At 42.4% G+C, this 72,089-nt stretch overlaps 4 protein-coding genes across 4 annotated transcripts in view; 3 read left to right on the top strand and 1 right to left on the bottom strand.

Moving 5' to 3' along the window:
* Positions 1-1,437: 1,437 nt before the first annotated feature.
* rerglb (RERG/RAS-like b) lies at positions 1,438-14,009 on the top strand (the record flags this gene model as incomplete). Its single annotated transcript, XM_080736461.1, has 5 exons — positions 1,438-1,489; positions 6,192-6,248; positions 6,928-7,001; positions 10,235-10,383; positions 13,724-14,009. 5 exons carry the CDS (start codon positions 1,438-1,440, stop codon positions 14,007-14,009), a joined length of 618 nt encoding a protein of 205 aa, XP_080592587.1.
* Positions 14,010-29,790: 15,781 nt separating this feature from the next.
* Positions 29,791-49,647, top strand: LOC308294119 (rhombotin-1-like; the record flags this gene model as incomplete). Its single annotated transcript, XM_080736843.1, has 4 exons — positions 29,791-29,812; positions 33,333-33,546; positions 42,018-42,143; positions 49,554-49,647. The coding sequence occupies 4 exons, from the start codon at positions 29,791-29,793 to the stop codon at positions 49,645-49,647; spliced, it is 456 nt and encodes a 151-aa protein (XP_080592969.1).
* Positions 49,648-52,933: 3,286 nt separating this feature from the next.
* Positions 52,934-62,444, top strand: ric3b (RIC3 acetylcholine receptor chaperone b; the record flags this gene model as incomplete). The annotated part of the gene is made up of 6 exons (XM_080736844.1): positions 52,934-53,051; positions 55,558-55,781; positions 56,578-56,659; positions 57,347-57,440; positions 60,043-60,173; positions 61,858-62,444. The coding sequence occupies 6 exons, from the start codon at positions 52,934-52,936 to the stop codon at positions 62,442-62,444; spliced, it is 1,236 nt and encodes a 411-aa protein (XP_080592970.1).
* Positions 62,445-64,843: 2,399 nt separating this feature from the next.
* Positions 64,844-72,089, bottom strand: part of psma1 (proteasome 20S subunit alpha 1) — an 11,930-nt gene continuing 4,684 nt past the window's right edge. The window contains exons 6-10 of the mRNA XM_080737719.1: positions 71,051-71,121; positions 69,769-69,898; positions 67,310-67,389; positions 66,608-66,712; positions 64,844-65,142 (exon numbers count right to left, since the gene is read on the bottom strand). Coding sequence (XP_080593845.1) covers positions 65,074-65,142; positions 66,608-66,712; positions 67,310-67,389; positions 69,769-69,898; positions 71,051-71,121 — 455 coding nt within the window. The 3' untranslated portion in view covers positions 64,844-65,073. The remainder of the gene's footprint in view (positions 65,143-66,607; positions 66,713-67,309; positions 67,390-69,768; positions 69,899-71,050; positions 71,122-72,089) is intronic.

Below are 72,089 nucleotides of genomic sequence, written 5' to 3' on the forward strand. Positions count from 1 at the left end.
GTGCATTCGCTTTATCCAAGGTGCTTTACAGAGATTGTGCATTACATTCACCCATTCACACACACGCACACACACACACACACACACACACACACACACACACACACACACACACACACACACACACACACACACACACACACACACACACACACACACACACGCGTTCAAACACCGATGGCGGAGGAAACCATGCAAGGCTCCAACCTGCTCATCGGGAGGCGGGAGCAACTAGGGTCTTGCTCAAGGACTCTTCGACACTAACTCTGGGGGAGCCTAGGATCGAACTGGGAAACCATAGGGAACCCTCTGTGTTCTAATGACGGTTTATACCCCTGAGCCACTGCCGCCCTATATAGATAGAAAGAAAAACACACACGATCTCCTGCTGTTGATTTCAGCCAGACAGTAAACACAATATTCAGTGGACTGTTAAAATACTATAAGTGTCTGTAAAAATCACACTCGTGTGAACTGAGCGGTGGTGTGTGTGTGTGTGTGTGTGTGTGTGTGTGTGTGTGTGTGTGTGTGTGTGTGTGTGTGTGTGTGTGTGTGTGTGTGTGTGTGTGTGTGTGTGCAACAGCGCCCCTCCCTTAACATGTGTGGTCAGAAAAGGTTACTGCAGGCTACAGACAGACAGACAGACAGACAGACAGACAGACAGACACGGAGACAGACAGACAGACCCACACACACGGCCACGTATAGGAGCGTTGTGACCACCGCTCAAAAAGCCGGGCAGACAGTAGCCTTTGTCTCCAGGAACAAAACAACACATTTACTCTGGGCCTGACCCTTGAGTAGCCTCTCAGAGGGAGGGGGAAAGAGAGAGAGCTATACTGTATATAGCACAGGAGGGAGAGAGAGAGAGAGAGAGAGAGAGAGAGAGAGAGAGAGAGAGAGAGAGAGAGAGAGAGAGAGAGAGAGAGAGGAGATGGGAGAGGGGGAAATAAGAATTAGTGAGACAGGGAGACAGGGAGTGAGAAACCATATGAGAGTGAAACAGAGAGAGAGTTAGAGAGGGAGAAAAGGGGTGACATAGTGAAGATAAAAAGAGAGAAAGAGAGAGAGAGAGAAAGAGCGCACAAGGAGGGGGCACAAAAACAGGGACCTGGGGGGAAAAAACTTCCGAGACGGAGAGAGGAGGAGGCAGAAGGGTTAAGAGTGAAAAATACATTGAGTGTGCGAGAGACTGACTGAGAGGGAGTGAGAAAGGGAGAGAAATAGAGAAAAGGTCTAAGTGGGGAGGGGAAAAGGGAGACAGAAGAGAAGAAGAAGGTGAAAGAAGAAGTTATTGCTGCATGTCAGTCCTCCTGTGTCAGTCCAGTCGTGGTCCACACTGCTAAAGGTTAGCCCAACATAACAGACACCAGTCATAACGTGAGCCACCTGTGGACCTGGCAGAGAGCAGCGGCCAAGGGGGCGTCTCGTCCAGGCATGAACGACATCAAGCTTGCCCTGCTGGGCAGTGAGGGAGCTGGGAAATCAGGTGGGTGACACCACTGGGGTGCTGGATGGGGTTGTTACCTGGATTGATTGATTGATTGATTGATTGATTGATTGATTGATTGATTGATTGAAGAATTTATTAGAAGTTTGCATAGGAAAAGATACAGTTTCATGACAGTACAGTTCACTGGTATAAGGTCTACAAAAAGGAGATCCTAGTAAGCTTTTCGGCTTATTTACACTGGAAACCTTTTTATGTATCTCATATAACATTGAATGACAGACGGCTAGAACACAGTACTATGCTGTAGATATTGCCAGGAATAAAAGAACAGTGCAAGAAATATAGATATATACAATAGAAGGATATATACACCTCGTGTTTTCATTTATAATTTGAGGGGCTCCCTGTGCCCACATGTATAAACCTCAGTGTCGATGTATTGCTGCAGTTAGATCAGACCAATATCTAGATAGATACCTTTATTATCCCAAGGGGGAAATTTAGTTGTCCAGTTGTAGCACAGCAGTATACAGTTATTTACAAAGTTACAGAGAAGTAGGAAAAAATAGATAAGAGTAAAAACAAGAGCAGTACAGTACCAAAAAAGAGAAGGTGCATCAATAGAGGGGGTGAATTAAATATAAGTATATGTCTTACAAAAAGAGACCAAAGCAGTCAATGCTAGTTAGTGCAACAAGTATCTCACTGTCATTGTTAAACAAGACACATACTCAGAAACTACCAACACAACCTAATAGTGCAATGTCGAAAAACAGTGCGAAAAAAACAACAGAAACAGCTCAGAGCAGAAGAAACTAGGCAGCGTGTCACCGCAAGACGCACATGAGCACTCTCCCTGGAAGGTCCTTAGAGGTCAAAGTCAATACAGCAATAGTTCCAACTTAATAGTGCAAAGTAAAAAAAAAACAGTGCGAAAAAACAAAACAATAACAGCTCAGAGAAGAAGAAACTAGGAAGCATGTCACCGCAAGACGCACATGAGCACTTTCCCTGGAAGGTCCTTAGAGGTCAATGTCAATACAGCAATAGTTCCGTCAGTCTAAGTTAGGAAGGAAGTCCTTTTCATTCGTCCGTTATGTGTCTCGTTGTACAGCTTAAGGGCAGCCGGTACAAAAGATTTTCCTAATCTCTCGCATCTCCGTCCTGGGTAGGCAAAGCGGTCGTTTCCTCTCTTACTCCAGTAGCTGGTGATCTCAAGATATCTCTAGTGAAATGTGTTACCAGGTAGACTATTTTTCACTAAGGATTCAGTGCATCACAAAAAAAATGTACCGTAGACCTCTGAGACTATATTCAATACTTGAACAATACATATAACTGTACTCAATACTTCATAGAATTAAGAAAAAACAGTGTAAGCAACAGCATGAGGAAACGGACAACAGTTGCACTAGGGTAATTCAAGCAATACAGGGCAGTTTAACAACACCCAGATGAAGACTCAAACATTTTCATGTCAAGAACCACCAAATTATGAAATTATATGTATCCTGCGGACAACCATTTAAAAAGATTCTGTGCCATGAGGGAAACCAATGATTTACATTGTTAATATTTTTTTTCAGGATTGTTCAAAAATGTTCACAAATGCTTTATCCAAAGCACAAAATATATCACTTTATTGAGTTGCTATAGCTAACGTTTCTATCCTCACAGGATCTTCATCAGGTCAGATACTGACTAGCTAATCAATAATGTGATCCTTTGCCTTGATGACGGTGTGCGGGCTCTACCTCTTTTAATGTAATGTGCCATGATTTCATGGTAAAATGTGGGGTCCAAACAAAACCAATTTATAGCAATGTCTCTAAATGTGCATAAAGCACATGCCTTGTACTGTTGAGAAGGTGTGAAACAAGGAACCCACTCACGGAGTACATTTTCTGAATAATTGATTTTGTATGGTAATGTATGGCACTGAAATACATGTACGATTATATAATATTTTTTTATCAACTGTATTCATATATATATATATGGCAGCGCTACAGATCACTTCCAACCCAGAGTCAAAACCAACAAAGGGTCAAACTCGTTTTTCTGCTATACCACCAAAATGTGGAAAGCCTTACCGAAGGCCATAAAGGAGTGTGGATCACTAGCATCCTTTAAAATTGCCCTGAAAAACCACTTACAGGCAGCAGCCGTTCGCAACTGGTAAAAAAAAAACTAACCTAGCCCAACCCTACCCTCCCCTGCCCCTTCTTTGTATATACTGTTTGTTTAGACTTACTGTTTTCTTTTTTTGTTTTTCTTTACATATCTACTGCATAGTACTGTGTTCTATTTGTCTGTCATTCAATGTTATATGAGATACTTTGGTGGTTTCCAGTGGAAATAAGCTTAGTCTTTTCATGGATCTCCTTTTAGTAGACCTTGTACCAGTGAACTGTACCGTCATGAAACTGTACCTTTTCCTATGCAAACTTCTAATAAAGTCTTCAATCAATCAATTCATTTTCTGCCCAGTTTATATGTCCTTTTCCCCTCCAGTATTAGTCCCTGTCAGTGCAAACCCCTATTTGTTGGTCTTACTCTTGGGGACGATGTACTGTAGATAAAAACAGGTCTTTTCAGTGAGAGTTTCACTCAGATAGCGTAACGTGTGTGACCCATGATATTATCCCTTGCAGTTCCACTCCCCACTGAACCCGTGAACACATTTGTGTTCATTGGAGTGCCCGTCCAAGCTGAAGGCACTGCAGAGGAATCAAACCCTAGTCTCCAATGGTGGTGGAAAGGAACTTTACCTCTACACCAGGGTTCCCCAATTAGTTTTCCCCAAGGGCCGAATCATGTCTAGGGTACCAAGCCGAGGGCCACAGCATTGCAGGGGGCGACGGTGGCGTTCCCACTACTCCAGCGACAGTTCAGATATCGTCGTTGTCGGGTGAAAATCTTGTATGTCCAAAACCGTTCGTTTTGCATTTATCATTTTAAAAATGGTTTAAACTAGTGAAAACAGCCGATCTACAAGCACACACAACGCCTCACACCGCGAGATGTTGTGTGCTTGTAGATCTGCTGTTTTCACTACTTTTGTGAGACGGCCTTGAATGATGAAGCAGGGCTTTACTTTGCGAAAGAACGTACACATTTGGAGAGGTTTCCACCTGACAACAACGATATACTAGTGTTGTTGCTGCTCTTATACCACCATTATTACTGGGGTTGGTGGGGGCCTGACACTAGCCCCCCGCGGGCCGCAACTGGCCCGCGGGCCGCCAATTGGGGAACCCTGCTCTACACCCTATAAAATAATTGAATTGCAGTATGATGCCCCCTAGTGAAACACACACACACTGTCACCTGTCTGTCTACTTTATTTACATAGTGATTTGAGTAAAGAAAATCTGTATTGCATGTTTAGGTCTCAATAAAAATGCAGGTCAGAACGAGGCGGGGGATATTTCGGTACAAAGAGCCCAGTGAATGTGTGCTGTTGAATGTCAGTATTGACTCTCTGTGGCAGTGGGGCTTGTGGTTGGAGAGGTTGTCTGGATCTGTTCTGTTGCTCTCATAAAACTACAGGATGTCCCTCTGACCTTCCCCTAAATGACTGCCATGCCAAGCGGGGCTGTTAGTTACTGTGGAGATGCAATATATATGGAGGACATGGTACTCTGTGTGTGCGTGCACGTGTGTATAGACCTATGTACAGTTTTTATGGCTTGCTTTATACACAGTATAGGTAGGAGGTGCATGAGTGTAATAAGGTAGATAGATACATCTAGTATAGAGATAGAAAGAGAGAGAGAGAGAGAGAGAGAGAGAGAAAGAAAGAAAGAGAGAGTGTGTCCATTTTCAGTTTTTCTGTGTTTCATATGCATCTGTGTGAATGTCTGCGTAGCTGCAGTGCGTTTCTCTCTGAATGTGCCAGTCTATGTAAAGAGAGAGTGTCAGTCTTGAACTGCACACCTGCAGCCACCAATGTGTACAGTGAAACCCTTGTCTCTGACTGAGATGCCAGTTTGTGTTATAACCACTTAACTTATATACACCTATTCATTAGGGGGAAAGAATTATAAATGAAAACTTCCAATCAAGCTGTATCATTCTCAGTGTTAATTTATTTATCCATTTTGTAACTCTGAGAGTGTAACCAAATGAATCTGTTCCAATTGCTTACATTTCTATTCTGCTGCTGCTGGTGGGAGCTATATCAGCAGGGACGTGCTGGGCCCCTGATTCAGCCCGGGAAAAAGAGTTGGAGAGGCCCTCATTTCTTTTTTTTTTTTTGTTATATTTCGTCGTTGTCGGGTGGAAACCTTATATGTCCAAAACCGTTTGTTTTGTATTTATCATTTAAAAATGATTTAAACTAGTGAAAACAGCCGATCTACAAGCACACAACGCCTCGCACTGCGAGGCGTTGTGTGCTTGTAGATCTGCTGTTTTCACTACTTTTGTGCAACAGCCTTGTATGATGAAGTGGGGCTTTGCTTTGCGAAAAAAAAATTAATTTTGAAACTTGGAGATACAAGGTTTCTGCCCGACAGCGACGATTTACTTTGTTGGCCGCACAGCCCCCAAAATGTAACGAAGGCCGACATTTTATTTAATTTTTTTTCCTAATGGCCGGCCAGGACCGGCCAGGAATGAACCGGCCGTTCAGCAGTTGTCCCGCTTTTCCCAATGGCCAGCACGTCCCTGTATATCAGGTGCATAATGAAGCCATTGTTTCACTAATGTCTAATGTGTCTCCGTCCCCCCACAGCTGTCCTGGTGCGGTTCCTGACCAGGAGATTCATCGGTGAATATGCCTCCAATGCCAGTGAGTGTTCTCTTCTCTCAGCACTGTAGCTTGATGTGGCAAGGGTTTCGCCGTTGGTTAGTGGTAGAAAGAAACTTTTTGATGGAATAATTTTGATGGAATAAATTATTAATTATATGGATAAATCCATTACCAAAATAAGACAGAGACGGGCCAAAGGACTATCAATCAATTGCTGTATTGAAGAGAGTCAGACAAGGAAGACAATACAGTGAGCATACCATCCTATAGTGGCAGCCTGCTAATTCTCTCTCTTCCAAGATGGAAGTTAACATACAGTTACAGTATATAAGGAATACAGTATATGACATGTAAGATCGTAGGACTCATTGATTCGTTCCCAGATCATAACAAGAAGACAGACACGTAGAGTGTTGGTAACTTTCCACTAGTGACATACAGTATAACCAAAAACATGGTCCTATACTGTAAGTTCAAACAGTAGTTCATAATATAACCTTATATGGTCATATGAGCCTCATACACAAATCATACAATTATGTATCATAATTCATATCTATCACTTTTGTCCCCAGAAACCATGAATATTGTTGGATTTTCAGAGATATATTAACTAGTTATATACGTTGAGTGACTCGAGTCTATACTTCATATTGATCTATTGAACAACTATGTCTCATAGTAAATGATTTATCTGTGGTTTTGCTCCTTATCACAGACTCCCTGTACCATAAGAGACTGTCCATCGATGGAAGACAGCTGAACCTGGACGTCTTTGACCCCTGCTCACAGGTACGATGTAGCGACAGCCCACTCAAACATGGCTAATAGAGAGTATATGAGCATGCATAAAGTGAATGGCAAATCGAGTGGCAAAGTGAGTGGAAAAGTGAGTTTAACGTCGTTTAACGTCGTTTAATGCAATCAGATAGCTCTTTTCTGGTTGGATGTATATGGGCTGTCAAGGCCAGAAAGTAGTTTTTTGCCACATAACTTCTGGGTATACGATGATGTCACGCGCATACCCTCTATAGTTCTCACTATGAGAAAGGCTTAATTGTGTTGGCTGATGAACTCAATCCACCTTGATTATTCACAATTACTTCAAATGGTGATAGAGGTACTAGGGGTGTAACGATACATTTTAATAGCGATTCGATACATATCACGATACATGGTTGACGATACGATACATGAACGATATTGGTTCATTCATGGCGACACGATACGATTCGATTCAATGATTTAAAATCGATATAGTAACTATTTATCAAAGAAATTAAATCTGTGTGAAAGGTGTGGATAGTGCAGGTTTTTAAGGGAAACATGTATTATTATGGATATAAATAAGTAAACACAGTGATTATCTGCCAAATACATGGTCATTGTATGTTGGCAAACCTGCACCTTGACATGAACCCAGAGATTACACACATTTATCGATAGACCAGTGCAGCTATATGGAAAGGAAAAGTAATTAAACCGCTACTTTACATTTTTTCTTCTAAAAAATGCTAAATACAATGCACAAGAAGGTAGTATCGATACAATCGATTCTTTGCACTGCCGATTCGATACGATACAAAATAAAACGATACGATTCGATTTTAGCTGTTTTCATTTCGATATACTTCGGTTTTTTAAGTTGAAAACGATATTTCGATACAGTTACTATATTCTTACACCCCTAAGAGGTACACATTTTGTGCTGACATCTTAACCAACAAAATTCAGAGTGTACATTATTATGTTACATGAAACGCGGGCTATGATTATGATGATTCTTTCATGAATGACTTTATTAATATTGTACAGCAACAACAGCCAATGTGCAGTGTCCACAGACACTGCAATACACACATCACTGCCGCCTTAGAAGGCCACTACACAAACATTGCTACTGTACACAGCACTGACCTCAAACGAACTCCATTCTGCTCGAATGTTTACCTTCGCCAAGCACGTGCACCTTCCATTCCCCACTTAATGTCGAGGGTCCAGTGAGATTTATGAGTGTCCTGAGGAAATGCGGGCCGATGACTGCCGGGCCCTTTGAAGAAAAGCAGCCACAGACAGGGGTGTCACACCAAATTCTGGGCCCTGGGTACAAGGACTCACTCACATCTTGTGCATTAACTATTGAAAAATAGCAGATCTACAAGCTCACAGCGCGGCACCGAGTGCCGCGCTGCGAGCTTGTAGATCTGCTATTTTTGAAAAATGGTGAAAATGTGTCTAATTGAATATTTCAATTCTTTTTTTGAAAAACCTATGTTTCTATGTCAGTGGTGCTCAAATCCTTTCATGTGAAGGACCCCCAAAATAATAAGTATTTGGCCACGGACCCCCATCTCAAAATATTTAGTTCCAGGGACCCCCCCCCCCCAGAAGCAAAATTTGAGTTACAAATGTTCGCTTAAAAAAAATACATATATTCAAAGATTTGCACACATTTTCACTAGCTAAAGTATAAAAGAATTAAGGCCCCTCCACCTTGGGCCCTAGTAACTCAGTCCCACTTTCCCCCTCTCCTGTGATGCCCCTGGCCACAGAGCCTGCGCTGCCTCTCCGTCCAACAAGGCCATGAGTGCTGAGAGGACCTTTACTGCTAAGTTGCTGCTTTATTGGAATTGCCCCCGGCCATTGTCCCTCCTCTGCTAAGTTCACCGTAAAGCCGAGTCTTCTACGAAGGAATGCCATACATTGAGTCTTCCCCTTCCTTTATGACCTGGCCTTCCCTCCGTGGAGAATGCCAGGAGAAAAACAGCGGAGGTATACTGTAGGGATAACGGCACTTTTTATGGCGTTGAGGCATCTGTGTTCCAGGGGTTCAGACACGTGCTTTGGCTGCACGTCCTTCTTACTGTTGTTTACCCCCCCACCCAGCCAACAAGTTCATTATAGGTTGTTTGATGACATATTTTCTCAGTGCACGTGTGATGGTTAGAGATTGGACGTTCGCGAACGAATCGAGTATTTTGAACGGCTCTTTGAAATGAACGATGGGATCCGGTTCGCAGTAGCTGGGAGCCGTTCCTTTCTAATGAACAGTGGTGTAAAAAGTACTCAAATGCTTTACTTATTAGTAATAGTAAAAGTATCAACACTGCAATGTTGAAATACTTTGCCACAAGTAGAAGTTCGGAATTCAAAATGTAAAGTAGGCTACACAAGTATTGGTATCAAAATGTACTTAAAGTACCAATAGTAGAAAGTACTCATTATACAGAATGTTTTCCAAGGAATAAAATGTAGAAACAGTGGTGATGTCACTGGTGGTATCGCCAGTGGTGAGAACACCTCATGGCGCGCTCTGCTGGCGCACAAGTAGGCCATGTACAGTATGGCCTACTTGTGCACAAGGAGCAAGTTGGCACCTCGACAGAGTGCAGTTCTTGTTTGGTCTAAAGTTCCCAAGAACTGTCCAAACAATGAGACAAAACTAACAACAGCAATTGTGACAGTGAAATCTGAGTTACAATAAAGTAATTGTCGCTTGGCAGGAGGACCCAGCGCGTTATCCTTGGCACCATGTGTTATCTGTATTCATGTGGTTTCTTGCTCTAAAATGACGTTGTCTCAAGCCTGTTTCATTATCAGTATCTGATAGGGCTGTCACGATTATGACATTTTACATGAGGATTAATTGTCACTCAAATAATTGCGATTAACAATTTAATTGTGTTTTTGTCATTGACAATTACATTGTAGATATGCCACATAACCTTATACAAAGAAATTACTGACATATTTGACAACTTTATACTTAAAAGAAGAACATTGATAGTGGCAATAGCCGATCCACAAGCTCACAACGTGTCGCATTGTGAGCTTGTAGATCTGCTATTTCCACTATTTTTGTCTCTTTCTTAAAATATATGAACATTTTTCAACATGGAAACGATTATGACGATTAAGAAAAAATAATCGCGATTATTTGGAAAAAGAAAATCACGATTAGACGATCATGTAATAATTGTGACAGCCCTAGTATCTGATAAATAAAGTTGACGGTGATTTGGCAGAGCACGGTGGCCAGGTGTATCCTGGAGGAGCCGGTGGACTGGGCAGACGGCTTTGTGGTGGTTTACAACATCAGCGACAGAACCTCCTTCATCAATGCCACGAACATCCTGCGGCAGATCAGGGAGGCACGCACAGACAACTGCAAAGGGTAAGTGATGTTTTATTGGCCTACATTTAGACCAGTAGTTCTCAACCTTTTCAGGCCGCGACCCCCAATATAGTCATATTTGAACAGTGGCGTCAGTTCAGAAAAGCGCGCGTGCAAGACACCAGTCATGTTGCCATACCTTAGCAACAGGCATGATACATTTATTTTAAGAAGTACATTCTATTTTTTCCCCCGTTTCTACGGTTTCTTGGGCTGGATATGGCAGCCTGGAATGGTTGTTCAAGTGCAGCTAAACTTGGCATGTTGGTAAACGTGCCACAATTAACAATAATGCATTGCACCTGTGCAGCTGACTTGCGGAACCTGGGAATATACCATTTTGTCAAAATGGGGAGAATACAAGTGTGGAGAATATAATTATAATACCTTGTTAAAGTGACCATTTTGTTAAATTTTGCATTTGTAGTTATTTTATTGTAATTTAACAACATAATAACCAGAACAGATAGACAAAGAGAGAGACATTCATGGATTTATATTTACAAGTAACTTTTATTTTCCCCCCTGGACCCAGGGTATGGCAGCTGCATATGCCATACCCAATTGACGCCCCTGCCTTCCACCCTGACAAGCACTAAAGAGTTGAGGCATTAAACTTTGTATAACACGGTTCTGTTGTGAAAATAGCAGATCTACATGCTCACTATGCCTCGCAAAACACAATTTCTGCCTCTAATATTTGACAATTTGTCCAATTTTTAATTTGTCATTTAAATTGTCACTTTAGAAATGTGCAGATATCCTCTGTACACTTACAATTTATGTTGGTTTGTTTACTGTTGAGTGAGAAAGCAACGTTGCACATTAAGTTACAATAATTTGGGGACCCCCCTGGGGGTTCCGACCCACAGGTTGAGAACCACTGATTTAGATAGTGGGCAGGACCTTATCCAGTTCTTACTGTAGCTACTGTACCGTGGACCATGAGGTTGTAGATCTGTGTTGCTCTCTACAATACAGATTTTAATTATCCATTTTCCAGAATAAATGTTTATACACTAAATAAACTTGATTTCAGTGGACTGTACTATACCATCAGATGTACAGGTATGTGTACCCAGCAGAGGCCACTAGAAAGGGACAGTCAAATATAGTGATATTATACAGAAAAGTAACTCTGAGAATGTGTTTGGTGAAACTGTATAATGCTCGATGTTGTGGTCACATCGGGCCAAAGCCATACGTTTGCTTTCTCTGCCAAGCACAGATTAAAGTGCTGATATGTTTGGTTAAAAGCAAAAGAAAGGTTAAAGCTCTATATCAGGGTTCCCCAATTAGTTTTCCCCAAGGGCCGAATTATGTCTACGGTACCAAGCCAAGGGCCACAACATTGCGGGAGGCGACGCCGGCGTTCCCGCTACTCCAGCGACAGTTCAGATATCGTCCTTGTCGGGTGAAAATCTTGTATGTCCAAAACCGTTCGTTTTGCATTTATCATTTTTAAAATTATTTAAACTAGTGAAAACAGCCGATCTACAAGCACACAACGCCTCGCACCGCGAGGCGTTGTGTGCTTGTAGATCTGCTGTTTTACTCCTTTTGTGCGACAGCCTTGTATGATTTGCGAAAGAACGTACAAATTTGGAGATACGAGTTTTCCCCCCGACAACGACGATATACTAGTGTTTTTGCTGCTCTTATACCACCATTATTACTGGGGTTGGTGTGGGCCAGACCGTAGCCCCCTGCGGGCCGCACATGGCCCGCGGGCCGCCTATTGGTCTAACCCTGCTCTATATTCTGATAGTAATCATTGCTACAGAGTGTTTGTTCAGTCTCCCTGTCTTTCCAGCTCTTTAGCAAACAGAAAATAGTAAGCCATCTTCTCATCATTAGTCGTCTTCGTAACCTCCAGGCAAATCATCTCTGCTACTTTACTCTACAAACACTCTCTATGGTGCCGAATACAGCGTGGGCTGCACTGAGGTATTCTGGAAAGTTTGACGAGACCTGACATGATAGATTGAGTGATTCACCTCGGGCCCAGAAACGTGATGCTGATACAGTCCAAAAGACCAGAAATAACTGGGCCATATCCATGTTGGATACACAAGATCAATCATGTAACAGGAAGAGATTGGTGTGTATACCTGATTTGGGTCATGATGTCTGCACAAATTGGACCAATAAAATAGCTGTAGTCCAGGGGATAATACAAATTACCAGTAAGACTTCCTAATCGGGTTAGGGTTAGGGTTAGGGTAAGGGTTAGGGTTAGGTTAGATAAGCGACCGCCAGTCCGCATACACAAACTTTAGAAGGCAATGGCAGCCAATCAGGAGGGAATATGGGAAATGGGACAGATCCATGTTGATGACATGACTTTAGCGATACTGTGTAGCGCTTTGCGTGGTTTTAGGGCAAAATCTGTAGGAGCAGTGTCCAAAAATGTGTTTTGCAAGAATCGGCCTCATGGTGGCGCTAGAAGGGGGGCATGTGAGAAATGAGGGGTGGAGGTTGTGGTTTGGCAGCCAAGGAGTGTGTGTGCAATGCTTGGCACGGATAGGGGCAACGGTGGCGGAGATATGAGTAGGGGAAAAGTGTGACGTGATGGACAGACAGACTGACAGACAGACAGCCGGTGGAGGTTTTGATAGTAACTGCAACCTGACGGTCGCAATTATTTATTTATGTAATTTAAACATGTAATCTTTGTGACCTGGTGGCAAAGTAAAGACAGAATGAAGTCCACTCATACATTCTGTACAAGGAACTTGTTTTTGGGGATAGAGTCTGTCACAAACATCAGGAGGCAAAATCAACAATATTGTGGCCTCCTGAAGTTTTTATTCCATTTCTATAGTAGCTGTTACATTACATTTGTAGTTCAATTCTAACCCAAAAGTCCCAATGGCTTTCTTTCATTTGATTACCAAGGAACAGACCAGTCTGAATCTGATTAGTGACCATGGGGACACTTTGTCATTCTTGAATCCAGTTTAGTTCAGGACTAACTATAACTATATAACTTATTATATCGTCGTTTTCGGGTGGAAACCTTGTATGTCCAAAACCGTTTGTTTCGTATCATTTTAAAAATGATTTAAACTAGTGAAAACAGCCGATCTACAAGCACACAACGCCTCGCACCGCGAGGCGTTGTGTGCTGCTGTTTTCACTACCTTTGTGCGACAGCCTTGTATGATGAAGCAGGGCTTTGCTTTGCGAAAAAATGTAAAATTTTGAAACTTGGAGATACGAGGTTTCTGCTCGACAGTGACGATATGTTATGTCCTGACCCGGCCCTGCCTTCAGATTACTGTCCTTATAGCTGTCCTTCAAATAAATGTTCCTTGCTGTGTCCGTCCATCTCTCCCAGGGAGATGGAGGTGCCCGTCTGCCTGGTGGGCAACAAGCAGGATCTGTGCCATGCCCGGCAGGTCGGTGAGGAGGAGGGCCGCTGTCTGGCTCAGGAGAGCCACTGCCACTTCCAGGAGGTGTCGGCGGCTGAGAGTTACCAGGACATTGCCAACCTCTTCACACAACTCATTCGTCACGTGATGGAGCACCTCAAATACCGCGCCGACCGCCGCCGCTACAGCGGCTCCAAGTCCATGGCCAAGCTCATCAACAACGTCTTTGGAAAAAGGAGGAAGTCTGTGTGATGGACTGGTCTGAGTTATGTTGTTATTGTAGCGGCTTCTCTGAGGTTGGCTGGACGGACGGAGTTTGTCTTGGGTCTCTGAAATCAAAACAAGAGGGAACTGGGCATTTGAACAAGAAATAATTGTGCTGTGTCTGAAAATGACTGCGGTACATTCAAGTTCCTATCATAAGCACGATACCAGTGGTTGTCAGGATCCCATAACTCTGAGGAGCGTACAAATGGAACCAAATGGACCTGTATTGTAACCCTTATAGGCCTATGTGCACTGTTGCATGTAAATACTACCCACATGGGCAAGTGGCAATTTCAACATGCTACAGTCAAACCATTCTCTAAACTAAACCACATACTGTCACACAATAATGACACCTATAGTAACTCACATGTATTTCACTCACTCATTACCACGTCATGCAGAAATATCGTTATAAAGTATGTAGATATTGAAATCTATTTGTCTACTAAACTCATTCTTAAAGGAGTAGTTCACCCAGGCAATAATTTGATGACTGACAGCAGTTCCCTATGGAGACTGCACAAAGAGTCTCCTTTGTGTCTCCATAGGGAACTGCTGTCTGTCATTATTATACAATTATAATTATTATTATCTGAGGAATGCGACAAAAACGCAAATTCTCCATGATGTTAGTAATTGATGGAAAAGTCATTTTGGGGTGAACTATCCCTTTAACAAAACAACTGACTGGTTAGCAGCACACTTTTGGGACATGCAGACAATTTCACAGAGCCATGGGTTTTACATAATACAGTAGTTGTTTACATGCTTTAAAAGCTCCCCCACAACAAGTCAGTATATGTTATTTTTGTATTCTTCCCTTAGATAAGCCATATATTGCTATATAACATTTTATACGTTTTGTAAATATGAAGTACGCATAATACTCTCTTCCCCCCCCCCCCCCCCCCCCCCCCCCCCAGTTTACAGATTTAGCATTTCAAAATATCTAGTGAAAACAACAAAAAAACAAAAAAAGAATTGAGAGGACACTCACTCTGTTTGAAGCACATTTAATGTCCCATTTGAAGTACGTCATAAATAGTAGTAAATAGAATAAGAATATTATATAATAGCATGAAAGATATCTTACATCAAACCCAGGTATGCGAAGTATGTCTTTCTTTTTTTCCTTTTTTCAGTGTTTGGTCAATGTTATTACTGTATATACTGTATAAAACACTTTCAGTTTCAGAGGAAATTAAAGTAAAACATGACTTAAAAAGACTCCTCTGTGGCTGATGTTATGCTCAGAGCTAAAAAGAAAAACATTCCTTATGTGTGCAGCGGGGGGGAAATGATGACACACACGCACGCACGCACGCACGCACGCACACACACACACACACACACACACACTATAAAGTGCACTGCTCAGAGCGCAGTTCTCCGCCAGGCAGGGTAGCCCACCCATAGGTGGCAAACTTTGGAAGTCAGTATAGGCCTATAGCTAGCTATAGCTGTAATGGAATATGAACCTGATACATCTCGGTGAGGCCTAGGATGCAGAGTTGTGTCCTGATCCAAAGAAGCCAGGGAGGATTTTTAAATAAAAGAGTGTTCAAGAGTTACGGCCATAACATAAAGTGGGCTGATGCCATGAGGAGGAGTGTGTGTGCAGTCTGTGCACTGGTTCCCTTGCTTTTCAATAAACCTGTAGTTTTTGGCAAAGAAACATTCCAATTGTTGGACACCACGTAAACTTAAAACACTCTGAACAAACTGAACTTTTGATGTGTCCTTTTCTAAAAAAAAAAAACAGCAAGCTTGCAAGGAAGGTGAAAACATGATTTTCGTATTACGTTTTCCTTTGGTGTACAAAACAGGTATATTTACCATTTGTAACCACTAGATGGCATCAGACATCTGTTACCATTTGCAGTCTTGCTGCAAACAACAGCATGCTCTTAGGAGCAGGGAGAGTACATTTCTAGAATTTGTGCCCAATGGAAATCAATCTGCTTACCCTTGCAGTTAGTGTCACACCACGCCCATTAAAGTACACGCCAAGTACTAAACTGATACATACAGCATACTTACAACATCAAATATGTACAGCTATGCTACATAAGCAGTTTGAAAATGCCTATGGCATTATTGCCACTAAACCTATATGAAACACTAATGTTCAAGCACCATTCTGTTATTTACTCGCTTGTTTGTCAAATCCTCGAATCTCATTTTCCTTAACATTGCAGTGGGCCATCTCTATAGCAATATATAGGTTTAATAATATGTTGAACAATTATAATTAAGTCAGCAGCAACTTTCTCTTTTCCCCATTCAGGCATGTCCACACAGGTAAGTAAACATATCTGTCCAGCAACCCACTGCCCTGCTTCAATGACTTGAATGCATCACACACCACACACACACACGCACGCACGCGCGCACGCACGCGCGCGCGCGCACGCACACACGCACGCACACACACACACACACACACACACACACACACACACACACACACACACTATATATATTTACATCACTTGTGGGACATTACATAGACTTCCATTTCATTTTTATGCAAGTCCTGTGGCCTTACCCTATCCCTAAACCTAACCCTAACCCTAACCCTAAACCTAACCCTAACCCTAAAGTAACCTAACCCTAACCATTGTGGGGACCTACTATTTTGTCCCCACACTGTCAGAGGTCCCCTGCAGGTGACTGTGTGAACATACGTCTAGTCCCCATAAGTATAGCTAGACTCTAGACAAACTCACATACAAAACCAGGTGGTTGGCTTTGTACTTGTAAATAGTCTACATCAAATCTTTATTTGAGAATGTAATCTTGACTCATCATATTAAAACTAGTAAGTAAGCATGTTTGGGCTCTCACAGCATATCTCCATATACAGTACATGGATCTCCATATATGGGTACCAGGGGTCATCATGGGACTTCATTGCCATATGAAGTCCTGTTAGATATGGCTTGATATTGATGACATCAGGAACTCAATACATGGGCATAAAAGGGTTTCTGTTTGTGTGACATCACAGTGAAGCCAGAGAGTGATGTCAGAGCGGCAAACTCATTCTGTTAGAGTGGTTCCCCTGAAATCACAGTGACATCAGAGCATGATGTCAGAGCGACAAACCCATAGAACCACAGTGTCAGGCGTGACAGAGATACATACAGTATACCAAGGTTCCCCAATTAGTTTTCCCAAGGGCCGAATCATGTCTAGGGTACCAAGCCGAGGGCCACAACATTGCAGGGGGTGACGGTGGCGTTCCCGCTACTCCAGCGACAGTTCAGATAATCGTCGTTGTCGGGTGAAAATCTTGTATGTCCAAAACCATTTATCATTTTAAAAATGATTTAAACTAGTGAAAACAGCCGATCTACAAGCACACAACGCCTCGCAGTGTGAGGCGTTGTGTGCTTGTGCTTGTAGATCTGCTGTTTTCACTACTTTAGTGAGACAACCTTGAATGATGAAGCAAGGCTTTACTGGGGTTGGTGGGGGCCTGACAGTAGCCCCCCGCGGGCCGCAAATGGCCCGCGGGCCGCCTATTGGGGAACCCTGGTATATACATACATACATACATATGGACAAAGCTGTGACCGTTAACATACTAATCTGCGAACTATGGTCACAATCATATTTTAAATCGCAGGTCCCAGCAAACCTAACTATTGTGCACCTATAAAATCGACTAAACTTTCACTTGATTCTGTGCCTTCTCTCTCTCTCCTCCCTCTCCCGCATCTCTCCATTACCCTGCCTCTTCTCCCTGCTTGTGTTTCTCATTTCCCGGCGAGCCCCAGAGCGGAGACGGATGACAGGAGCAGAGCCTCCAAAGCGTGGCCTTTCAGCTTCAGGTCAGCGATCTTATTCGGCCCCTGCGTGGAGGAGGAATTGGTTTTGGCTCAGCGAAGACAGCCGTCCAACAAAGGGGATTGGACGCCGCTGGGACGCGGGGTTGGGCCAATCAGAGGTGCCATCGATCAGTTCCCCTTAATCTCACAGCTGGTGAGCACCGTCCTCAGGGAGTGCTGGCCATTGGGAAAAGCGGGACAACTCCCCCGAAAGGCCGGTTCATTCCCGGCCGGTCCAGGCCAGCCATTAGGAAAAACATTAAAAATAAAATGTCGGCCTTCGTTCCATTTTGGGAGGCTGGGCGGCCAACAAAGTAAATCGTCACTGTCGGGCAGAAACCTTGTATCTCCAAGTTTCAAATTTGTAATGTTTTTCGCAAGGCAAAGCCCTGCTTCATCATATAAGGCCGTTGCACAAAGTAGTGAAAACAGCACATCTACAAGCACCCAACGCCTCGCACCGCGAGGCGTTGGGTGCTTGTAGATCGGCTGTTTTCACTAGTTTATATAATTTTTTAAAATGATAAAAACAAAACAAACGGTTTTGGACATAGAAGGTTTCCACCCGACAACGACGGAATATAACTCATGTACAGTAATTGGCCCACTGGCTTGTCACTTGTCATGATCTGAAATGGCAAATCTTTGAGTAGCAGCAGCAGCGCTATAGAGAGAGATCTCTCTCTCTATAGCGCGCAATGAGGGCCTCTCCAACTCTTTTTCCCGGGCTGAATCAGGGGCCCAGCACGTCCCTGAGCACCGTCCTCCACTCCAATCTGGAAAAGTCCACCATGCTAGAAGAGTCGTGAGGACAGCAGCATTGGCTCTCCTCCAGATGCTTGACCCTCTGACGAAATAGACCCAGCCCGCAGAGAGTACGGGAATCTTTTCTCCGGAGCATCTGATACTAAATACTAATAACGTTTCCTGCTAAATCGCCACGGCCTCCTTTCCCCCGCTCACGCCTCCTCTCCGGAGCGTCAATGTATGGTATAGTGCACACAAACACAGTGTCCTACAAGCACTGACCGTCCTTAAAGGACAACTTTAGTTTTTTACAACAAGGGTTCATATTTTAGATTGTAATTAAAGAATATAAAAGATGAGTGTTAAAATGATTTAATTTACTTCTTTCTATTGTTTTAGAGGTTCTTATTTCAGTGGTTGGGGGCATGCGTACAAGTGGCTAAATATGTCATTTTACAGAATAAGCCCATTCCCAAGATACAACGCAACCTTTCATGGTTGGATGTGACTTATGGGGGCTAGAAGTGTTACTGTAATTAGCAATAAAGAAACTGCTCGGCTTATTGTGCCTAAAAATACATATTTTGCCACTTGTACGCATGCCCCCATGCGTACGCATGCCCCACATTTTAGCACGGTAAACGTGATAAAACAATAGAACGAAGCAAATGAAAACATTTTAACACTCACTTTTTCTTTTCTCTAATTACAAACCTAAAATATGAACCCTTGTTGTAAAAATACAAAGTTGTCCTTTAACTCCTGTCTGTTGTGGTCCCAGAGTACTGCAGGGAAGGGGATGGAACGACAAGCGATATTATCGTTTATCGTGATAAAAAAACACTCACGATAATCGTATCGTGGAGATTTAATATATCGTGATATATCGTCCTCTGTCATGCACTGGGTTCGATTCCACCTTTTATTTGCCTATAGCTGCATATCTGGTACCACTTAAACCCTCTAGAATTGGTAAAAAGGTACTTATAATATACGTACTTGATACAGTCTTTTTCCCCGCTCTCTATCAAATGTCTTTGCCAAAAAATAGCCGATCTACAAGGTTGCGACGCGTTGTGAGCTTGTAGATCGGCTATTTTTTGGCAAATGTTCCGCCCCAGGATAATGAATTTTAATTATCGCGATAATATCGTAAATCATGATTTCTCTTGTCACAATAATCGTGATATGAAATGTTCATATCGTCCATGCCTACTGCAGGGTTTCATTCTGCAGGAAGCAACTCTATTCAGGGACTAATTTAGACTGCTCCCTGTACTCCCAGGACTGCATGGACACATATCCAACTTAATGATTCAGTTTGCCGATAACATGACATTGATAGGCCTGCTCACTGACAACAGTGAGATGGCCTACAGGAGAGAGGTCAACAACCTGAGACAACGGTGTCAGGAGAACAGCCTCCACCTCAACATCGACGAAACCAAAGAGCTGATTGTGCTATAAAGGAAGAGGAGGAGGAGAGATGCTGGACCCCATCTTCATCACCACTGGGTCTGCTATGGAGAGAGTCAGCAGCTTCAAGTTTCTTGGCGACCACAACACCAAGGACCGCATCTGCTGGGATGAGCACACCGGCCACTTGGTGAAAATGGCACCGCAATGCCTCTTTCCCAGGGACGTGCTGGCCATTGGGAAAAGCGGGACAACTCCCGAACGGCCGGTTCATTAAAATTTAAAATAAAATGTCGGCCTTCTTTCTATTTTAGGGGCTGGGCGGCCAACAAAGTAAATCATCACTGTCGGGCAGAAACCTTGTATCTCCAAGTTTCAAATTTGTAAAAGTAAAGCCCTGCTTCATCAGACTAAGCCGTCGCACAAAAGTAGTGAAAACAGCAGATCTACAAGCACACAACGCCTCGCGGTGCAAGGCGTAGTGTGCTTGTAGATCGGCTGTTTTAAATCATTTTTAAAATGATAAATATACAAAACAAACGTTTTTGGACATAATATATATAACTCATGTAATTGGCCCACTGGCTTGTCACTTGTCATGATCTGAAATGGCAAATCTTTGAGTAGCAGCAGCGCTATAGAGAGATCTCTCTCTATAGCGCGCAATGAGGGCCTCTACAACTCTTTTTCCCGGGCTGAATCAGGGGCCCAGCATGTCCCTGCTCTTTCCCCTCATGCAACTTTGGCATGGGGCCCCAAGAGCCTAGAGGCCTTCGACAGAAGCACCACCGAGAGCATCCTGACTGGTTGCATCACTGCTTGGCGTGGCAACTGCGCTGCCCTCAACCATGAGGGGTGCAGAGGGCCGCGTGGACAGCCAGAGCATCAGTGGACATGAGCTTCACTCCATCCAGGCTGTACACATGGCTGTTGTGTAGCCTCGCGTAGCCAGCTTACTCATCTCCGAAGAGAAAAGCCTGGTGACAATAGAAGGCAGAAGGCGTTCAACTTCCGCCGTGAGAATTTCACCGGAAGCTGTATTTTTTTCACAGTGCGGTGTTCCTGCAAACGTATTCCCTGCACGAAAAAAAAAAAAAAAAAAAAAAACGTCTCCTGCTCCGTCGGTTGCGCTCGCAATAAACAATATACAAACAAAAACATTGATTCAAGCAATGTTACACCTATGAAGAGCGAGTTAAGAGCTACAATCTATTTTAGTTTTTTCGCTAGGGAATGTAAACAGACCCGCACCGCATGACGTAACATCCGTTAAACGCAGCACTTCCGCTAGAAATCTTGGAACACACCGGAAGGCATATTGTCTACAGGGTGGCTGTTGTGTGGACCTCATCCACCCCAACCCTCAGCTAACGTCTGGGAAGAGGTGCCGCAGCCTCATGGCCCAGACCAGCAGCTTTTTCCACTAGGCAATTAGGCTTGTAAACAATACAATACACACAAAGGCTTGTTGCCTAACAGTACTACCACACACACCACACACGCACGTGCAGGCTGTACACGCACGTCCACCGCGCGCAGCGTGCGCACGCACACACACACACACACACACACACACACACACACACACACACACACACACACACACACAGGCACGCATGTGCACGCATGCACACACGTTTCATGCGTGCTGCACACACAACACAACCAACTTCATACACATACTGTGCATTGCATTGTTGAGGTAGAACCTACCTTACATCTTATGCTCAGCACCAATATTTAAACACATCCCACACACAAGCACCAGACACTTTATGTACAAACAGGCTGAACATAGAAAAAAACACACACACACACACACACACACACACACACACACACACACACACACACACACACACACACACACACACACACACAGCATGTACGCATGATGTGCACACGGCCTGCACCACAAACACAGAGGGACTGCAGCACACAAGACAGCTCTCAACAACACGCCATGACTTTGTGGTTGTAAATGGAACTTTCATCCCTAATTCCAGTCTCCCCTTTAAAGCAGTCGACAGACACAACAGCAATAGTGGGAGAGAGAGAGAAAAAGACAGACACAGAAACAGAGAGAGAGAGAGAGAGAGAGAGAGAGAGAGAGAGAGAGAGAGAGAGAGAGAGAGATGCAAACAGCTTTTTTCTAACCCTCCATCATAATAGGAAAATGAAAATTGCTTTATTAATATATATTTTGTTGAAGATATTTAGTGTAGATGGAAAACAGGAGGGTGCCTATAGCCTATAGAGCCCTTGAGGACTGCAGTCAACTAAGAACAGGGTTTAAGTGCATAACTTATGTTTATGGCTGTAAAATGTCTAATAGTCTACTCTACCACACACTGCAAAACATTGTAATGGGCTGTTCAAATGGACTCCAAATGTCTCTTTGTTGTTTGTTCCTATCTGCTCTCTAGAACAATCTATTTCACTGATTTCCTATGCCGCTGGGTCTGTGCTTGTAAACAGGCATTCACACCCACGAAGATTAGTTCAATAGTCATTACTAGTCATTACTAACACCTGGGAAAATCACAAGGAGAAATGAGAGCCAATGTAGAGGACTCCGCCACACCACAGTTTAAGGGTTATTTTCCCATTATTCAGTCCTTGCAGCTGTGTGTGTTGTAATTATCCAAATAAAACAAGCAGGGACGTGCTGGCCATTGGGAAAAGCGGGACAACTCCTGAACGGCCGGTTCATTCCCGGCCGGTCCAGGCCGGCCATTAGGAAAAAATTAAAAATTAAATGTCGGCCTTCGTTCCATTTTGGGGGCTGGGCGGCCAACAAAGTAAACCGTCACTGTCGGGCAGAAACCTTGTATCTCCAAGTTTCAAATGTATACATTTTTTCGCAAAGCAAAGCCCTGCTTCATCATACAAGGCTGTTGCACAAAAGTAGTGAAAACAGCAGATCTACAAGCACACAACGCCTCGCGGTGCGAGGCGTTGTGTGCTTGTAGATCGGCTGTTTTCACTAGTTTAAATCATTTTTAAAATGATAAATACAAAACAAACGGTTTTGGACATACAAGGTTTTCACCCGACAACGACGAAATATAACTCATGTACAGTAATTGGCCCACTGGCTTGTCACTTGTCATGATCTGAAATGGCAAATCTTTGAGTAGCAGCAGCGCTATAGAGAAAGATTATAGCGCGCAATGAGGGCCTCTCCAACTCTTTTTTTCCCGGGCTGAATCAGGGGCCCAGCACGTCCCTGAGACCGGGTATAATAATGGTGTGGCTTCTCTGTCTCTCTGCAGCCAGGCTATGATGACAGTATTATGAGTGGGTATGTGGGTACAATTTCATCCCAATCTGACCGTCATTGATTTCCGGAATCAAATTAGTTTTAGTATAAAAAGTTAAATATTTCAAAAAGTATAAAACATGCAATTCTCTTCCTCTGAATGAATAGATAGCTTGGCTCTGAAAGCGGCTGGCTAGTTATGGTAAACAGTCAAATAGTAGCTATGCCATATTAGAACCCATCTTGTTTGTATAATAGTCCTAGTTTATACAGTATGAGTATGAATGGCATGTCTCCTTTCATGAAGTGGCACCTCGTTTGACTGTTGCCAAACTTTTCCTCTGCTAGAAACCTTAAAGGCCTATCCATAGTATCTCCGAAATGTTTGGTGAGTTGCGATTTCCGACGTGCAAATTTCCGAACTCTCAATCGGTGTAATGACGCCATTTTGTAGTCGAACCGGACCTTTTGACCGAAAGGTTCGGTTTAGGTCAAAGTATGGCCTGTCCATACTCTCTCCGAAACCGAACTTTTCGTCGGAAAAGGTCCGGTTCGACTACAAAATGGCGTCACTCGCAACTTCTCAAAAGCATTACACCGAATTAGTGTTTGGAAATCTGCACTTCGAAAAGTCGGAACTCTCTGAAGAAAAGTTCTAAGAGGCCTTTGACACCAGTTAAGCCCTTTTCCTTTAACATCACCCCATATTGTTTTTTTTCTTTTTCTTTTAAGTAGGCCTACAGTACACCATTAAATGTGATCATCTCCAACACTCCCATGTCCAGTCTAAAGACGTTCATGTATTTTGCAGGTGAATCACGGGTGAATTGACTGCTGTGGTGTGAGTTGAGATGAAACCTAGCCTACCTGCAGTTTGCTCTGGTAGCCCATGCACTAATCCAATAATTTATTTGTGAAAACTTGTTTGAAACGTTTCTTGTTTCTGCGGTCACTGGGGGTAGAAGTAATCTTTGGCGAGAGGAGGCTCTCCGGTGGGGACGTGCTGGGCCCCTGATTCAGCCCGGGAAGAGTTGTAGAGGCCCTCATTGCGCGCTATAGAGAGAGATCTCTCTCCATAGCGGTGCTGCTACTCAAAGATTTGCCATTTCAGATCATGACAAGTGACAAGCCAGTGGGCCAATTACATGAGTTATATTTAGTTGTTGTTGGGTGGAAACCTTGTATGTCCAAAACCGTTTGTTTTGTATTTATCATTTAAAAAAATAATTAAACTAGTGAAAACAGCCGATCTACAAGCACACAACGCCTCGCACCTTGTGTGCTTGTAGATCTGCTGTTTTCACTACTTTTGTGCGACGGCCTTGTATGATGAAGCAGGGCTTTGCTTTGCGAAAAAATCTACAAATTTGAAACTTGGATATACAAGGTTTCCGCCCGACAGTGACGATTTACTTTGTTGGCCGCCCAGCCCCCAAAACGGAACGAAGGCAGACATTTTATTTGTATTTTTTTCCTAATGGCCGGCCTGGACCGGCCGGGAGTTGTCCCACTTTTCCCAATGGCCAGCACGTCCCTGCTCCGGTCCATAATTTCATATTTGAAACCGCTACTGCATGCCACAAATTGCAGGTCACTGTTCCCGCTCACAAAGGCCGACTGGATGAGATCAGGCTCCTCTCTGACCCGAACTGCAAAGGCATGGCGACTGATAAACAAGCCTTCACACTGAAAACAAAAACACCATCCAAATTTCTTCCTGCTCCTTTCACCAAGGACGTGACAGGCAGCAACAGCAGATGGCCCAAAAAGGGTTCCTATTTCCCCAGACTGCTAATTAGAGCCATTGCAGCCATCTACCCCCACTCACCTTTAATGTCAACGGGAAAACTCCCTTTTAGCGCAATTAGCCTAATGGACCCTGGCTGTGAATAGCGTGTTATGGTCTTTCCAGGCTTACCATAGTATTTGGCATTGATGTAGGGCCTATGTCAAAATAAAGACAATATGTCACTAATGCACCGTTCTCCCTCACTATTCATTTATCAGGACCACGGACGCGGAGAGAAGACGGGGCTGCAACAATGGTTGCCTAACGAAGCTATTTAATTAGACGCATTCATAATTGAAGTAATTAGCTCCCATGTGTCTCACAAATGAATGGCAAACCCAGGGCCGTATCCGCTGATTAATTAGTGTGTTGATCGTTAGCTGTCTTGACGTCCAACGATCGGATGAGAGGGAGGATAATGAGGGTGTAGGCTGTCAATAGGGCTGGTTAATTAGTGTGACCCGATCTAGAGGCCATGTTAGAACAGTTGTTTGTGCCTGGCTCTAATGAGCAGGATTTAGGCTTGATGATATGTTTGGAAGAGGAAGGAGAAGGCCCTGGTTTTCAACACAGTGAGTGGACAAGGAGCTATGGTTGAGCATACGAAATGCTGACTAGAATATAGAATAGAATAGGATATAGAACTTACATACCGGTAGGCCTGTTTAACTACTTCAAAAGACCACCAAAACAGACATACTGTAGAAATGAACAGTATACAAACAAAAATATATACGACTGCATTGTCTGAAGGATGCCAAACAAAAACCAATTTTACTCTTATGTACCTGTACAAAAGACATAACAATAAAGTACAACCTTGAACCTTGAACCTTGAAAAATTACATAGGCATATGCATGCCAATGTGTCTCTCTTTCCTACTCTTTCTAGCACTCTCTCTCACTCACTCACACACACACATAATGTATTCTCACTCTTAGGTCGTACTATAGTGAGGGGTTGGAGCAAATTGTGGATTTGATGCAATGGGAATACCCTGTCCCTGTCACGTCATTTTCCTCCATAGTTCTGCCCACTGCATGGGGAATGCGGAAGTGACTTTTTAACTTCCAACAAGTCAAAAGGTTGACCGTCTGGTGAAAATATTGTCGCCAGAAGTCGACTTGAACCCGAACATGAGGCAACCCAGAGCGAGCCGCTATAGGTACTGTAGCCTGGGATCGCTTCCAATTTCTGGCTTTTGATCGGGTCGGGAGCGGATGGTGTCCTACGTCATTTTGTAGTAAAAACGGACCACACTTTGGCCGGGAAACACCAAACCGGAATCAGTTTTAACCCAGTTAGCGCATGCGTAACCTGGTGACGCGAGGTTAGCGAATGTGCAAGTAGTTGTTGTGTTGGGTTAAAACTGATTCCGGTTTGGTGTTTCCTGCCAAAGTGTAGTCCGTTTTTACTAAAAGATTACGTAGGATGCCATCCGGTCTAGACCGGATCAAACGACCTGTTTAGTAAACGAAGACCAGGCTTTTCCCCCAGAAAGCCTGGTGACGCGAGGTCAGTTATAGGTGAGCGAGTGGCCCCGCCAAACAGGGTGAAGTCCATTTCTGCTGACTCAGCCCTATTCAAGTTGCATTCATCCATCTTCTTCAACCCGCAACGCGACAGTACCGCCCTGTCGTCTACGTCCACCAGGGGGTGTTATTCGTTTTCGTAGGAGGCGAGTAGGGAGCGTTCGGCAGTGTTAGCAGCTTGGACGAGGCGGTGTTGTCAAAAGACGAGCTCCCTTACATCCCAGCTCCTATCTATACTATAATTTTGCGAATGTCTGTCTGAGTGAGTGAGTGAGTGAGTGTCTGTATGTCTGTATGAAACAGCGTTTCTCCTCGGTGGCTGGAGCAATTGACCTGAAATCGCATCACCATCAGCATATGAACACACCTGACATAACTGTGAAGCCCGTTTGTCACTTTCACAAATCGTATGCTGTATATTCGCATTTCTATGGTGTATCTACTATCTGTTCTGCATCTAGCTTGAGGCATGTCTATTCTGCATCTAGCATGAGGCAACATGTTTAACCACTGAGTGTGTGTGTGTGTGTGTGTGTGTGTGTGTGTGTGGGTCTGGGGGGGGGGGGGCTGCTTCTGGGAGTCCCCGAAAAAAAAAAATTACAAAAGATTGACATGACAAAGTTGGAACCACTGATATATAGCATGGGGGGGGGGGGGGGGGGGGGGGGGCCCTTCCATGTGTGTGTGTGTGTGTGTGTGTGTGGGGGGGGGGGGGGTCGCTATGGTGACACCCACCAGGCTATGGACAGTACCTTTTGTGACCACACATGTTAAGGGAGGGGCGCTGTTGTTCAGGCCATGCACAATCACACACAAACCCACACACACACACACACACACGGGGGGGGGGGGGGGGGGGGGGAGTGTGTGTGTGTGTGTGCAGGCGGGCGGGCGGGCGGGCGGGCGGGCGGGGGGGGGGGTTAGCCATTAAACGAAACGGGTATTTCTTACATTGATGCTCCTACATATTATCATGCAAGCACCAGTTAAAGTTACTTTCCATCCCTCATATACTGTATGCACAGTGCACATCCCATAACCCACACACTGCACATCATTTTGGAGCTCATATCTTTGAACGGGTAAGGGCTAGTAGATATAATGTTGTAACTTCGGTCAGGAGGCGAACCCGGGACTCCGATATCCCAGGCATGTGCGCTGACCAGTCAGCCAAAGAGCCAGGCTTGCCAATGCACACACACACACACACACACACACACACACACACACACACACACACACACACACACACACACACACACACACACACACACACACACACACACACACACACACACACACACACACACACATTGGTTCTCAAAGTGGGTTGATGGTGTTCTAGGTGGTCCCCAAGAAGAATTAGGAACAGTTTGACAAAAAAATAGTGTCAAATAATGCGTTGAACTGTGTGAGATACTTTTGTTCTTTTTTGAGCGGTGGTCACAACGCTCCTATACGTGGCCGTGTGTGTGGGTCTGTCTGTCTGTCTGTCTGTCTCCATGTCCGTAGCCTGCAGTTACCTTTTCTGACCACACATGTTAAGGGAGGGGCGCTGTTGCACACACACACACACACACACACACACACACACACACACACACACACACACACACACACACACACACACACACACACCACCGCTCAGTTCACACGAGTGTGATTTTTTCTTCTTTTTTTTGCCTATGCCATGGTTGAAATAGGTTAAACACAGGCTACTATTTGACAAGTTATTAGGTTGTCCAATGAGACTTTTCAGATAATAGGTTTCTCTCCACCCACAGAGTTGACAGTTGTAGAACTATGCCCTAAATCTAATGTAACAACTAGGCTGTATGATCTGCTGTTATGGGGCTCCCCGGCCCCTGGCACCAAATCTTTTCAAATGGGGGTCCGTGGTAAAGCAGAATGACTGCCTTGTGCTTTATAGTCCCCTTCTCTTGTCACACGCACGCACACGCACACACGCTCGCACACACACACACACACACACACACACACACACACACACACACACACACACACACACACACACAAGGAGCAAGAGACAGAGTGAGAGACAGATCGAGAGACAGAGAGAGAGAGAGAGAGAGAGAGAGAGAGAGAGAGAGAGAGAGAGAGAGAGAGAGAGAGAGAGAGAGAGAGAGAGCTAGAGAGACCTGAGAGAGCTAAGGGCGCACGCACGCACGCAAGCACGCACAACAGCAATGCATCTGTTCGGTTTGAAAAAGCCAACTAGGAGACCAGAGCGCCCCGGAGATAATTGGTGTCCTTGGACTTGAATAAGCTCATTCTAAAACACCTCAGGCTCTGGGCTGTCCTGGTGTGCGACTGTGTATTGAATAATTGATTCAAAGAGGGGGAGGCGCCACTATCAGATCTGAGCATAATGACTTTATATAATTAGCATTGGGCAGCATTGGAAAGCTATTGGACTGTGCGTGGGAGTTCTTTTTATTCCCCCCCTTCTTTTTCAGAAGATAGATCAGTGGTTCCCAAACCTTTTTAGCCCGGGACCCAAACTAGTGAAAGCGCCGCGTTGTTGTGAGCTTGTAGATCGGGTATTTCTATTTTCACTACTTCTTAAACATTTGTTGTCTAATTTATGGAATTTCTTAGAATTCCGCGGCCCACAAATGGGTCCCGAGCCAGTGTTTGTGAACCAGTGGGCTAGACAGTGAGAAACGGTTCCGAACGACAGGGAAAGGCACGCTGTCGAGAGAGAGAGGAGGAGGATCGAGAGTGTTTAAAGTGTTTTAAGCTATTATAAGAGATTTAAACACCGGTGTGTACCGCCGGTCCGCCATCGGCTGTAAGATAACGCAGGAGCCTCGATCTCTTTTGTTGAATAAGACATTTGTCTTATTCTTCCCAGCGGACTGATACATCGAGGGAGCAGCCGCAATTCTTCTGATCGGGGATTTCACCACTCGCATCCTTATTAGGTTTTTGCGCACGTTTTTTACGCGTGAGTTTATTTTATTTTTTTTAACTCCACGACCATGATGACCGTTTTCCTATCGCTTTGATCAGAAATGATAAAACGCATTGCTGAAGTTTGACAGGCTACTGAAAACTACCAAGATCATACATCCCTGACTGACTGGACGACTGCAGAGAAAGCGATTTCTTCTCTTGCAGGAATTGCTGTCAATCTAAAAAAATAAAAATAAAAATAAAACGATGGTTTTGGACAAGGAAGAAAGTGAGTGAACATTTTTTATCATTCCTTGAGTTCAAAGATTATCCTATGTTGAATACGGTATTGAGAATGAGAACTTTGGTTATTTGCAAATTGCATAGCACTATTAGGCTACATCACTTTTAGGCTACTTCATTAAGTTAGGGCCACCTGCAAAGCAAATAGCTTCAGAGATACCGGTAGATAGGCATAGGCTACAAATAGATATGTTGTTGTTTTACTTCTTAGAACTTAGCCTGTTATTGTGTAGGCTAACAACCTTAATGATTGAATGCAGATTAAGGACAATAGTTGTGGGTTTTCAACACACTGCCTTCATTCATGTCATTCATTGTAATTTGTCAAGTCTGAATCTGTCTGTCTGCCTCTCTCTCCTTCCTTCTATCTCTGCATCTTTTCTGGTACTATTGTGGTCTGTTTCTGGACTTGCTCTATTCCTATTGCCTGTCTTTCACTTTCTGTGTCTGTCATATGTCTTTCTACTCCAGACGTATAGGCAAGGCACAGGTGCCAACATTATCCATCCATCCATCCATCTTCAACCGCTTATCCGGAATCGGGTCGCGGGGGTAACAGTCCGACTGAGACCTCCAGATTTCCTTATCCCGAGCAACTTCCTCCACTCCCTCAGGGAGTATTCCGAGGTGTTCCCAAGCCAGTTTGGAGATATAATCCCTCCATCTGGTCTTTGGTCTGCCACGGGGTCTCCTCCCAGTGGGACGCGCATCGAGGACCTTCCTAGGAAGGCGCTCGGGGGGCATCCGTACTAGATGCCCGAACCACCTAAGCTGACTCCTTTCCAAGTGTAGGAGCAGCGTTTCTACTCCAAGTCTCTCTCGGGTGACTGAACTTCTCACCCTATCTCTAAGGGAGATACCAGCCACCCGTCTGAGGAAACCCATTTCGGCCGCTTGCACCCGCGACCTTATACTTTCGGTCATGACCCACACTTCATGACCATAGGTGAGAGTAGGAACGAAGATTGCTCGGTAGACAGAGAGCTTTGCCTTCAGGCTCAACTCTTTTTTCTTCACCACAAATTAAATATATTTTTAAATGTGGTCAATCAAACAAAGTCATCTAATTTACAGCAAATTACATCCTGCACACAATTCTACATTAATCAAAACTCTGAACTGACTGGGGGAGGGGGTCGGCGAGATAGGTGGATTATAATGAGCGTTATAACAATGTCCTGCCAATCAAAATATGTCTGAGGTTTTTATGGCGTGTCATTAATAACGTAACATACGTTATTAATGGCACACTGACTATCTAGTGAATACAAACATGGCACTTCATTTCAAAAAGGTTGCTGACCCCTGTTCTACTCTGTCATATTATCCAGGGACGTGCTGGGCCCCAGATTCAGCCCGGGAAAAAGAGTTGCAGAGGCCCTCATTGCGCGCTATAGAGAGAGATCTCTCTCTATAGCGCTGCTGCTACTCAAAGATTTGCCATTTCAGATCATGACAAGTGACAAGCCAGTGGGCCAATTACATGAGTTATATATCGTCGTTGTCGGGTGGAAACCTTGTACGTCCAAAACCGTTTTTTTTTTTTTTTGTCAAATATGTTTGATTGCCAACAGATTATCAACAACAATGTATTCAGTTATAAGATTAACACTTTTCTGTTTTAGCATATTAAGAAAAGAAAAGGAAAGAGCTGAAAACAAACAAGAAATAAAATACAATATGGCATCAAAACAACCCCTTCATACCCTCCCACCCCTACTGCTCAGTGACGAAACGCATAATAGAGAATCAGAGTGAATTGTTCAATGGACATGCATTAGAATAAACAGTCTGTTTACAGTAACATCATCCTTCTACTCAGGTAACGGACAAGGGGCAGCCAGATCTTATCAAATTGTGCCTGCAGGTGCTTCCTCTTTTTTCCAATGAGTTAAAATCAGCTTCTTTGCTGTAATCAGACCATATGAAAGGAGATGTCGTTGTGAACTTGTCAAGTTGGAAATGGGGTCTGATGTGCCTAAGATAATTAGTATTGGGTCAGGGTCAATTTGGGTGTCCAGAATATCAGAGAACGCCTCAAAAATCTTAATCCAATATCTCTGTATTTGAGGACATAGTGCGAAGCTGTGTAATAAGTTTGCTTCCGGTGCCTAGCATTTGTCACAGTTTGGGGAGATATCTGGGAATATCTTGTGCAATTTGGATTTGGAATAATGAAGCCTATGTATAGTTCGAAATTGAATAAGGCAGTGTCTAGAGTTAATCGAGCAATAGTTAACTTCTTCTAAGCCATCATCCCAGAGCGTCTCCGATATCGGGGTCCCCAACTCATTTTCCCATGCTAATTTAATAGCTGAGGTAGTAGGAAGGCCGATAGCCTGTAAAGACTCATAGAAGTATGATATGTTCATATCTTGTCGTATATTCCGAAAAAGGAACTTGTCTAATTGTGAAGGTGATGCTGTTTCGAAAGTACGGTTAAAAGTACGTACAAAGTCTCTAACCTGAAGGAACATATAATGATGACTCCTGGGGAGTCCAAATTTTTCCTGCAACTGTGCAAATGAGGCAAATGTATCTTCCTCTATATAAAGATCTCCAACTGTGCGTATCCCCAAGTCCTTCCATCGTGAAAACCTATTGTCTAATTGGTACGGTGGGAATAAGGGATTATCAGTTATAGGAAGTGAAAAGAATAATGAATTATGTCCGAAATAAGATTTAATTTGTTTCCAGATTTTAATCACGTTATGTATAACCGGACTGCCCTTATAAATAGACTTATCCAAAGTCTTCGGGGATAAAAGTATCGACCCCAAACAATATCGATGGCATCTTCCCCGTTCCCACTGTAACCAGCGGGGGGGTTCAGCTGGGTTATTTAACCAGGTCAAAATTGCCCCAAAATTAGAGGACCAGTAATATAACCTGAAGTCAGGTAGGGCAAGTCCCCCAACCTGTTTAGGTTTACAGAGATGGGGCTTTTTAATCCTATGTCTTTTGTAGTCCCAAATGAAAGGGAGAATAATAGAGTCTAGGCGTTTGAAAAAGGACTTGGGTAAGAACACTGGGAGGCATCGAAAAAGGTACAATATTTGAGGAAGAAACATCATTTTAATTGTGTTAGTTCTACCAATTAGCGAAAGGGGGAGTGATTTCCAGAACTCAATGTTGTTCTTCAACTTAGCCATCAGAGGAGGATACAAAACCGTTTGTTTTGTATTTATCATTTTAAAAATGATTTAAACTAGTGAAGATCGGCTGTTTTCACTACTTTTGTGTGACGGCCTTGTATGATGAAGCAGGGCTTTGCTTTGCGAAAGAATTTACAAATTTGAAACTTGGAGATACAAGGTTTCTGCCCGACAGTGACGATTTACTTTGTTGGCCGCCCAGCTCCCAAAATGGAACAAAGGCCGACATTTTATTTTTATTTTTTTCCTAATGGCCGGCCTGGACCGGCCGGGAATGAAACGGCCGTTCGGGAGTTGTCCCGCTTTTCCCAATGGCCAGCACGTCCCTGATATTATGTCTCCTGCTGGCAGGTGTGTCTCTGGTGTCTCTCCAGTCCAGAGAGAAGCCCAGAGGCTGTGCCGGGTGCAACGGGAAGATCCGGGACCGCTTCATGCTGCAGGCTCTGGACAGGTACTGGCACGAGGACTGTCTGAAATGTGCCTGCTGTGACTGTCGCCTGGGCCAGGTGGGCTCCACCCTCTACACCCGCTCCAACCTCATCCTCTGTCGGAGAGATTACCTGAGGTAAGGTCATGACCCTTCGTCCCCGAGGTCTTGCTTCCACAGGCATGTCTGTGTGGTAACCGGTCACTTTGCCAAAAATCCAACTCGCCAAATTGTCCATGCTCATTGGGCAGGCTTGTCAATGCTCCTGGGATCGCCAGGATGATTGGGAATTACATCTACTATGTTAAATATTTTCTGGGGGAGGACCCCCAGCCCCAGATGAGAAGTCATTATTAAAGATGTCTTACTTTGCTTCAGTCATCAAATTTGTACACCTACAAAAGTTCAGGCCAAAGCTGGTACTGCAGCTGAAATGCTGTGAGAGCCATTCAAAAATGAGAGAGGCTCTCTATTCAGGAGTGGTAATTTAGCCGCAAACCTTTTGAAAAACGTTTTTGGGACACAAACAATATGATATAAATACTTTTTTTTAAATGCATGGTGTATCACCTTTAAGAAGTTTTGGGGGGAGGACCACCAGACCCAGACCCCTGTTGGGGAGTTCCGTACACACCCTAAAAAATACATCTCCTAGATTCTCCTGGACTGACAGTCCAATGTTGACAACATTGGCGAGGTGTCTTAGCAAGTTGATTTGGCGAGTTGGATTTTTGGCGAAGTGACTGGTATTCGTCTGTGTGACTCATAAATATTGAAATGTCTTCATCATGATACCTGTCTATCCCTCATAATTGATTCTGGATTTCATTGAAAAAAAAAAGAAATTGAAATGTCTCACTGCAAGACAATAATGATCCTTATATTCAAATCAGCAATGCCATTCAGTGTCATGATCCAATGTACACTTTATGCAGCACCACCAACAAGTAGGTCGGGAGTGGCTTATTGTCGGTATCAGCTGGTGACGGAGTCTGTCCCCGTTACAATGTGCCAGACCCCTGGGAGATGGATTGCTGAGGTGGACTGCCACACCTACCATCAGCTCCCAGTACTTGCCACCCAAGCCGTGCTACTCTCATACGCTGAGTTGGCGGTGCCCAGGATGGGGAAATCCTGTTTTGGCGACGTAGCGTTAAGGCGAAGTGTACTAACATGGGCAAATGTACGAACGGGGTCTCCTACCCCAGTGTTTCTCAAATGGGGGTACGTGTACCCCTAGGGGTACGCAGAGGTACTGCAGGGGGTACTCAGAAAATGCTACCAAAAAAGAAAAATAGAAGAATAAATCATGATAATATTCATAGTTAAATAATTAACTGCAATTGAATTAGAGGAATTATGTTTAATGATGACACTTGGAGAAATGTGTTGAGATCCTGATAGTTGCTAACCCAAATTACATACCAGGCAACTGGGATGTGTTTGAATGATGTTTGAATGCAAGTTATTGACATGAAAATTGGACTGAAATATTACGGCCACAGTGTTGAATATAAATCTGTTCAGGAGGAGCCAAACTCTCACTCCCTTTCATATTTGTGATGTTATATTCTTGAAAAGTGGGGGTTATCATATAGCATCATATACCACTAGTTATGGTTTTAATTGAAGTTTTATAAGGTAAACGTTGTTGTCAGGTAAAGGGGGTACTTCGATTCAAAAATCTGGGAAAGGGGGTACTCAAGCCAAAAAAGATTGAGAAACACTGTCCTACCGTACTGATAGGGCGACATGCAAATTTTCATTCACGCTTTTCTGCCGTGCCGATAAGGCGACATGAACATTTCCATTCATTTCTGTTCAACACACATCACATCACTCAAGTACATCCTGGCTTTTATACTTCTTCATCGTGGCATGTTCCGTGACAAAGGTGGCTGACAAAAGTGGCTGATCTACAAGCTCACAACGCCTTACATCCGCGACGCGTTGTGAGCTTGTAGATCTGCTATTTTCCAGGCACAGAAACTTGCGAATGAGCGAATGAGCGAGTCACTGTGTCAGACGTCCAGCGCAGCGCAGCGTACCTTGTTATTTGTTATTATTTAATAATCAACGTAGCCTACCATTGAAACACTTTCACACGCCACAGTGTGGCTTAATATTCACATTAAGGGTAACAAGCAGGCACGCTGCATGACCTGCACATTATTAGAACAAGTTTGCTAGTGAGTGTAAATCAGTGGCTTCCAAAGAAAAAGATACAAGGCGAAAAAGCGTTGGTACACTTGTATTATCGCCTACTCGCTACGTCGCCTTAACGCTACATCGCCAAAACAGGACGTGCCCCCCAGGATCATACCCATGATCCAAAGGCGAGAGCTATACCGACTGAGCTACCCGGACACAAACCAATACAATCTTAAGCACAACCAATAATCTTGAGCAGTATAAGTAAACTAGGTGGTTGTCAGCTCTGGTCCAGGGGGCCAGGACTGCTGCTAATTTTCTTTTCTACCCAGGTGCATTTGCCTGGGGTGAGTGGGGTCCCACATCTAAATAAATCTGGGGTGAGTGGGGTCCCACATCTAAATAAATCTTCGGATAATAAAAACCAGCTCCACTCTGCGGTTCACTTGCCAGGTGTTTATTGTCCCAAAGCGAATTGCGGTTATTTTGCAGAGCAAATCTTACCGCATGTACATTTTTTCATATTTAAAGATGACATATTTAAATATAACCACCTGGTTTTCAACACTGATCTACTGCTGATTTACTGCTCGTCCAAAGGGAATCCCAGCTCGTCAGAGGGAGATGTTAGGTTTCTGTTCTCCATGGCAGGGTTACCACGCACCCCTCTTTGACCTCCCTCTACTAGGAAACCCAATCCAGATGAGTCCCCAATGTTACCACCTGGACTCAAACCTTGGGTCACTCTCACGGGAAATCAAACGTCTACTGCTCAGCCAAAGGGGAATCACCCCCTTGGCCAAGCAAGATATTAGACCTCTGGACTTCAGGAAGAACGACTCTGCTACAAAAGGAGTTTTTCAAGTAAAGAACTAGTAAACGGAAGATTGGTATAGTAATACCAATAATAGTCACAGTGAATTGTGCTTTAATGCAGTGGGGTCCAGGAAACCCCCAGGGGTCCTTGACAGGGTTCCAGAGGCTCTATAAAATGTGTTCATAATATATATAACTAAGCCACTTGGCCTATTTTATACTTTGGCTACCTTATTTGAAAATAGACATTCTACCATCTCATAACTCGTCACACAGCAACACATTTATTTGAGCGGTGGTCACAACGCTCCTATACGTGGCCGTGTGTGTGGGTCTGTCTGTCTGTCTGTCTGCGTGTCTGTCTGTAGCCTGCAGTAACCTTTTCTGACCACACATGTTAAGGGAGGGGCGCTGTTGTTCAGGCCAGGCCAGACCAGGCACACACACACACACACACACACACACGCACGCGCACACACACACACACACACACACACACACACACACACACACACACACACACACACAGGGGGGAAGGGGGGGGGGGGGGAACCACCGCTCAGTTCACACGGGTGTGATTTTTTAACTCTTTATTTCTCAATGATTTTCAATTTTTCCAACAATATAAAACAATAAGACAATAAGCAAGACAGACAAAAGAGTAGGAAAAAAACTATAATAAGGTACATAAATAAAAAATACAATAAAGTAAAATAAAATAAAAGAGGTCATGGGATGCCCGGCACAGTTGTCAGGCAGTTATATTTACAGGATTAGTATATAACATGATGTACGTACAGGATATCATCAATCTTCATAAAGAATCAGTTGCTTCACCCAAATGTCTTAGCCATTTCTCCCATTTCCTTTCTCCTGCCTCCTTTTGGAGTCTCAGAGAGTAGGTCATTTGTTCAATAAGATGCAATTGTTTCACAATGTTAACATATAGGTCTATAGTAGGACATTTTTTCTGTAACCAATTCTTAGTTATGGCTTTTTTACTTGCCACGAGTAGTATCTTGAGTAAATATGATACAGCAACACATTTTGAGCAAAAATCTTTTGGAGATCATTTGTAAAATCTTTAGCAATACCAACAACACCAGATCTTTTCAGATGTGTGGGTCCATGGCCAAGCTTGTACATGAAAATGTTTGAGAACCGCTGCTTTAATGCACCAGCCCAGACGGGGGTTAATTGACACAGCATTGAGCGGGTGGGTGAATAGAATGTTCTAGTGGTTGCATGTGACCCACACTCCACTAAGGGCAAATATCTTACTTTAGATGGGTTTAATTTTCAAAACAGCACATATTGATAGACTAAACGCACAAACACTGGCAGGGTCAACTACATTAACTCCGGTGTCCCCATTTTGGGCAGATTTTCATAATGTTTCCAACATATCGTCACTGTCAGGCAGAAACCTCGTATCTCCAAGTTTCAAATTTGTACTTTTTTCACCAAGTAAAGCCCTGCTTCACCACACAAGGCTGCCGCACAAAAGTAGTGAAAACGGCCGATCTACAAGCACGCGGTGCGAGGCGTTGTGTGCTTGTAGATCTGCTGTTTTCACTAGTTTAATACTTTTTTTAAAATGATGAATACAAAACGAACGGTCTTGGAGATACAAGGTTTCCACCCGACAACGACGATATTCTAAATCTTTCTACAAAGTGTTTTGCAAAGTGTTTCCAAAATGGTGATAGCCGATCTACAAGTTCACAATGAATCACAACGTATTGTGAGCTTGTATATTGACTATTTTCACTACTCGTACAACAAAGTATATGGGGCTTAAGTATTGAGTTATGTTCCTTGTGTAGCTCAAAGGATGGAACATGGCATGTCAGTCTGCAATGAGATCACCCATGCTAATAATGCAAGTGCTGATGACACCGTAAGGCACTTCAGTCAAAGTGTCCACTGAATGGGATATGATAATGGAATATTTTATTACACAGTCCCAAGTGTTTCCTGGAGCCTGACCGATGCCAGATCTTTGGGTCCGATCCTGATTTTGGAGAGTTGTACTCATAGACCACCTATTACTTATTCTGATAGTAATTCATTCCTGTCTCTTCAGCTCTTTAAAGGGGAAGACCACCCATTTTCAATATTTAACTATGTCATTAATACACCTTAGAGGAGTTGTGTGGAAATAAAAAAAAAGTTCTCCCCCTTCTGTGTTGCCTAGAACTGGAGGATTGATTTTGAGGTTTGTATTGCAAATTACAACTTGATGACATCACACATTGTACTTTACAATACAAACCCCAAAATCAATCCTCCAGTTCTAGGCAACACAGAAGAGGGGGAACTTTTTTTTTTTTCCCACATAACTCTTCTAAGGTATACTAATTACATAGTTCAATATTGAAAATGGGTGGTCTTCCCCTTTAATGAACTGAATTGACATTTTCAGGGTGGGACATTTTGGATAAATAATTCAAATCGGAAGTGATAAAAACAAGCAAATGAGCAGAAACATTTGGAATTGGAACAAAATCGAATCAATGGGTTCTCTCTCCTGATTGGATAAACTTGGTGACCCGTTTGAAAATGGGTTTTGTGTTCATTAAAGGGGAAGACCACCCATTTTCAATATTGAACTATGTCATTAATATACCTTAGAGGAGTTGTGTGGAAATAAAAAAAAAAGTCCCCCCCCTTCTGTGTTGTCTAGAACTGGAGGGTTGATTTTGGGGTTTGTATTGTAAAGTACAACTTGATGACATCACACATTGTACTTTACAATACAAACCCCAAAATCAACCCTCCAGTTCTAGGCAACACAGAAGGGGGGGAACTTTTTTTTTTATTTCCACACAACTCCTCTAAGGTATATTAATGACATAGTTCAATATTGAAAATGGGTGGTCTTCCCCTTTAAAGAGTTGGAGAGAGTTGTTACTGAAGAAATACTACAGCATTGATTTGATTACTATCAATATAGAGATTTAACTTTATAACCAAAACGTTTTCTTAACCAAACAAATACGTAGCACTTTTAATTGTACAATGAACAATTAAAAGCAAAGTATAAAATAGTACGTAAACTACTAAACTTTATTTACCCACGTAAGGCGTATTCAATTCTTTTTAAATGGCCGGTCTAATAGCCAGTCTACTCACTGAAAGTTGTGACACAAGCAATTTTTGCAAACATTCTAAAGGTTAAAAGTCACGACACATTGGCTGCATAATATTATTGCCAAGACCGATGTCGTAAAACCAGTGTTGATTTCGTCGACTAAAACTATGACGAAAAATGTTTGTCGACTGCGTTTTTTTCACTGACGAAAACTAAATAAAAACAAAATAAAAATTAAGCTGTGATGACTAAAACTAAGACTAAATATATTGACAATTTCGTCAACAAAATAAAAACTAGACTAAAACGTTAGGGAGGGACTAGTGGAGAAGAGAGTCATTTTATGTTTGGTTTCTCTCAGCTGAAAATAGCCGATCTACAAGCTCACAACGCGTCGTGCTGCGACGCGTTGTGAGCTTGTAGATCTGCTATTTTCAGCACACAAAACATTTAGTAAAATCAGTCATTACGATGCCATCAAGGCCTGCCAAAAGACATTTTAGTCGACTAAATCAAGTTAGATTTAGTCGCCTAAAATCTTATGATATTTAGTCGACTAAAATTAGACCAAAACCTAAAACTTTTCAGGTGACTAAATTATGACTAAAACTAAATTACATTTATTCAAAAGACTATGACTAAAACTAAATCGAAATCTGCTGTCAAAAACAACACTGCGTCAAACAATGCCGATATATCGGCCAAACCGATAGACCGGTCAGGCTCCGCTGCTTCCCAGGGGTAAAGAAGGGATGGCGTCAGGTCTGTGGGAGAACTCCTGATATCTCCGCCACATTGCTGAGCTCATGTGTTAGTCTCGTGTAGGATCCAGCTGGATTTGGTTGGGGCTAAGTCTCTCATTAGCCGCGGCGCTCTTAGAGACCAAAACCCCTTTTGACAGTTAAATTGGCTAGATTGCCTCCTGTTTTCCTCATCATTGCAACGGTGCAGGCCGAAACCCTTTGAAGACTGGGATTAAAACCATGTGATTTCTTTTAATTGGACCATTAGTAGAGAATTAGCATCAAGCTTCGTACCCTCGTTAAGGAGAAAGGGGGGGAGGGAAAAAACCCTCACCAGGTGCCTACTGAAGGACTAAGGCTCGTTAGATCAGAGCGTTCTGTTAATTAAGAGCCGTGCTTTTGTTCTCTCGCTGGTCACTTGTTCGATGACATTTTCATTTGTCTTTCTGAAGTTCTCGGCGCGTCTTGTTCAAGACATCACACAGCCTCCATCTGGGGATGTACTTCCTCTTAATGGTTCTTCCAAGACCTTTTTTTCCCCTGGTTGTATGGAAAGAAACACTGCTCTCACCCCGGTTCATGTTCATTAGACCAGCAGCGAAAGAGTATTAGCGAATTCTCAGCGATTGTTTTAATCTACTTGGGCCGCCAGATGAGTGGGTTTACTGCCGTAAGACCATCTGGGTTTTGTCACAAGAGGTTGTCAGTGACAGGCATGCTACATTGATTTCCCTGATTGGCTAAACTCTAGTGCTGCTTTGTCCCATGTGTCAAACTTGAATTAGTTTCTGTGCTTCAAGGAGGGTAGAGCAAAGACTTTAAAAGTTATTTTCAGATACTGTTTAGTCCTGATCTGTTGAAAACACTCAGAAACAAGGACCTGTTGTTTTGAGTATAGAAACCTTGCGGCTCACATTTCCATTAAGTTTTCACTTAAATACAGATCCTCATGCATCCCTTACGTTCTTTCACCTCAACCTCTATGCTTCTTCCATCCATTTTCTTTCTTTACTTTCTTTCTTTCTTTCTTTCTTTCTTTCTTTCTTTCTTTCTTTCTTTCTTTCTTACTTTCTGTCTTGCTTGTTTCCTTTCTTCTTAATGTCTTTCTTTCTATACTTCTTTCTGTTTTTCTTTCCAATCTTCTCCGTATGTCCTTTTGCTTTCCACTCTCTTCTGTCCCCCTCACGCGTCCTCTCTCCTTATTGCCTTCCTTCTCTGTCCCTCCTGTCTCCTTTCTCTTAATCTTCCTTTATTTCTCTGTGTCCTCTTCCATGCTCTCCTCCCTGTCCTGTCCAGTGTTGATTTCGTCGACTAAAACTATGACAAAAAATGTTTATCGACTGTATTCTTTTCACTGACGAAAACTAAATAAAAACTAAGCTGTGATGACTAAAACTAAGACTAAATATATTGACAATTTCGTCAACAAAATAAAAACTAGACTAAAACGTTAGGGAGGGACTAGTGGAGGAGAAAGCAATTTTATGTTTGGTTGCTATCAGGTGTTGCGTGCTGAAAATAGCAGATCTACAAGTTCACAACGCGCCGCGCTGGGACGCGTTGTGAGCTTGTAGATCGGCTATTTTCAGCATGCAACCAAGTGTAAATTACGATGTCATCAAGTCATGTCATCTTATGATATTTAGTCAACTAAAATTAGACTAAAACTAAAACTTTTCACGTGACTAAATCATGACTAAAAACTAAATGACATTTTATTCAAAAGACTATGACTAAAACTAAATCAAAATTTGCTGTCAAAAACAACACCGGTCCTAGTCCTGTCCTGTGCTCTACCTCTGCAGGCTCTTTGGGGTGACAGGGAACTGTGCAGCCTGCAGTAAGCTGATCCCAGCCTTTGAGATGGTGATGAGAGCCAGAGACAACGTCTACCATTTAGACTGCTTCGCTTGTCAGCTCTGCCGCCAGAGGTAAGAATGGGGAAGGGGGAGGGGGGGCAATTAGGCCGAGGAGATCAAATTCAGTTGACTTATCTGGAAGGTATACACCACAAATACTAACCAATAGCCCGGACAAAAAAATGCGATTCCTAAAAACAGCCAACAGACCGAATTTAAACATAGATAGATAGATAGATAGATAGATAGATAGATAGATACCTTTATTATCCCAAGGGGGAAAATTAGTTGCCCAGAGGCAGCACAGCAGTATAAGGTTATTTACAAAGTTACAGAGAAGTATGAAAAAGATAAAAAGAAAAAAACAATAACAGAGTACAGTAAGTACAGTAAGAGCAAGGTACAACAGGAAAGGGAACGAATAATATACATACATAAAGTGTCTTAAAGCACGACCATCAATATAATACAGTGCCCAAATCAAAGTGACCATAACAGTCAATGCTAGTTAGTGCAACAAGTATCTCTACATCATGTCAAACACAAGCAGAAATACAAAAAAAAAAACTACTAACACAACCTAATAGTGCAGTGTCCAAAGGTCAGAGCGATAAAAACAACTAAACATAATAATAACTGGCTGATAAACAACATAAAAAAGTTGGCATTTTGATGCTAGAGGAAAGAAAGGTCATAGGGTCATTAGGGTTCCTCCTCAAGGGAGCGTGAACGCTCCCCAGCAAGTTTCATGATAATCTGCCAATTATTTAGAACGTGAGAAATCTCAGGAAGGAGGAAAGGCCATTGGGACTCCCTCCAAAATGAGCAGGGTTCATCCTTCAGGGAGCTTAAAGGAGTAGTTCACCCCCAAAATGACTTTTTTTCTATTGATTAGTCACGTCTTGGAGAGTAGAGTTCAATAATATTTTTTGTTTTTTGTCATATTCCTAAAAAATTGATTCGAGTACATTTACCCCCATTGTTTCCGGATGGGGACCCGTTTCGAAACGGGTCCCCATCCGGAACGAATGGGGGTAAATTTATTGTTATCACATTTTTTTCATTTTTGGAGTGCAACAAAAAACTAAAAATATTATTGAACTCTAGTCTCCATGGCGTGACTAATCAATAGAAAAAAAGTCATTTTGGGGGTGAACTACTCCTTTAAGGTTAACAGCAAATTCCATATTTCCAGTGAGTAATTACAGAGATATGTGGTTTGAGAACAAAGTTATGGATGGACCGACCGACCGACCGACCGACCAACCAGCCAACCAACTAACATTGCAATCCTTAGAGACTGGTTAAAAATACCCCCCCCCCCAAACATTCAGCTGCTAAATATTAGTCTTGAGTTGTGTGAACATCACTATGGAAGCTAAGTGAGTGAGACAATAGATTTTGTTATTTTTCCTTTTGTGTCGAGGTCAAGTGTGCCCCTTGAAGCAAGCAACGCCTCGCGGTGCGAGGCGTTGTGTGCTTGTAGATCTGCTGTTTTCACTACTGTTGTGTGACAGCCTTGTATGATGAAGCAGGGCTTTGCTTTGCGAAGAAACGTACAAATTTGAAACTTGGAGATACAAGGTTTCTTCCCGACAGAGACGATATTTACACCCCAGTATTATGTTGGTGTGCCCATGGATTCTTGGGACATGAAAAGTGTGCCCATGCAGAAAAAAGGTAGAGAAACACTGGCCTAGACTTCCTCCTTGCTGTAATAGTCCAGTCATTATATGAAAAAAACTCAAACAAATTGCAATAGTAGCAAACTCAACTGATTTTGTATCCTCATTATGTCCTTAGTGAGGGAAAAAAAGTCCCAAGGAATCCCATCGGGGCAAAGTTTTGAAAACGACCTACCTACCTTCACTTACTATACACTACAATATAAAGGAAAAAATGACTGAAAAAAAATCTGCTTTAAGTGGGATGAGAGGGGTCAAACTAGGGGTTTTTAATTATTCTGAATCCATTGCAAGCATTTGTTTTGCATGAAAAACATTCCTTGGGCTAAAAACGGACCCCAAAAGACTGTGAAAATTGATGACTCATCACTAAACCATCGTTTTGAGTGGCCATTTCTTGCCCAAGGAATGTTTTTCGTGCAAAACAAATGATTGCAATGGATTCAGAATAATTAAAAACCCCTAGTTTGACCCCTCATATCCCACTTAAAGCAGATTTTTTTTCAGTCATTTTTTCCTTTATTGTAGTGTATAGTAAGTGAAGGTAGGTAGGTCGTTTTCAAAACTTTGCCCTGGTGGGATTCCTTGGGACTTTTTTTCCCTCACTAAGGACATATCGAGGATACAAAATCAGTTGAGTTTGCTACTATTGCAATTTGTTTGAGGTTTAGCCTAATTTTGGCCTAAAATGACTGGACTATTACTGATTGTTCTGCCCTGGCAGAGCCTCTGTCCCCCAGAGCAGTTATAAAATCACCCCTCATTACTAAACAAGTACTTGTCTTGCTGCCATTGGTGCAAAGGAATGTTGCCAACTTGCTTACCTACTGACAGTGATTATACAGGGACAGAAGTAAAGTCTGATTTATATTTGTTTGAGCATTGTGTCGCGCACTTTGCGTTGCATGCCTTGTACTGTAGATTGGGATATTTTTGTTGCAAGACTTGCAAGATCATTAGTAGACAGTAGGGCTGTCACGATTATGACATTTTACATGACGATTAATTGTCACTCAAATAATTGCGATTAACAATTTAATTGTGTTTTTGTCGTTGACAATTACATTTCTGTTTGGCTTTTAGGTTTTGAAGTTGCACATGGCAGATGTGACACATAACCTAAATATACAAAGAAATTACTATTTGACAACTTTATGCTTAAAAAAGAACATTGGTAATAGCCGATCTACAAGCTCACAACGCGTCGCATCGATCTTGTAGATCTGCTATTTCCACTATTTTTCCCTTTTTTTTTAAACATATGACATTTTTTCAACATGGAAACGATTATGAAAAGTAATCGCAATTATGTCAAATAATCGCGATTAGACGATTATGTAATAATTTTGACAGCCCTAGTAGACAGTGGACTATAATTAGCACTCTTTATGTGCAGTCAGCTTTCAATCACTATGCATTCATTCAGGCAGCATGGCACAGTATGGCCGCAGCTGAAGGAGGGTTAGGGCAATGGCAAGTGTCCAGCAGTGCAGTGGCCCACTGTGTCATGAGGTAGTTTGTACTGGCGTGGATGAAATAGGTTAGTGCTGCCTTAACCCCTGAGGCTGAGAGGTTTTCTGGTATGCAGACTGGATGTTTGACCTCCGACGTCAACATAACTGACTAGATGTGGGGTTAGAACGTGACTGACCGGTATGCTATTTATTTTCTGGCTTTGTGTGGCCAATAAAAAAAAAAGATAAAGAAGAACAAATTAATGATGACACAAAAAAGTGGTCATTGTGAAAGTCTTGACAAACCAGGTGCCAACATTTGCAAGCTATGTAGTGTAGGTCCTTCTTTAACCCATTTAGGCCTAGAATCATTGAATGCTTTAACCAGTGAAATATAGCAGATATACAAGCTCACAGCGCGGCACCGAGTGTCGTGCTGCGAGATCTGCTATTTTTGATGTATGTAAGTTGTGAAAATGTGTGCAAATCTTTGAATATATGTATTTTCAAAGCGAACGTTTGTAACTCAAATTTTGCTTCTGGGTGGTCCCTGGAACTAAATATTTTGAGATGGGTGTCCGTGGCCAAATAAATATAATTTTGGGGGTCCTTCACATGAAAAGGTTTGAGAACCACTGACATAGTAGTCTCTCAAGACTAACTGAACTCCATTTAAGTGAAAAGGACCTTTTCTTTGGCGATGGCTGGCCAGATTGCTGACATAGAAACATCCGTTTTTCAAAAAATCTTAGAAGACACTTATAGAATCGGGTCAAAAATTCTAATTTTCACGATTTTTCAAAAATAAAAAACTCTGTGCCGCGCTGTGAGCTTGTAGATCTGCTATTTTTCAGTAGTTAAAGCATAAAATAATGATACACAATAATGTGTACCCGTCCTAAAGTGGAACGTGACTTACACAGCAACTCTAAACTCGCAGTAGGAGACACATAAGCCCTGTGTGAGCACTGCCTTTTATTGAGCCTGTTCGGGGGCGTGTAAGCTATGGTACACTGGAGTCAGAGTGGGGTAAAGTGGGCCGATGGGGGCGGCTGTGTGAGAGGGTTGAAAGCAAGTGCAGCAAATACCACAGAATCAGAATTACGACGGTTTAAAAAGCCTGGCCCCATTCAAAACATTCTTTTCAAGCCGCCAGCCCAACTAACCTATCATTATGTCTCAAATGGCACATGACAAACTATACTATGCAATTGTATGCCTGGTAGATTGCGACGAGTGGGCAGTTTATGCTTTTGGTTAATTTAGGCTCATCCGATGTCGGTAGCAAATTGATATTTCATTTGTGATTTCTAAAACGGAGCAGAGTGTGACTGACAGAGCATGTACAGCAGTGATATTCAACTGGCGGCCCGCGGACCAGATTCGACCCTAGCAGAGCTTGCTTGTGGCCCCTGGAGAACATTACCTATTCACAGGGACGTGCTGGCCATTGGGAAAAGCGGGACAACTCCCGAACGGCCGGTTCATTCCCGGCAGATCCAGGCCGGCCATTAGGAAAAAAATAAAATAAAATGTCGGCCTTCGTTCCATTTTGGGGGCTAGCCGGCCAACAAAGTAAATCGTCACTGTTGGGCAGAAACCTCGTAACTCCAAGTTTCACATTTATCTACATTTTTTCGCAAAGCTAAGCCCTGCTTCATCATACAAGGCTGTTGCACAAAAGTAGTGAAAACAGCAGATCTACAAGCACACAACGCCTCGCACCGCGAGGCGTTGTGTGCTTGTAGATCGGCTGTTTTCACTAGTTTAAATCATTTTTTAAATGATAAATACAAAACAAACGGTTTTTGCTATAGAGAGAGATCTCTCTCTATAGCACGCAATGAGGGCCTCTACAACTCTTTTTCCCGGGCTGAATCAGGGGCCCAGCACGTCCCTGCCTATTCCAATGTAAATAATAATAATAATAACAAATTATTATTGGATGGTTGGTTGTACAGGATGACCATTTTCGGCAAAAAAAATGTTCAACGTGGAGCTGGGTAGCTTGGCAACATACAAGAGCTCAACAGATGAAAAGCGAATGAAAATGTAGTCTTGAGTGGATGCTGTCCATTTACCCCAAAGAAATAATTCACCTTCCATCTTCTCCATCATCATTCGCTTCGAGCACAGGATGTGTTTGAAGTGAATGATGATGGAGTCGGGTGCTCAAAGCAAAAACCTTTCATTCATACCAACATGTAAGCACTTCACCTTGCCAGCCTACATCAAAGACACTTCCATGCCAATGACCCATGCAGAATATACTGAAATATCTACCTCTTCTTTTGTTAATATCAAAATCTAAGCCTGTGCTCTATTATAAAGGACTGGCACACAAAACATCAAAATGCATGAATGAATGCAGTATGAAGCCGGCCCTAATAAGTTAACCATATTGGACATACATGTCCATTGTTGTGTCCTATCGGACATATAACACAACAAACAGTCAAACGGTTAACAGTCTTATGGCCCACGACTTCAAGTGATTTTACAAATGTGACCCCCTGCCTTCTCTAGTTGCATGGTCGACGGTCGTACAAGGTTCTCAATTTAGAACCTGAGGACCTGGTATACTGCTTTCCCCCCTCCATTCCACCTGGCAGTTAATGGCATTCATTCATTTATTGTCCCAGGACTACTGCTATCATATCTACTGTCCATTATTGTATCTGGAGGTTACGTAACGGATGGGATAGGTTTCTGAAGAATTTGTAATTTGACTTTTATGGGCTACACTTAAGGTTATTAAAGATATTTTTTGCTTGTGTGTTTGCTTGAAACAACTCGACTTGTTTAACATTCTCTTTTCATACACCAATACCACCCCTTCATGTAGCTGTCACAATCTAGCGTTGTAAAACCAGACATTTGTAAAGCCATATTAAACACACCCTGTTAACTCGGCAAAGCAATTGAAACACATTTCAACACAATAACACGCAGTAAAATCCTCATTTATCAAATTGTGACTGTTACTTTAACTCTCAAAGTAGACCTTCAGCAAGTTGGATAAAACAACCTGTTTTTCAAGTCCCTGAATAAATAACTAATTAAGCAAGGCACATGTAACCCTCTGCCCTGGTGGAGTTGCTCAGTAGCCAATGGTAGCAGACTGTGGTTTATTGGGCGGGTCCCAGCTGTGAAGGTATGTGACTGTATAAATGTTTAAGCTGGGTTTTGTGGAAAAGCATGCAGGCTCAGCAAATACCGTCCCAGGATAAATAAAGTTTTAAAATGATCACCATGGCACTTTGTGGCAAAACAATGACTAATTATTTACGCCAATTGGGCGAGGGTTATGTTTCTGCCCCATCCTGTCTTGTTTGTCAGGATATCTCCGAAATAGATTTGAATTAAACGTTGTGGAAAGTTTGGTCATGGAGTAAAAAAGAGAAACCGATTAACTTAAGTTGGGAATGAATGGCCCACCTCGTTATTTAATACCCGTTGTACCCGCTGTCCCGTCTATGCCTGTACCTATCCTGTTTCTGCCAACTGCAGTAGCTCCTATATACGACACCTGGATGTACCCACAAGGGATCTATTTATTTGTGTGCCAATCAGCAAGTTATTGGCATACTGAGCAAATATAGTGCTGATATCCAACGTGGAAATTGCATGGCTTGACTGCATAGCGTTGGCAGAGGTATACTATGCACTCTACCAGGGGCGTCAATTGGGTATGGCAGGGGTATGCAGCTGCCATACCCTGGGTCCAGGGGGGGAAGATAAAAGTTAGTTCTAAATATAAATCCATGAATGTCTCTTTGTCTATCTGTCCTGGTTATTATGTTGTTAAATTTACAGTAAAATAACTACAAATGCATTTAACAAAATGGTCACTTTAACAAGGTATTATAATTATATTCTCCACACTTGTATTTTCCCCATCTTGACAAAGTGGTATATTCCCAGGTTCTGCAACGTGCCGCGATGCGACGCGTTGTGAGCTTGTAGATCTGCTATTTCCACTATTTTTGACTTTTACAAAAACATATGAACATTTTTCAACATGGAAACGATTATGAGGATTATGAAAAATAATCGCGATTATGTCAAATAATCACGATTAGACGGTTATGTAATAATTGTGACAGCCCTACTAACAGTTGAAAATGTAGTAATAAAGTGATACTGCCCGCAAGCAGGTCTCTTAGTAGTATAGACAGTTATGGTAGCTGGCCATTTGTGGGAAAAAACAAAACATAACCACCCAGGAGAAATGTCACTTTAATGACTAACAAAGTGAAAGATAAATGCTCTTTCACAGTGCGTTGTTAAGTTTCGCTCTGACAAATGTTAAATGTTTGACGTTTTTCTCTTACCCTCTGCAGATTTTGCGTGGGAGACAAGTTTTTCCTCAAGAACAACATGATTCTGTGCCAGCTTGACTACGAAGGAAGCCATATTAACGGCACATCTCAGTAAACAGAGGTGTCCTCTTTTTGTTGGCTGGATTTCTTCTGACAATGCCATACAATCCCCGTCACCTGACTTTGCTGGACGATTTGGACTACTACTATACATGGATACTGTGATGGTCATTGTTTCAAGTTTGGAACTCTTGCATCACGTGGAGAGCTCTCGGGATGATGTTTGCTATTGAGCTCTAACTGCTATTCCTGATCGAATGGACCCTCGATAATACATACAATAGAAGATGGAGTATATTCACATGAAGATCAAAGCAGCTGGTAGACAGTTTTCACAAAGTTTGAGGTGAATCCAGAGGACCAGATCGGGAAGAGAAAGTATTTGTAAATAATTCTGTAATAAGTTTGTTTTAACAATCTTTGCTTGTGGCATTTCCCACATAAGGACAGTTAATATAGCTTAACCCAGGGGTCTTCAACAGGGGTTCCGGGACCCCTAAGGGGTCCTCAGAGTTACTACAGGGGGGCCACCAATCCTTGTGTGATAGGATAATTATTTTCAAGTAAAAACGTTGAACCCTCGCATCCCTATTTGTAGGAGAACTTTAGCCAAAAATAGCAGATCGGCTATTTTCAGCAAAGAGGTTTGGTGAAGTACAGAGTGAAAGGTCAAGTTTACTACGTATCGACGATTGAAGTGGCTAAATGTCTGGGGGGAAAAAAACAACATTAACACGAATCCAACATAGACTGGTGACAGTGCTGCCAAACAAGTCGAAGGAAATCTGCATAATGTATTTATACAATATGGAGGGGGTCCCTGCTTCATCTCTCTCTCTCAGCTAAGGGGTCCTTGGCCTGAAAACGTTGAAGACCCCTGGTTTAACCACTTAAACCCCAGCATGCATATTGTCCATTTGCTATTTTCAGCAAAAGAACAACTAAATAAGTTCTTAATTCCTCCAGTTTGCCACTTTGACAGAACTCAGTTTGAGAATAAAGTACAATTATAATTATGTTAGATTAGTCCTCAAGTTACAATAACAGAAACCAGAACACTCTCTAACATAGAGCCCTGAGGGACTCCAGCCAGGCAAACCATACGGGGTACAAGTGGTTAAAGGAAGTTAGCAATCACAGTATTTGAACACATTTTCTCCATCAGTGGGTCAGGACTCAGGATCCAAAAGTGGGTGACGAGATGATCTGACAGAGTCAGAGAAACAAGGGCAACCTAGAGATGTACATTTAAGCTTGTTACTTTGTCACACAGCAGCGTTTCACGCCGACAATAGTAGATCTACAAGCTCGTAACGTGAGCTAAAGCAATGAGCTGAAATGGCTTGAGCCTTTCAAGCTTTTCAGATGTTCACATTGTTCTCTGATATGTATAAGTTATGTACAACCAAACTATGTGTTAAAGGCATAGTATGTAACTTTGCCCTGTGTTTACATAACAAAACAATATATCGTCACTGTCGGGCAGAAACCTCGTATCTCCAAGTTTCAGATGTGTATGTTTTTTGTGTAAGTAAAGCCCTGCTTCATCATACAAGGCTGTCACACAAAAGTAGTGAAAACAGCAGATCTACAAGCACACAACGCCTCGCGGTGCGAGGCATTGTGTGCTTGTAGATCTGCTGTTTTCACTAGTTTAGTTAATTTTTAAAATGATAAATACAAAACGAACGGTCTTGGACATACAAGGTTTCCACCCGACAACGACGATATACATGTTTTAGCCTTACTTTTAGACCTTCCTCCATGTCCGTGTCGGCGCACAGCCGCATACACATACAGTAGGTGCCTCTTGACACCGCAGTCATGGTTGCCGCTCTGAGAAATGGGTTTATACCAGCAGTTATCAGCCACTGGTGTAGTGTGATGGTGTTTACTGGTGAAACACATTGGCCTCTCGCTGTATTTTGCTGTTTTCACTGGTTGTTCTGGTAGACGGGGACGTCTACCAGAACAACCACAACATAAACGTTTCATGGCCTTGTTTTGATTTGGCAATGATATAGTGACAGACTGACAGCGCACGCACACGGCACACGCACACTCCATTGAAATAGTTTCATATTCAATGTGGGACTCAATAGAGGAATATTTCCAGAGCTGTATTTAATATGGTAGACATTATAACTTTGCCAATGCAAAATCCAGATTCCAGCGCAATCCTACTTGAGTGCCACAGTATTAGAGAATGTACTAAAAAATGACTTTCAAATACTGTACTGTGATTGTGTAAACCCCCAGATACTTTCAGTTTGACTCTACTCTATTATATATGGGGCAAACCTCGCCCATCTGGCACCAAAGCAGGAATAAAACCAAAACATAAAACGGTTGGCTAATACTCTTTGGTCCATGATGTGACACATGCCTGCTTTTCATCTCTGGAGTGGACTCTGGAGACGTTATTGCGCCCTGGGTATCTTATGCACTGTTGTAACTTTTTGTTTCTCCCCACGTTGTTTCCCCCCTGAATAAATAAACGGGGTATAAAATGTATGGAATGTGAACAGGCTATTATATTCACAGTATGTAGGCTATGTGATACTTTAGAAATGGAAATCAGTATGTTAGCATATAAAGCCATGTGAGTGGGAAAAGGTGCATGCATAAGACTTCGGCTCCTTGATTAATTGAAGAGAATTTTATATTTTCACGTTTCTGTTATAGAGAGACCCATCTGATAGCTTTCTCTCTGTCCCAGGTCTACGTTAGTCTTTGATCAGAATGCTAGAATGAGCAGCCAGCCCCAGAACCACAGATCTATAGCAGTAGGGTTGTATAATCTGAGCATGTGGGTATCAAAATAGGCTGGGGTTTCACAGTGATATAAGTAATATTTAATGTCATATATACATCCACCTGTGGTGTTACAAACCTTAACTAGTCCCTGATAAACTTTAACACGAACACCAGATGAATTAACTTGCTAAAATGGATAGAAAACGCGTTATAAGTCCCACGCATTGAGCTGGAACCACTGAGCATTGGTTCTCAAAGGGGGTCCCCAGAAAAAAACTATGGATAGTTTAGTTAGGAACCAAATGGACCCTTAGGTTACGGGTCCCTGACATGATAAAGTTCACTGCTGCTGAGTGAATGCATTATCGAGGCATCAACAGACCTCTGTCGCCATCCAGTGGTGAAGCAGACGAACTGCTCTCTTCCCATACTTCCGTTTCTGAGAATAAAGAAGGAAGCGCACCACAAATGGATGAGACCCGAGACGCATCATCATCCCAATGTAGCGTAGCGATCTTTTGACGTCGCAATTCGTAAAGATACACACAGTCATAATTGTAACAAGGTCTTTATTACGCGTCAAAATGGCGATGTCAACATTTCAGAAGGTGACGCTCGCCACATGTCTTGTGCTTTGCGTCGCTTTACTGCTTCCTAAAATGCTGCTATCCAGAGGGAAGAAGGATGCTGACCGTCCAGATGGTAAGGTTTTTCTGGGCCCTCTCTTTATTCAGAGATAAGAATAAGATGGGATCATCATTGTATTTCCATGTCTTCCACGTGTGTGATGTAACCTGTCCTGAGCTCGCATTAACAGTTTATAATATTATGTTTAAAAAAATATACATATATTTATGTTTTTAAATGTATTGTCGCTATCGTCCTTGTATAGTAGTAATAGTATCCTCCCAGATGAGGGCGCTGACGCAACACTCAGCATCAAATTACAAGGAAACACCTGACCCGTGGATGGACGCACAAACAGCTTCTTTGCAGCTGAATTAATTCGATTATTATTGCATCAGTTACTTAATTTGCAATCCATATGCGTCCCGTTTTTCTAAGCTAAAACCACCAATATAATTATATTTTTTAGCAATTATTTCGGCTACATACAGTAGCCTACATTGACATGACAACACCAGCATGCCATATGGTCTACTCTACACATAAGGGTCGGTTGTCGAATCATTTACAATTGCTTTATCTTTTGAATGGGTAACCGGAACAGTGGGTGGGCACCAGATAGGCCTATTTCTATTTCTGGGCACCTTTAAATAATAATAAAAAAAAAAAAAAAAAATATTAATAAATAATAATAACAAATACATTGTATTTTACATTTTATAATTTGATTATATTTAAGGCCCAATACTTCTACAGGGCTACAAATTGCTGCAAAGATCAGTTCAAGGATAAAAAATGGATGGTATTGGGTAGGCTACATTTAGGCCCGATAATAATGTGCCTGACCTGAAAACCCGAAAGTGTGTTTTTAAAGTGTGGACATTTGCACCATACTATGCTTTTCTCTCCTTTATAAAAAGGTGTTATTTATTTCAGTGTTTAACTAACCTTTTATTGCAGGGTCCCCAAATTATTTTTGGGGGGTCCCCAGATGTTTAGCTAAATGTTAACATTGTTTTCTTACTCAACAGTAAACAGACCAACATACAGTATAAGAGTATACACTATACAGGGTATCTGCACATTTCTAAAGTGACAATTTAAAGAGATGGTGCCATAGTTTTGTACTTTTTCTGTTCTTCATGTGTCTAGGAGGTTGAAAGTACTTCATTAGACCCCCTGGTGTGGTTTTTATGAGCAATTATGTATTCTCTTGGTATTTGTTTGTTTTCTCTTGGAGGCTGCCACCTTGTGGTCAAAAGTGTCAGTTAAAAAACACAGATACAATTACATCACAGAATCAACTCCTCCCCTAATTACCATTCACCCAACACTGGGGTGTGGCTAACTTCAGCTTGGTCATCACCCACCATGACATCCATGCATACTTAACTGTTTTACTGCCAGATGTTGTTATTTATTTATTGGGTTTTGTGCCAGCAAAAGCACCTTACCTTTGCGATGTTATAGACAAAGATGTATATATATATATATTTTATCATTATTATTTTTTTCTCCTTAAATATGTGTACTTTCGCTATACCAGCAGTAGAGGGCAGCCTCATGCAATAATTAATGTGAAATGGCCGCGGTAGGCTGCCGTCCGTCAAGGCCGCTCAATCGCTACAGAGCAATAGACCCAGAGAAAATAACATGGAAGTGTTTTGTTACTCCATTGATGCTAACGTCCAGTGGGTTTTTGAGAGCACTTTTACGGGAGCTGTCTCTACGGTACACACCCGCGCGACCCCTCATCAGTTTACAGACATCAAACCAAGGTACAAAAGAACGAGCCAAAGAACGTACTATTGGCATCGCGCCGCCGGGAAAAATGAGGCGAACGGGAACGTCCAAAGCGTTGATAGAGTTAATGAACTGGGGGTGTGGCCACATAAACATTTTTAACTCTTTCTGTATACTTTTTTGGAAAAAATCTTCCTCCTAGTATAATCATAATACCTGATAATCATGTTTTAGAGGGGGGAAAAATCATGGCACCACCTCTTTAAAGACTTTAAATACCTTTTTAGTACCTCAGGTCAAACAATGGTCAAATTGTAAAATATTAGAAGCAGAAATTGTGAAAATAGCCGGTCTACATGCAGACAGGGCCGACATGCTACATGTGAGCATGTAGATTGGCTATTTTCACAATGGAATACATCGAGTCAAACTAAATGTAATGCCAACTCGTACAATCCCAAGTGCTCGTCAGGGTGGGGGGGGGGGGGGGTCCCCAGTTCAAATGTGATTATTTTGGGTGTCGCGGCCTGAAAAGGTAGAGAACCACTGCTTTATTACACTGACTTCACTACACCAGTGGTTCTCAAAGTGGATTCCAGGGACTCTATGGGTTCCTTTAAGGGGGTCTAAATTGACCCATGCAAGTCTGTAACTCTGACAGTGTACAAATGAACCCTAACGGGTTCATTTGGTTCCATTTGTATACTGTCAGAGTTATGGGGAGACCTTGAAATGTAAAAGTTTGAGAAACACTGCACTACACTATAATGCACTTCTACTTCCAACCGTTTTGTTTCATGCTATCCTCCTCTCCTCCCTTGTCCATCCCTCTTGGAAGGTCCAGGACAATTCCCACCCATGGTCAAAAGCCAAAAGGCCCCGGACAGCCAGCGAGCCGTGGGGTCCCGCTCCTCCAGGGCCCACAACACAGAGGCCATAGCCAGGGCTAAGGGGGCCGGTACGGGGGCCGGGGCCGGGGGCGGCAAGTCCAACCTAGCCGGGCAGATTATACCCATCTATGGCTTTGGGATCCTCGTGTACATCCTCTACATCCTCTTCAAGGTGAAACGCACACCATATCTCATGCTCTGCTTCTGCATGCCCATTTAGGCCTAGAAGTATTTAATGCTTTAACTATTGAAAAAATGGCAGATATACAAGCTCACAGCGCTGCAAGCTTGTAGATCTGCTATTTTTGAAAGATGGTGATTTCTTTTTTGCAAGTCTTAGAATATATCTTTTTAAAAGCAAACATTTCTCAAATCTCTGCTTCTGGGGGGTCCCTGGAACAACATATTTTGAGATGGGAGTCGGTGGTCAAATACTTGTAATTTTGGGTGTCCTTGACATAAAGAAGTTTGAGAACCACTGATTTAGAAGAAGGAATTAGAAGACTTTTAAATAATCGGGTAAAAAAAAAAAAAAAGCAGATATACAAGCTCACAGCATTGTGAGCTTGTATATCTGCTATTTAAAAAAAGTTAATAATAATGTTTAAAGTGGTTCAAATCTAAAGCGACACAGATTTCCGTTCAGGTCTAAATGGGTTAATTTAATTTCAATTCTTATGTGACCCCCCCAAAAAAAGATGGTTGGCGCAATGGAAGAAGGAAATCACATAACAGAATTTTGGCTAGTATGCACTATGCACTCTCTCTCTCTCTCGCACGCAACACACACACACACACACACACACACACACGCGCACACACACACACACACACACACACACACACACACACACACACACACACACACACACACACACACACACACACACACACACACACACACACACACACACACAACCCCTGTTGATTTGTAATGCAGACTTAATTGGTTTCTTGACCTCTCTCAGATCACGTCCAGGGGCAACACCACCAAACCAACAGAAAACAAGCTTCCTTCTATTAGGGCAGAGAACATGAAGAGGAAGATCAGTGAGTATCCTTCATTTCAACCCAGTCGTGTCACACCGTTTTAAAATGTAGTTTACTTTGCAACAGGGTCCAGTCTGAGTATCATCATGTATTATCATTATTGTAGGTAGTTATTATCATGTATTATTATTATTAGTAGTTGTAATAGTTGTGCAGATAGTTGTAGTAGTAATTAGGGCTGTCACAATTATTACATAATCGTCTAATCGTGATTATTTAACATAATCGTGATTATTTTTCATAATCGTCATAATCGTTTCCATGTCAAAAATAGTGGAAATAGCAGATCTACAAGCTCACAACGTGTCGCATCGCGACGCGTTGTGAGCTTGTTGATCGGCTATTTCCACTATCAATGTTATTTTTTAAGTATAAAGTTGTCAAATATGTCCATCATTTCTTTGTATATTTAGGTTATGTGTCATATCTACCATGTGTAACTTCAAAGCCTAAAAGCCAAACGGAAATGTAATTGTCAACGACAAAAACACAATTAAATCGTTAATCTCTATTTGAGAGAAAATTAATCGTCATGTAAAATGTCATAATCGTGACAGCCCTAGTAGTAATTCATTTGGTAATCGTCATGCATTTGAATGTTGATTTAAAACATGGCCATTATCAAAGTGAGTTTTGTCGACAGAAAGATGCCTCCCTCACCAGTTTCATATAACCTTCTCTCTCTAGCTGACTTTGAGTTGGTCCAGCTGCAAGAGAAGCTGAGGGAGACGGAGTTGGTGATGGAGAACATCGTGTCCAAGGCCAACCACAGTCCTGAGAGGTGGGTGTGTCTGTGTGCCTGCGTTAAACCCTTCATTTCCTCAACCGGCTTCTTCCCTCATTTCCTCAACTGGCTTCCAACGTCTCCACGTTGTTTAACTGTGTTTGCTAATTTGATAACATAAGTAATAATCTCCTAAATATCCAGGAAGGAGTGTTCTCTAATAATCTGCAGTGATTGCTTTGTTTCTCCTCAAAAGGTCCACGTTACAGATAGTTTTAAGTCTTCTCGATACTTTTCATGTGTTCGTCCCGGTACAGATATGCATCTGAATAGACCTTAATATACTATCCGGTTGTCTTTCTTTTGCCCAAAAGAAGTCAAAGTCAAATATAATTTCACTTGCTCATTTGTGAGAGATTCCACACCGTTATGGTCCCACACACAGGATAGATATATGAAATCATAATCATGTGAAGCCCTGATACAGGCCTGTATTTGTATTAAAATGTGTTATTGATGGATCATGAATAAAGTACACCAGGAAATTGTTGAACTTCATTCACCAACAAAGCTTTTGCCACATTGTAGCGCAACTTCGTTCTGCTAGATCTTAGGCAGGATGTCATTGTCTGGTCAGAGAACACACCCTGGGAGTACATATACAGTAGTATAGTAACTGAATCGAAACATCGATTTTAATTTGCAATGATCTACTATATCGATATTCAAAAGCTAAATATCGTACCGTTTGGCTTTGTATCGTATCGTATCATTTTACAAAGCAAATAATCGGTATCGAATCGTTTTGCAGTGCCATTAATCGATTGTATGGAAAGTTGGAAACTAAGTATTTTTGCCTTGTGTTAAGCAATTTTAAGAAGGAAATTGATAAAGAGGGGTCTAATTACTTTTCCATTCCATATAGCTACTCTTGGTCTATCGATAAATGTGTGTAATCTCTGTTTTCATATGTGTTGAAATATAATGTCCAAGTATTTGTTAGAGAATCACAGTGTTTACTTATTTATATCAATAATTTATATCAATAATAATTTATATCAATAGATTTTGCTCACAGCGCGGCATCGAGTGCCGCGCTGCGAGCTTGTAGATCTACTATTTTTGAAAAAGTCGTGAAAATGTGTGCAAATCTTTGAATATATGTATTTTCAAAGCGAACATTTGTAACTCAAATGTTGCTTCTGGGTGGTCCCTGGAACTAGGATTAAGACTAACTGAACTCCATTTAAGTGAAAAGGAGTCAAGGACCTTTTCTTTGACGATGGCTGGCCAGATTGCTGACAATAGAAACATAGGTTTTTCCAAAAATCTTAGGATTCAAAAGACACTTATTGCGACCGAAGGTCGCATATACTCTGAAGAACCATGTCGCTTGAGTGACCTTCCGTATCCTCGTGACCGTCCTTCCCTATCCTCTGTGATGTCAGTGTGATGTCAGCAAGTTGTGACATCACTTCCTGTACAGGGCGGCTACACGAAATGTGGATAACACTATATATGGAGATAGTCCAGTCCATCATGTCATATGGGACTACCGTCATAGAAAGTAGCCATTGTTAGGCCGGAGTCAATGGCTGTCTGTCTGACTGTCTGTACAGGAAGTGATGTCACATGACATACTTTTTATATATATATGTAAATATGGGGGCGTCTGTGTTAAAAACGTTTCGTTGTCAAGCTCAACGTTGGGCATTTGGACCTATACATGGAGAAATGGAGCGAATCTGTTTGGCCTAAACATGGAGATGTGGAGAACACGTTGACAGTATTAGGCCTGGATCCAACTTTAAGTCGACGCACATGATTCCAGAAGTGTAGTGCTTATTCGCTCTTGTATCAAACCGGTACTCGAAACGTACTTAGAATTTAACATATTTTCTAAAGTAAATATGGGGGCGGCTGTGTTAAGAACGTTTCGTTGTCAAGCTCAACGTTGGGCATTTGGACCTATACATGGAGAAATGGAGCGAATCTGTTTGGCCTAAACATGGAGATGTGGATAACACTATATATGGAGATAGTCTAGTACATCATGTCATATGGGACTACCGTCATAGACAGTAGCCATTGTTAGGTCGGAGTCAATGGCTGTCTGTCTGTCTGACTGTCTGTACAGGAAGTGATGTCACATGACATACTTTTTATGCCCATATATGAGTCCTTCTGTACCACATCTCCATGTTCAGGCAAACTCCACACAGAAAGGCCCTATCGCCAACCCAACCTAGGGTGTGAGCGATAGGGCCTTTCTGTGTGGAGTTTGTGGTGGAGGTTGATACCCTCACAAAAACATGAACAAACTCCCCCCAGAATGACAACAACTAGAATCGTCAGAGAAACGCTGTGGTTGGCCAGATTGTCAAGAATTGGCGCGACCTCGCCCTTTAGGGCGAGGTTGCATGTCACCCTCGGGTGTCTTACTAGTAGAATCGGGTCAAAATTCTAATGTTCACAATTTTTCAAAAATAGCAGATCTACAAGCTCGCAGCGCGGCACTCGGTGCCGCGCTGTGAGCTTGTATATCTGCTATTTTTCAATAGTTAAAGCATAAAATAATGATACACAATAATGTGTACCTGTGAGCTGTATGGTTACACTCCTAATATACAGCATGTCTCCTCCTGACTGTGTGATCCAGGGTGAAGGGAGTGACCACTGACCAGGAGGAGAGCCTGCTAATGCAGCTGAGGGAGATCACTAGAGTGATGCAGGAGGGGAGGCTGGTGGAGGGCATGGCTCCAGAGAACAAACCCCAGCCACACTGGGAAGGTAAACACCACACAGGGGCGTCAATTGGGTATGGCAGGGGTATGCAGCTGCCATACCCTGGGTCCAGGGGGGAGAATACAAGTTACTTTTAAATATAAATCCATGAATGTCTCTTTGTCTATCTGTGCTGGTTATTATGTTGTTAAATTACATTAAAAAATAACTACAAATGCAAAATTTAACAAAATGGTCACTTTAACAAGGTATTATAATTATATTTGCCACACTTTTATTCTCCCCATCTTGACAAAATGGTATATTCCCAGGTTCCGCAGGTCAGCTGCACAGGTGCAATTCATTATCGTTAATTGTGGCACATGCCAAGTTAAGCTGCACTTGGAACAACTGTTCCAGGCTGCCATATCCAGCCCAAGAAACCTTAGAAACGGGGGAAAAAAATCGAATGTACTTCTTAAAATAAATGTATCGTGCCTGTTGCTAAGGTATGGCAACATGACTGGTGTCTTGCACGCGCGCCTTCACCAGTCATGTTGCCATACCTTAGCTTTTTCTGAACTGACCACACCACACAGCGAAAAATTATGTATTTTCTACAAAAAATGTATTGACTTTATATGTACATAAATGGAAAGCACAGACTCTTAAACTAAGAATAAAATGGGGTGGAATAAGTTCTATCAAAATCCCTCTGTAAAGTTTGTTGAGTTCCTACTGACATCAAAAGACGTTATCTTTGTTCAGCGTTACAAAATGCAGTACCAACATATCTGAAAATAGCATTAATTTCTATAAACTCTATAAACCAGTGGCCCCATTGGGGAGGGGGCACTAAAGATCACTGGGGAGGCATGAGTAGGGATGGGTATCGTTCACCTTTGAATCGATACGATACTTTTTTCGATACTTGGGAATCGATACGATACCTTTTTCGATGCCATTTTCTTTTTATTTATTATTATTATTATTATAATTATTATTTGCCTTTTTCTATGGGCTATTTTACACACCACAATAGGTTATTAAGCCAGTTATTCAGCCATTTTAGTATAGACGTTGGAGAATCATCATAATAATAAACATTATAGGCTATTTTCACAGTAGGATAATGAGTGTAGCCTACTAAAGCAGTCATTAAACTTTCAGTAGCCCAACTGTTACAGATGCGACCGGCCAGGGGTGCATTCAAGAGTATCGAAACAAGGTATCGTTCGTTTTTACCTGAACCGATACTCGATAGTATCGACGTCATGCGATCGATACCATTAAAAGTATCGCTGACGATACCCAACCCTAGGCATGAGGCCTTGTCTGTTTGAAGGTAGTCCAAAATGTTCAACTAGCTGCAGCACAACATCGGAAATGCTTTCATCCATTTTCAACCTGGCATGTCATTATATTGTAGTTTATATAGACATATCCCCCTCCCCCTAAAACTTTCAAAACGCTTTAAAATATTGAAAATAGAAGTTCTACAAGCTCACAGCAGGGTCACGATACCACACGTTGTGAGCTTGTATCTGCAATTTTCGCTATTCAGCATACAGAGCTATATAGTGTTTGCGTGCGTGCACACTTGTTGCGAGTCTCAGCTTTTGTCAGATGTAAGAAACTTCAAGGAAAGAAAGGTCGGGATCCACTGCTATAAATTGTACTGTGAAGTGACTCTCCCTGCTGTATTATTTTTCTTTTGAGTTTTTTATTGCGTCGTCAAACTATGTTTCAGATTTCCCCGACGAGCCTCATCAACACTGGGAACACTCCCACTGTCCTCATCACCATGACCAGCACAATCCCCCACAGACACAGACGGAGACAGACGCCGAGAGGACAGAGGGCGACGGAGCAGACGGCGCAGACTTGAGGCAGAGCCACACCGAGGAGGACCCAGACTCAGAAGAAGTCGAGGAATCGGTGGATTTGCAGAAAGGAGATTCGAGAGAAGCTGTTCTCACTACAGCAGGTGAAGAAGAAACGTCGACAGGCGAGGAAGAGGACACGACAGGATCCGAGTGTTTTCCGGGCTGTAGGAACAAGGAGACGCCGTATGAACCGGAGGAGGAGGAAGTGGGGCAGGAGTTTGGGGTTGAGGAGGGTGACATCGACTTGGGCGTCCCCAAGGAGGACCTAGTGGGGGTTTTGAAGGAGCTGGAGCTGACCCTGAGGATGACCTCCGTGATGGAGCAGGAGAAGATGGAGGACCTCAACGCCAGTGAGCTCCAACACATGCCAGACGGCGACGCCACACCTTCCTGTGCCCAGGTGGTCCGACGCAGGAACAGGAGGAGGAACAAGAAGCGGGATGCTCACTGACCAAGAGAGAGAGAGAGAATAAAGAGACCTACCAGGGACGTGCTGGCCATTGGGAAAAGCGGGACAACTCCCGAACGGCCGGCCATTAGAAAAATAAAATAAAATAAATAAAAAATAAAATGTCGGCCTTCGTTCCATTTTGGGGGCTGGGCGGCCACAAAGCAAAGCCCTGCTTCATCATACAAGGCCGTCGCACAAAAGTAGTGAAAACAGCAGATCTACAAGCACACAACGGTTGTGTGCTTATAGATCGGCTGTTTTCACTAGTTTAAATCATTTTTAAAAAGGTTTTGGACATACAAGGTTTCCACCCGACAACGACGAAATATAACTCATGTAATTGGCCCACTGGCTTGTCACTTGTCATGATCTGAAATGGCAAATCTTTGAGTAGCAGCAGCGCACTATGAGGGCCTCTACAACTCTTTTTCCCGGGCTGAATCAGGGGCCCAGCACGTCCCTGAGACCTACACAATTTAAGCCTCCGTCTTGATTTTGAATGACTATTCCTCACAAAGGCTGGTAGCATAAACTCATAAAGGATGGCAGGGTGACATAATTAGTTGAAGACAGCAGCAACAAATATGATCTTGGCACAAAGGCTTTTGGAAAACACAGAGCCTCCTTTGTAGAAAGCTCATACAATCAAATTTGATCATACTAATAATTACTTGTAGACCTCAAACTTGACACAAAACTATCAAAATCCCCCAAGTTCCAAATTCTGGGTCTTTGCCAAGGTGTTGGTGGCCTCAATAAGGAATGTGCTGTCCACTACTTCAGTGGTTCTCAACCTGTGGGTCGGGACCCCCAGGGGGGTCGCCACATTATTTTGGGGGTCATCACCAGATGCCAAACTGTCAAATATTAGAGACATAAATTGTGAAAATAGCCAATCTAGATCTGCTATTTTCACAATAGAACCAAGTTAGACAAAATCTAATGTCTCAACTCTTGGAGCTCGTCAGGGTGGGGGGGTCCCAAGTTAAAATGTTATTACTGCGTGAAGTCCTTTGTACCTTCCATCCGAAGGCCATTGTCTCAACTTGTCTATTTATGACAGTAATGTTCACTTACTGTAGTCAAGTATGTAAGACTTCGGTAGGTAATTACAATTGTCTAGTTCCTCAGCACATCACACTCATTTGGGTGGGTCCTGCTATAAAAAAAGTTTTTCTGGGTATTTTCCGCCTGTATAGAAAGTCGATGGGAGCCCAACTTTACTTGGCCGCAGTGGCGACTCCGAAAGTCACAAACTCGGGCACCCTAGCTAAATCATTAGAGCATGCCCTGGGCTACATCTGTGCAAAATGTGGCGCTTTAAGACAAATTTGCACGAAATTAGCATTTGCTCCCCTTAACGCCCCGCACTAATACTTGAATGGCCAATTTTATGAGCACAGATTTCCTTGTGTGCACCAGTCTGCTAATCTTCAGAGATCAGGTATTTCTACAGATGAAGCTTTAATAGTAGAAAAGACTACTGTACAGTATTGTAGCTATTTATTGTAGGAACAAAAAAGGACCTGAGGGATTGGATCTAATTAGTCCTTTTTGATTGCCCAGCAAGGTTGATACTGAATCCCCCCCCCCCCCCCCCCCCCTCCCAAAGTAAAGTTTTACTAACAGGGCTTGTTGGATTGTTCTTGGTAACAAATCAAGTTTGAATAGAGATTTTTAGACATGCAGTACATTTTGGAATATATTTTGACTATTTTGAGATGGGATTGAATAGGATGCATGCTGACAGTGACTGGGTTGGCAACTAGGCAAAATCACTTTATGAATTTGATGCATACTGTAGCTTTATTTTAAGCAGAAATAAACGGTCTACAACTACGTAACAGTTATTGAACTTGTTTCAATTCCAACATAAAACGTATCAATGACTATAAACATTCAACAGTACCTTTAAGGATGTTTAATTATGTAGATGTGAGCCTTTTCCCTGTATCAGTGATGTCTTCGGTTTGTCTTCTACACCAATAACTTTTATACACTTATTTATAAATGCACCCATCTTTGCATTATCAGTTTGAGAGAAAATAATGTGAATGATTTAATAAAGAAGTAGTATTAATAATTTATATACGTCACTTCCCGTTTGTATTCATACAACGCTGAAGAAGACCGAAGGGTCGAAACACGTCCGTTGACTCTGTCCATTGAGGTAAATAAAATCATGTAAAAAGGAGATTCCTTGAGTGCTGGCGACTACTTCTTTCTCATATTCTATTTTGAGCCGTGCACCTAAAAGCCTTCATCTAACTTTGAGTGTTGCGGACTGTCTGCTTCATTGCAGATACCTTTCTCTAATGATTTAATAAATACAATACGTCCTGTTTGAACACACAATTTTCATCCATTGCTTTCCTCAGGTATGAACGACCACACTGTAGTTCAGAAAAAGCAAGTTTATTTGTAAAATGGAAATAGTATACCCATACAAAAGCAACATCATCCTGATGTTTAGATGAGGGCATATGAGAACAAACAATTCAACAAATGGCACGCTACAAGTGCTTTTCGCTTGGTCTAACACTTCTGACTGTTTGACGTGTACATATTTGTGCCCGTTTCCAGCTGAAACTTGACTGACTGGTTCTATCATTGAGTGACAGGTCCTGTCTCACTGTTCCATTGGCTCGTCGCCGGGTGCAGCTTCTGCTGCTGCGGGCTCATCTGCTGGCTGGGCAACCTTCAACACAAAGAACAAACAGTAGTTTGAGATTCTTGACGGTCGTTGAATATCGTCGTTGTCGGGTGGAAACCTTGTTATGTGCAAAACCGTTTGTTTTGTATTTATCATTTTAAAAACGATTTAAACTAGTGAAAACAGCAGATCTACAAGCACACAACGCCTCGCGGTGCGAGGCGTTGTGTGCTTGTAGATCGGCTGTTTTCACTACTTTTGTGCGATGGCCTTGTGTGATGAAGCAGGGCTTCGCTTTGTGAAAAAATTTACAAATTTGAAACTTGGAGATACAAGGTTTCTACCTCGACAGTGACGATATGGATAAGTAACTATTATGAGTCTTTGGAGAATGGGAAGGTGAGGGTACACGGAATCAAGTAAAAGGGGCTAAGAGGTAAGCAGATGGTTATGTACAAGACCACTGTTTTCACGTTTTTTATGGGCCCCTTAATTTTTTGTTCGCTACATTTTTTTAAATTATTGAAAAAAAAAAAACAATATTTGTTCAGTAATTTCTTGAAAATACAAAGACATTCCATAAATTAGAAAACAAATGTCTGAGAAGTAGTGAAAATAGACGATCTAAAACCTCACGACGCGGCGCAAAACGGACGGGTAAAAGTCTAATCTCTCTTTTGGGTCTCGAGCTGAAAAGTTTGGGAACCACTGTACTAGACAGTGTGATCATTGATAGGAAATCAGCATAATGGGGTGGAAAGGGTGTGAGATTTACTCCCTCACAAATAAACGTGTTAGGCTTGGTGAGATGTGTGCTACGGTGCTCTGGCTCAGGACATGGTGAAAACAAGTGGAAAAAATATCCTTTCAGAGACTCAAAGTGGACTTTGAATAGATCTTTACGTTTAACACAGGGGGAGATGCCCAGTCTATGATTTTTTTTTTACATGATCGATTGAAGCATTTTTCCACCTCTGTTGACAGCCAGGACTGATCCAAACAGACGCTTCATGACTAGACCAACCAGCAGCCAAACCTGGTTGGGATATTAGCCACATATTTGTACATTTTTAGCTGTAGCTGGTAACTCTCGTCAACTCAACCAGCTGCTTTGGCAAATGCTTACTCAGAAACGTCTGTTCCAGTCAATGGTTGAAAGCGAGTGTCTAAAGCCCTTTGCACACAGGACAGTTGCGTTTTTTTTCATTTGCTGCATGAATAAAACGCATTGGATTTGGTGTGCAATGCTGTGCGGAATCGACACTGCGGATCCCAAAAGGAGTCATAAAAAGAGTGATGAGTTTTTTACCGCATGCGATGACGCACAAATCGAACTGGGTTCGATCGAGAAAAAAACGCATGGCCGCAGCCACTCGTAGCATGGCTAATTTGGATCCGGTGTGCATGAGGTCGTAGAGAATCATTGTTTTCATTTAAAAAAATTAAATTGCCGTTTTATCCGTGCGGATAAACGCGCCTGTGTGCAAAGACCTTAACTCCATTACTGTACCTTTCTCTGGGGCCTTTCCTCCAGCCCCTCCAGGTAGGGAGCCACCGCCTCGTCATCATAGATGACAAACTCCATGTCCTTGCCCACAATGCCAATGGACACGTTCTGAAACATACAAATATATACCAACACTGTGGTGGGTCCAAACAAGGATAAAAGTAATAGTTAAAATAATTAGATTCTTTATCTGTGGACTCATTCCCACCGGGCAAGATAAAGATTATCGTTCTGAATTGAAATGGTTGTGTCCACACTGGACGCTACCATCCACTTCAAATTTTAAAGATATTTTTGAGCGGTGCAAACCGCTCCTATAAGTGGCTGTGCGTGTGTCCGTAGCCTTTTTCCTCAGCGTTTTGCCATAGTAAAAAGTGTGTGTGTAGCATTATGTTTGTCTAGTGATGTCATGTCGTATGTCTGTAGCCTTTTTCCTCAGCGTTTTGCCATAGTAAAAAGTGTGTGTGTAGCATTATGTTTGTCTAGTGATGTCATGTCGTATGTCTGTAGCCTTTTTCCTCAGCGTTTTGCCATAGCAAAATGTGTGTGTGTAGCATAGCCTGTACATCCTAGACTTAAATCCTAGTCTGAAGATGTTATGCAAGCACGACCACCGCTCACTTCACATTGGGTGTGATTTATCTTGCCCCGTGGGAATGGCGCTTTACACTGATGATTTTACTGTGCAAGATGTGTGTCATGTACCTTGGTGGTGAGATCCTGCTCTGCAGGCAGAGTTTCTCTGAGGGCACGGAGGCCATGCTGCACCAGCTCATTCAGATCACCTACAAACATCAACATGTCTTGTTTTAGTACACTCCAGGTCAGTAATGTCTTCAACGATATGGATAGTTAACCCATTTAGGGCCTAGAATTATTGAATGCTTTAACCAGTGAAAAATAGCAGATATACAAGCTCACAGCGCGGCACCGAGTGCCGCGCTGCGAGCTTGTAGATCTGCTATTTTTGAAAAAGTCGTGAAAATGTGTGCAAATATTTGAATGTATGTATTTTCAAAGCGAACGGTTGCAACTCAAATTTTGCTTCTGGGTGGTCCCTGGAACTAAATATTTTGAGATGGGGGTCCGTGGCCAAATAAATATAATTTTGGGGGGTCTTTCACATGAAAAGGTTTGAAAACCAGCGACATAGTAGTCTCTCAAGAACAGACTAGCTGAGCTCCAGTTAAGTGAAAAGGACCTTTTCTTTGACGATGGCTAGCCAGATTGCTGACAGAAACATAGGTTTTTCAAAAACCTTAGGATTCAAAAGACACTTATAGAATCGGGTCAAAATTAAAATTTTCACGATTTTTCAAAAATAGCAGATCTATATCTGCTATTTTTCAATAGTTAAAGCATAAAATAATGATACACATAATGTGTACCCGTACTAAATGGGTTAATACACTCCAGGTCAGTAATGTCTTCAACGATATTGATAGTTAAAGTGTATTACAAAAGTCTAAGTCAAATTCCTGTGCATTTGTTATCTGTGGTAATTAAAGTGTTACGATTTTGAATCAATACAATCACTCTCAAGACAGCTTTTTCTTTCCTTTTTTGGAATCCTTTGTTCAGCGAATCCTCGAGAGTTTTTTATAATTTATCATGCACTATTCATTCCCATGGCATGACCTTACGCATGAATCACTGAACACTTTTCACTGAGGCACCGCCACCAATTACATCTTTTTATATGAATACACTCCTGTGTCTCTTTCAAAAGCATAAGGGTCGTTTCACACTCTAATAAAGAGCCTAACTAATTTCGGTTCGGGAGGGCTCCCCGACCCGAAATTATTTAGGTTCGGGGGGAGTTCATCCATACTTTATTAACGGCTAGTGCCGAAGTTGCATGTAAATATTGGAGGTCTGTGGCATGAAAACGTTTGTGGCCGAGAAATGAGCGTTGCAGGGCGGATACATATCTGACTGGCCCTCGCGGCTGCACGCTGGAGGTCCAGTGACTGGCAGTGAGCAGCAGCGCAGCGAGCTCCGTCGAAAACATTCAATCTACAAGCTCACATTATAGACATGCCGCCTCTCATTCTGCATGAATCACAGTCACAATTCGTCGCGGAGCTTGCAGGTCGGCTATAAACCAACACGGAACATTAGCAAAGTTGTGTTTACTTTAAGCTCTTCTTTCCTCTTGAAAACGGTCAGCGACTAGCGAGCTGTGTGTGTGTGTGTGTGTGTGTGTGTGTGTCGCGCGCGCCTCCACTCTCCAGCCAGAGTGAGTGAGAATCAGCTGACATGTATCCGCTATGCGACGCTCTAATCACGGCCACAAGCATTTGGAAGTCGGCGTGTCTCCCTCCCAAATTACCGCTGATTCCTTGGCTTCATAGCCGAGGAAATGAACTTGAAGCCGGGCTGAATGAATGAGAAGACACCGCTTAGTACCGAAATTAAGTCGGGAGGTCACAACATTTTGGCAGCACCGTGGAGCCGAGTTTAGTCGGGCTGAATGAATGAGAAGACACCGCTTAGTACCGAAATTAAGTCGGAGGTCACACCATTTTGGCAGCACCGTGGAGCCGAGTTTAGTCGGTTGACGCCCCCCCCCCCCTCCCCGAACCGACGACGACGACCCATATTTGGGTTTGGACAGTGTCGAAACGAAATTAGTTAGGCTCCTTATAACGGTGTGAATCGACCCTAAGCCTCAATTCAAACAGAGTAGAGTGTACAGGAGCAGCAGTAAATATCAACGGGTGAAATTAATCCTGCTCCATCTACCGTTCAGGGCTAAATGCACTTATTTAAAGGGGAAGACCACCCATTTTCAATATTTAACTGTGTCATTAATATACCTTAGAGGAGTTGTGTGGACATAGAAAAAAGTTCCCCCCCCTTCTGTGTTGCCCTGAACTGGAGGATTGATTTTGGGGTTTGTATTGTAATGTACAACTTGATGACATCACACATTGCACTTTACAATACAAACCCCAAAATCAATCCTCCAGTTCTAGGCAACACAGAAGGAGGTGAACTTTTTTTCTATTTCCACACAACCCCTCTAAGGTATATTAATGAAATATTTCAATATTGAAAATGGGTGGTCTTCCCCTTTAAGTGAATGAGTGGTTCTTTACTTTTTGCTTCTCTATAACAGTCAGGCCACAGCACTGCTAAATGAATAAGAGTAAAATACTTACAGTCCATGAACTTGTCCATGCTTCTCTCTAGGTAGGTGCGTGCAGACTGTGAGCGTGCTCCGATGGACATGGCTTTGCAGTCAAAGTAGTTCGCTGAGGGGCATGTCTGGAAGATATGAGGTCCCATATCCTGATGGAAAAAATACATAGTTGTACATTTTCTGTATATGTAATAGATTAAAAAACCAAGTCTGATACACATCGACATACATGTCCATGCTCCATGACCCTTCCTTTAGCAAATACTTACTCTTGTAGAACCATAACCTCTCATATATTCAAGTCGTTTAGAATAGTTCCCAAATCGTTTTATGCTCAGTGATATTACCCATTTAGGCCTAATTTCCGATTTGAAAAAAGCCTTAACCCTGCAAGGCCCAGCGTTGCTTTTTGGCAACGTTTTTTTTAATAATTTTTAAAAAAATGTTATAATTAGTTTTCCTGTTATTTTTTCACATTAACATCACCATTAAATCCTATTGTTTAGTATTACAATGCCATTGGCCACGATATTTGCATATAAATACCTACCAGAGGCTGACATTCACACCTCCCAGAGAAGTTGAAATTCCAGCGTCTGGACGAACAACATCTCACTTTTTAACTGAAGCTATTCCTCACTAAAACATAAGTAAAATGCCTGTAATATTTTTTTTCGTGATCATTAGAATGTCTAGAACACGTGTATATGTTAATATTGTGAAACATATCCCCAATATGCAAATTAGAGCATGATTTATGATTTATGGCTATAAAACCTTACAAAAACATTATTAATTTTTTAACATTACATTTTCCTGTAATTAGGACTCCTACAACACCATCTGATTTTTTTTGGCCAGTAGAAATTAATTCGGGCCATGCAGGGTTAAAGACCTATGTCCGATTTGAAAATTACCCACTGTTTTTCTGGAAAACGTATTACTCAGCCTGTGTAGCAGCTAGAAACAAAATTCCAAAACGATTTGATAGCTTATACATTTGGCTTTCATAGAGGAAAAGAAACATTAATGTGTATCCGTCCAGAATTGGTTAAGTAATAATTTAAACACATGTATAAACATTGGTACTATGCACAACTAATATGTGGGGGAAAAGGTGCATATTTGCAAAAAAAAGAAAGAAAGAAAAGCCTCCTTGTGTGCAGTGAACCTTTTGGATTAATGATTTAAGTACTAATCGATTCCTACTTTCATCAGCACCCGGGAAGGAATTTGGCTGCACAGAGCATTCTTGCCATTCAATAAAAAATTAAACCGTTATCATGACAAAGCAAACTTACATCATATCCAGCAATGAGGAGCCCCACACCGTAAGGCCTTCTTCCGTATCTCTGCGTAGGGATTTGGGTTTCTAAAGGATAACTTTAAGGATAACTGTTAAACACATTTTCACCCTATATAGTACATCAAAAGGTATGCCGACTGTGCATAATAGTATTTGCTCAATTTAAGATAACCAATAATACATCATTTATACCAGAGAATTAGCCAGTAGCTATGCCCCTCCCCTAAAAGCTTTTGTCCAATGCTAGCTTAGCTAGCCTTGGCAAGCAGGAAGTTATTCTAAGCTAGCATTGGACAAAAGCTTTTCTGGAGGGGCATAGCTATTAGCTACTGGCTAATTGGCCTGTGCAACCCATAGATATAAAAAGCTAGATACCTCTTTCGCCGCTAACACTCAAAGTGACAACTGGCCAATCACAGCGTGTCTTTTCCGGGACGATTCAATTCAAAGGAGCTTTATTGGCATGAGGAAACAAACATTTACATGGCCAAAGCAAGTGCCTGTGATTGGCCTAGGCTATCGAACTTCCGTTTCTGTGACGCACACGGAAGAATTCTGTAAAAATTGCCTACCCTTTTTTACAGGCGTCCCAGAGCCGGAGGAAGCTTGTACCTTTCTATGTCTACGGTGCAACCAGTCATTGTTGGTCACTGGAGAATTTGCAGATGGTTAACCTTGTTCGTGCCTGTATTCATTCAAGTTGTTTTACTTCCTTCTTAGATCTGGTAGGTTATGTTTGTACAGATATTTGCAGCTTTCATTTACAGTTACAGGCAGGGCAGGAATTTCATGGAGGCCATGGCCGCTGTTGCCCCTCAGTTTGGCCTTGTGCCCCCTTTATAACTTGAATTGCCCATTAAACAATAAAAGGCATCGATTGCCTAATTTACACCTGCAGTTGTTGCGTCCCTTATTCCCTTACCCCTAAAACATCTACTCGGTCATAACAACAACAAAGTATAAATCACGACATGCACCAAATTAAGTCATCATGTCTATGAAATTCAAAATGACGGAAACTTTAATCGATGGAT

Source organism: Nannobrachium achirus (assembly GCF_963921795.1).
Source record: "Nannobrachium achirus genome assembly, chromosome: 11".
NCBI lineage: Eukaryota > Metazoa > Chordata > Actinopteri > Myctophiformes > Myctophidae > Nannobrachium > Nannobrachium achirus.